Source organism: Mobula birostris, chromosome 10 (genome assembly GCF_030028105.1).
Source record: "Mobula birostris isolate sMobBir1 chromosome 10, sMobBir1.hap1, whole genome shotgun sequence".
Taxonomy (NCBI): Eukaryota; Metazoa; Chordata; class Chondrichthyes; order Myliobatiformes; family Myliobatidae; genus Mobula; species Mobula birostris.
This window is the reverse complement of record NC_092379.1, coordinates 22,598,080-22,664,788: the sequence shown is the minus strand read 5'-3', so window position 1 is coordinate 22,664,788 and position 66,709 is coordinate 22,598,080. Positions and strand designations below refer to the sequence as shown.

The 66,709-nt window shown below is 45.6% G+C and overlaps 2 gene segments (V, D, J or C); both read left to right on the top strand.

Annotated features, from left to right (window-relative positions):
• Positions 1-6,306: 6,306 nt before the first annotated feature.
• LOC140203913 (Ig heavy chain C region-like) lies at positions 6,307-20,810 on the top strand. The segment is given in 7 exon segments: positions 6,307-7,042; positions 12,455-12,766; positions 13,648-13,947; positions 17,135-17,437; positions 17,526-17,843; positions 19,190-19,510; positions 20,110-20,810. Coding segments are annotated over 6 exon segments (1,746 nt in total).
• A 3,477-nt stretch (positions 20,811-24,287) lies between these two features.
• Positions 24,288-54,606, top strand: LOC140204460 (immunoglobulin heavy constant gamma 4-like). The segment is given in 4 exon segments: positions 24,288-25,464; positions 25,548-25,871; positions 27,834-27,976; positions 54,022-54,606. Coding segments are annotated over 4 exon segments (744 nt in total).
• Positions 54,607-66,709: the final 12,103 nt, after the last annotated feature.

The following is a 66,709-nucleotide window of genomic DNA, read 5'->3' as shown; positions in this document are numbered from 1 at the left end:
AAATAACCTAATCACCAGTGACCGGTATAGGTTTTGCTGGGACCTCTTGGTTCTTCATTGATCAACCTTTTTGTCTTATCTGTTGCTGTCAATGCCTCTGGCAACACATTCCAGATACCAACCACAATTTTGCCTCATAAATCTCATTTATTCTTCTCCCCTCTCACCTGAAACCTGTGCCCTCTGGCATTTGACGTTTCTACTCTAGAAAAAGGTCTGTGACTATCTCTGCTTCTGATAAATTTACATAATTCTGTCAGTCCATCCCACAGACTCCAATGCTCCAGCAAAAACAGACCAAGTTTATGCAACCTCTCCTTACAGCTAATATGCTCCAATCCGAACAACACTCGACTGAATCCACCCTTCACCCTCTCCAAAGCATCCACATCATTCCTGTAATGCAATGACTAGAACTTTACCTGATCCAAATATGAAATACAAACTCAACATAAGCTGGACAATTTTGGAAGGGATCACATATGATCTGAGAATTCAGCAGAGGCTTTCCCCGTGAATGCTGTCAAAAGCCTTTTCAAAGTCCATGAAACTTATGTACAGTTGTCTCTGCCACTCTGTGCACTGCTCCATGATGTTACACAGCATGAAGATCTGGTTGACTGAGCCTCTATTCCTCCTGAAGCCAACCTGCTCTTTCTTCAAGCACACATCTACAGCATCTGTAATCCATTGGACAATGATTTTGGTGAGACAAAATTGTGATGCTACACCAGTTGTTGCAATCACTTAGTGCTCCTTTCTTGGGGATCCTAACTCCCTTTGTCCAGTCTCTGGGCACTTGTCCCCATTCCCAGATTATAATGAACAGTGACTGCAGGATGACTGCTGCAACTTTTGGTTCAGCTTTGAACAGTTCAGCTTTCAAATTCTCATGTTCTGGAGCTTTGTTGTTTCTTAATGATTTAATCACAGTAACAATCTCTTCTTTCCTGGGTGGATCTGCATCGATGTCAAGGATCTCTGTGTCTACTCAGTAAATCTCTGAAATACCCTGTCCATCGTGCTTCGTGCTCTTGTCAAAAGCAGACCGTTCTTACCTCTCATGGGGCTACTGGATCTGGCTTGGAACTTCCCACATACCAGTTTTGAAATCTTGTATATATTTTGCTGATCACCTCGACAGGTTGCTGCTGTGGCCACCAAGCAAGGTCTTCCATGTAGACTCTCTTATCCATTCTTAGAAGCTCTTCACTTTCTTGCTAGCTTCAGTGAATGCCAATTGAAGTTTCACCTTAATTCGTGTTGACTTTGCATTGAACACATTCTCTCTAACTTTCCATCTTCGTTCTAAGGCTATCCATGTTTCCTGCTGTATCCATTCTCTGTTTTTCTTTCCAGTTCTGTAATGTAGACAAGCCTCACTGATCTCGTTGAACACTGACACAGTCTGTTTCCACATTGTGCTGATTTTGTCCACTGTCACATCTTCACCAAGACCTGAAATTTGTTCTTAAATTGATGGTAACAGCAGATCACACTGATATCGCTGAGTTTCTCAACATCAAAACATCTTTGTACATGAGCTCTGGTCCCAGTGCTTCTCAGCTTGAGTTTTATCACTGCTACACCAAGGTGGTGATTACTTCCTGTATCTGCTTCTCTCTTCACCCTTACATCCTGCAAGGATTGTCTCCATGTACCATTGATCATCAAGCAATCAATCTGGATCTTGTCACATCCATTGGGTGAGCACCATGTCAGTTTGTGGAGTTCATGGTGTGGAAAGAGGGTCCCTCCTGTGACCAGATTGTTGATGGCACAGAATTCCACCAGTCTTTCACCATTGTTATTGATTGTTCTGCATCCTTATGTATCCATGACCCTCGTGAAGTGTGAGTTGTATTTTCCACTTTGCCATTTAGATCTCCCATGATGATGATTATGTCATGGCGTGGTGTTAACTCTACCCCTGCTGTTTGTAGAAGATGTCCTTTTCTTCAATGTCACCATTGTTATTTGGAGCATAGCACTGGATCACAGTCATGTTCACTTGCTTCACTCTCAGCCTGACTCTCACCAGCCGACTGTTGGTTGGTTTTCACTCCAGCGGGCACTTCTCAATGCCGTCCTTCAAAATGACAGCGACACCATCATGACGCTGACCATCCTCCCTTCCTGAATATAAAACTGTTTCACCAGTTGCTGCCTTTCATCTGCCAGACCCTGCCCATCTGCTTTCACTGATGCCAGTGTATGTTAGCTGTAATGACACATTACTGTGGTTATTTGTGTAAGCTTGCCAGTGTTGTACATGGCTTGTACATTCCAAAAAAAACTTGGTCTTGCCAAGGTTCATCACTCCCTTCACCATGCCATTAGCTTCCTCTCAGTTTTAACCACTGTCAGCCATGCAAGTCCCGGGTGGTGATTAGGAAACACCATCACACTCAGATGTAGAAGGATTCTTCATTGCTGTTTCAGTAACTGTGAAGAGAGTCCTTGACGAGGATGGTTTGGACCCAAATGCTGGACTATCCGAAGCAAAGATCAAGACATGGAATCAAACTGGATCAAGAACTGAGCACAAAACAAATGCTAGACGATATTACAAGTAGGGTTTACCATTGAGCACTGAACATCAGTTCAGATGTTCTTTAAATACTCAATTCTTGGTGCCCAAAACATGATTGCCAATTAGCACGATCACCATGAACTTTAAATGGGCTGCAACCAGCTATCCGTACTCTAGAGAGTTAGAGTGGCTAAATCCTTGAAGCTGGCATGCTTGGGAGCGTCTCAAAACAATAACAATTTTTCTTTTTGATGAATCAGGTTCATTAACCCTGACCTGAAACTCCGAACCTGGAGGAACACTTGACCACTCTTAGTCTGGCCTCTAACCTTTGACCTGTTTAGCATGGATGAACATACCTAGACCTAAAGCACAAGACCCTGACTCAAGCCAACATAGATCTCTGCATCAGTGAGGCACTCAAGCATCCAAACCCTACAGCAAGGTTGTGGTCATCTTGAAGGGGAAAAAAATCACCATATTGGTTAGTGCCATGGTGGGGTTGTTGCATCAGGTGGACATAAAAGGTTTGGAAAGTTCTCTACTATCTGTCCCAACATTGATCCCTCAACCAGCATCACCGAATGTCTGATCTCCACACCTCATTGCTGTTTCAGAGAGGTTGTTCTGTGTCATTTGGTTTCCACCTTCTCTCCATGACAACAGAGACTCCACTTCAAAAGGTACTTCATTGTCTGCAGAAACTGCTCCGGTTTACCATGGAGTCATGAAAGCTGCTGAGTGATGACAAATCACCTCGAGAGGGAGGAGCTTTGGTTTGATTAGTAATCCAGTCAATGTGGTTTATACTTTACTGAGGATGCAAGATTTGGGATACACAGTACTCCCGTCACCAGGGTGGGAAAACAGAATTACCCACCTTGCTGATCTGCACCTTGGATACCCTCCCCCCGTCAGCTTTCTTTCGATATGGACCGTTCAGCCACACTTGCCTGCCAACCTACTGGGGAGCATCCTGTTACGAGCAACAACAACTTCTCCTGTTGTGTGGCTTCAGCTCCCGAGTTCCCTCTGTGACGAGAGTACACATAGATTAAGATGTTAACTATCCTGTGCTGGCACCAGTGGGATCAGCAGTTGGTCTGCCACCTGTCTTCAGGAGAAAGAGAGATAAGGAAAACAATGGAGCAGCTTTTGGAGATGTTAATGAAGGAAGGGAAGGAGAGCTGTCAAGATCGGCTCCCCTTTGAACCCTGAACTGTTTGAAGTGATGGACAGGCGATACCCCAGCAGGGGGATAAAAAGGGACAGGTTGGCTAAGGCAAGACACACACGACACCACGAGACCCTGGAAGCGGTGCGCCTCCCACAAGTCGGTGGGAGTTTTGGAGGGCTGGTCGCGGGACCAAGCCATAGACACACAGGGTGGAAGGGTACGATCGGCGGGAACCTGGTGTGTGTCCGCCCTTGCCTGGGTGCCAGGTTCACTGCAGAGAAACGATCGTATCTGGAAACGGAGGGGTCACAGTCGGTGACCTCAGAAGACATCACAAAGGGCTCACCCGGAAGCTGACTGCGAAGAATATCGAAGGTCTGTGTGGAAACCGTTTGAATATTCATTCGTTTTTGCTCTCTCTCTCCTTCTCCCCACTGTCCATTGCCACGGCAGTGATTACTGTGAACTGAGCTGAACTCAATTGAACTGAACTTTGCATCACTTTGAAACTGGTCAGTTACCTGCTAGACGACAATAGAGCTTGATTGATCCTGTTATCCTAATTCTGTGTACATGTGTTTATCATTGCTGAACTGTTGCATTTATTATCCTTTTGATTAGAGTACTGTGTTGCTTGTTTCTTTAATAAAACTTTCTTAGTTCTAGTAATCCAGACTCCAACTGAGTGATCCATTTCTGCTGGTTTGGCAACCCAGTTACGGGGTACGTAACACCTCATCAAACATCCTGTTCTTCTCACCGGCTGAAACAGGTTGAAGAGATTTGGTGGGGGAGAACTGCTGAGGAGTTGGCAGTGAAATTCATGGTACCAGGTCCCTGAAAAAGAAAATGTCTTATAAGTGTCAATTCCACCCACTTCTACGAGGAATCTCTGTTTAACATTGATTCTCGTGGTGTGGGTGCAGTCAGAAGATTGTGTAGTAACTCTTTTTGTTGCTTCATACATTTTCCTGCAAAGACAATCTCAGTCTGTGTCTCTAAGGAGAATATCTGTCCACTGACTGGTGTCTCTCAGTCCCTGTCCACTGACCAGTGTTTCTCAGTCCCTGTCTCTGGGGGGTGGGGGTGGGATATTTGTCCACTGACTGGTGTCTCCCAGTCCCTGTCTCTCGGGGGATATCTGTCCACTGACTGGTGTTTCTCAGTCCCTGTCTCTCAGAGGGATATCTGTCCACTGACTGGTGTCTCTCATTCTCTCTCGCTGGGATTCTGTGTGTCTCAGTTTACACAAACTGTTCATCGCTGAAATTGTTGAATCGAGCAGAGTGTGACAGATCTTTAATCCGGATCTGGTCACTGCCGCTGACCTGCCGCCTGCTGCAGAGACAAACATCTTTTGGGGAATTGAAATCGCTGCTGTGGGTGGGGACAGGAAGCTGCGCCTCTGGTTTCAGTGTGTGAGAGCCTGTTCAAACCGCGGCTCCCTCTCTCACTCACAGCCCACGTCCCTATTTAAACAGCGCTCACTGCGGCTCCGGACAAAGCCGGCCTGAGCTGCTGCCGCCGATCTCAAAAGTGTGCAAGTCTGGCTCAATGCTCAGGGCGATGGGGGTCGTTCCTTATCTCTGTCTCCTCCTATCTTGTCTGGCAGGTGGGTGTCCCGCGGCTTGTCGCCCTCCCGGGGCCGGCTGTTTCTCGGAGGCTTTGTGAACCTCTGTCCGCGGAACATTTTGTTAATTTCTGCTCTTTTTTTATTGACAGGCGTGCGGTCCGCCGTCGTGCTGACACAGCCCGAGTCAGCGGTGGTAAAGCCCGGGCAGTCCCACAGACTGACCTGTGCGGTCAGTGGGTTCAATGTCAACAGCTACTGGATGAGCTGGGTGAAACAGGTCCCCGGGAAAGGGCTGGAGTGGCTGGTAACGTACTATGATGAAAGTAACACCAAGTACTACGCGCCTGGAGTCCAAAGCCGGTTCACCGCTTCAAAGGGCAGCAGCAACTTTTATCTGCAAATGAAGAACCTGAGACTGGACGACACGGCCACCTATTACTGTGCGAGAGTCACAGTGAGAGAGACTGGGACTGGACCGGGACAAAAACCCAGCGAGAGCGCCCGCCCTTCGGGCGCTGAGGGAAAAGACTGCACTGATCGCCACAGCTGTATCCCGGTCGTTCTGGGCCACATCCGCTCGTCCACTCAACGGAAGGCAGGTTGTCAGCGGGGATTCCCGAGAAGAGATGCTGGACGGATGGACCGAGGGGCTCAACGGATCACTTCAGAGTGGAGCTCGGAGCCAAGCGCCGTGAATGGGAATGGGGTCACCGATCGATCTGGTCAGGTGTCGGTCCTTCGTCTACAAGTGACAGTAAATGGTCGGGCTCTGAGGAACATTAATGATCAGAGACACTTTGGTGTCCAGTGCGGTTTGACTGAGGAGTGACTGTGCTGGGAGACTGTGAGAGGGGAGGAGGTTATCGTACGGCGGTGTATCACTGTGACTATACAGGGTGGCACAGCGTGAGAGATGGCGGCTCCCTCCATACACAAACCTACCGCAACAAAACTCTTTAAATCGGGCTCTTCGGGCGCTTCCACCGGCCTTTACCAAGGGATCGGTGGATATAAATCAGACCCCGAGTGGATAATCTGGGAGTGGGTACAAGTTCCACTGGAGATGTGTCCGGAAGGGAACGGGACCACCGAGGAGGATCTGTCAGTGGAAGCCCAGTGAAAGGTCCCGGTGGGTTATATCATCTCCACTTCAGCACTGGGATGGCCGAGATTGAGACCCGCTGTGTGGGACACCCGGACACACAGGGAGGGTTTAATAAATCCGCTGGCCGGCTCTGGGATCCACTGGATTTCGGGCTGGGTGTGATGAAGACGGTTTGTGACCTGCGGTGAAGCACAGTGATATGGAGCACGGTGACGGGGAGCTGAACAGAAACTGGTCCCGACAAAGGAGCGTCTGCAGCGCAGTCTGTCTCCACGGATTCCGCATTGCTGCTTCCCAGAGTCAAATCCCTGAAGCCTCACTCGGACTACTGGGCGCAAATGTCCATTTCTGGACAAATAAAGCCAAAAAGGATTCAACTCTGATTCTGGGAGATGGCGGGAGCCGGTGTCCACAGACAGGAAAACTGTGAAAATGCCTCTTTTATTCACACGCCAGAAAGAGACAAGGACGGTGTTTGGGATGGAAATCCAGGAAGCGGCTACTCCCGGTCCGGACAGGGATCATGTTGACATTTTGCTGAGATTATTGGATGTGACGGGCAAGTGAAGTTACTGCACTGGGTGAATGGGGAGACGGAGCACCGTGACTATCTTGACTACTGGGGCGGAGGAACCTCGCTGACAGTGACTTCAGGTAAGACCAACCTCTCAATTGTATTTTCACGGACAAGTATTTTATTTATTTACGGTTTTGGCGAATTCAGTGATTCACCTGAAATCAGTGAGATATTTAGAGCAAGTACATGAATCTCCCCGAACCGGCGGGTTTCTCTAGAGCCCAGTAACAGTACAAGGGTACATACCCCACCCACCAGTGAACTGTGCACAAACCGGGAACAGGCTCAGGGGAACGGGGTCGGATCTTGTCACCAGACTGTGCCTTGACACCGGCCGATTGTGCTGAGTGAGCTCAGTGTTCGGTTCAAGTCTGGCTTCTGATCCTCAGCACCGACTGAAGCCACGTTCAGGGGCTGAGCGTTTCAGTGCAGTTGAACTTGTTCCCTGTCAGTGACAATAATGGATCTGTTCAGTGTCAAGTTATTGGGATCGGGTTTTACTGTCGGCTGCTTTCATGTTGAACGTACTGGGATTAAGACATAATCTGAGAGAACGGTGTACACATGTATGATCTGGTTGATGGCTCAATATCCCCGGGGTACAGGTGGGTTTCAGTCCCATCATGTAATGTCCGGAGTGAGGTCCTTCCCGGGATACAGTAAAAGTATCGGCAATATCCCAGGATTAATTGATGGGATTAAGGTTTTAGTTTTATTCCTTGATGGGTGAGGAGGTGGAGTGCGGTGGGAAGAATTTTGGAGTTGGGAAGGCAGTGGGGAAGTGGTGCAGGAAAGGTAAGGCAGGGAATTGAAATCACAATTCCTTCACACATTTCGGGCAGCCTTGCATTGGTGGGTGGGGGAGTGGGGAGTGGTGCAGGTGGGGTGGGGAGGGAAGCGTTCAAGTCAATAATGTGTAATAGGGGAGCATTTAAGGGAAGGTTTGTTAATGAACGTTTGTGATCTGGAACACACTGCCTGAATGATGGTGGTGGCCAATAGTGAGTGTAGAGAGGGAACAGGAAGAGATCCGCATTTTGTCGGGATACAGGGAAGAGCAGAGAGACCAATGGGTTTATTGGGTTTGCTCAGCTAAAGGGAAGTTCAGACACTATCGGATGAATGACCTCACTCTCTGCTCTGTCATTCAATGGAATCAGTATTTATCTTGTAAATCTGGGAAATTCTTCCTCAAAGGGATTCCAACAAGCACCCCAGAGTACACAGAGCATGAGTTAAATGCAGATTACAGCTCCCATGTCCTGTCCTGGCAGCCTCAGATTAGATACAAAGATCCTTCTGCACTGTCCCATCCCTCCCAGGGCAGGGGCAGCAGAGGTTAGACACAGAGTGAACCTTCCCCCAACCTGTCCCATCACACACTCACGGGACACGAGTTGAACTTTACTGTTCAAATGAACTGCTTATTCTCAGTTCACAGACAGAGCAACTGCTCTAATTTCTTGCTCTCCTCCATCCCCCGACTGGGTTTGTTTAACAAGTGCTTTCCTACATTAACCAGTGTTGCTGGTGATTCAGTAAAAGTGGTTGTGAGATAAAGTGCTGACATTTACAGAGCACCTTTCATGGTGTCCCCGAGCTCTTCACAGGCAATGAAGTAGTTTCAAAGTACAGCCCTGTTGTAGAGTCGGGAATGTGGAGCCACTCTGCACACAGCAGAATCCACAAACTGCAAGGTGAGAACGATCAGACAGTCTGTTCTGGTGATGTTATTGAAGGAGAAATATTGTCCAGGACACCGTGGACACAGTGATCCAATGGACAGGCACAAGGTTGGATTTGGAGTGATGGGAAACTGGGCAGTACATCAAAGCAGATTCAGCCAGATCCAGTTCCCCTCTTCACCCCAGCACCCTGTGACCCACCCAGATCCAGTTCCCCTCTTCACCCCAGCACCCTGTGACCCACCCAGATCCAGTTCCCCTCTTCACCCCAGCACCCTGTGACCTACCCAGATCCAGTTCCCCTCTTCACCCCAGCACCCTGTGACCCACCCAGATCCAGTACCCCTCTTCACCCCAGCACCCTGCTGTCAGTTTGATGGGAGTTTCTATAAAGACCCAGAGGAACACTGATCCAGACAAAACTGTATTTACCACCTGCTGGTCCCGGGATGTAAAAGATCCTCAGCTGCAAATCTCACCGACTGACATTATTGTGCCTCCTGCACTGCCGACACTGAGCAGCTCAGGGAACATCTGTGGGGTGAGAAACAGAGTTAATGTTTCACATCAGTGACCTTTCACCAGACTCCGTCAGTCTGATTTCTGGCAACTATGCTGTTTCCAGTGTTATTTTACTGAATTTAATTTGATGAAAACAAGCGTTTTTCATTGACTTCTGTAACCCCAGAACATCCCAGAGCCTTTCTGATCCCAGCAAGTACTTCTGCAGTGTCTCACTTCATATGGGGGGCTGAACATCCAACTTGTCTGCATCTTGTTCCCACAAACTGAACTACAACTTGACAATCTAGTCTGGGTGATGTTGGAAGGGAATGGTCACTTTTAGCCTACAATTCCTAAAGCTCCCCACCACTGGGAACTCCTCCATCTGAATCCTGATTGTGCAGGAGATGAATAGACAGACACTATTTGGTTATAGGTCGTCCAAATGGTCCCAGGTCCTTGGTGCAGCAATTCCGTTGTTTTCAGGGGTTGACGTCAATAAAGAGCAGTGAGGGTCCTCAGACCTCAGCTGACCAGCCCGTCCCTGAGCTGCTGTGTACCTGGGAGGCTGAGGATAGTGTGGGTGAAATGGTGCTGGCTGTGGCTGGCAATTCCAAAGGGAAACTCCAGTGTTCAGCCACATATACTGGAGTCAGTCTCACAGTTCCACAGACCACTGTACCCCAGGATTTACTGAGTGACAGATGCCTCCAGAGCTGTTACCACACTCCACCACATGGCACCGGGTCCTGCTGGAATTCCCAGGGTAACACTGGGAAATCCACCTCCACACTCCCCTCACAGGCCGGACCTGAGAAAGGATCACATTTCCTATTCATCTAACTGGGGATTCTGAGCCTTGGAAAGGGATTTAGTCAGGAATCATTTCTGGCTGATTATTATATTTTAATGCATTTCAGATTTATTATCTTGAGCAAAATATGCTAAGTTGATTGTTGCCTCAGGAGTTTACATCAATTTAATGTTTCCCAGACATTTCAAACCTGTTAAATTACATGACAGCATTCACACAAGACCATCCCCTCCCCACAATTACCAAGCATAGGAACATAGAAAACCTACAGCACAATACGAACCCTTCGGCCCACAATGCTGTACCGAACATGTACTTACTTTAGAAATTACCTACGGTTAGCCATAGCCCTCTATTTTTCTGAGCTCCATGTATCTATCCAGGAGTCTCTTAAAAGACCCTATTGTATCCGCCTCCACCACCATCGCCGGCAGCCCATTCCATGCAATCACCACTCTCTGCATAAAAATTACCCCTGGCATCTCCTCTGTACCTACTTCCAGGCACCAAGTGTCAGGGTGTTCTGGACCCAGAGTTCCAGCAGGGAGCTGCTTGAGGCTACTTAATGCTGAGGCACCTATACTCCTCACTGCAAGCCTCCAGCATCCAGAACCCCAGCGAGGTCCCACCTTTCCCTGTGTGGCAGTGAGGGGAGAGTCCCAGCAGGTTAGAACCAGCACCATTCAGCCCGGTCTGTGTGGACATGGTCCAGTTGGCACCGTGCCCTGTGCTTTCTCTCCTGTGACACTTCACCCACAGCACAGGTCAGCTTGTCCCGCTGTTTCACAGAAGTTGTGTACCCGATGGGGAGTCTGACATCAGCATTTCACTGGTTGTTTCAGGCTCAGTCTGAAAGGAATGAGAAAGGGACCATTTCTCTGCTCTGCCTGTCCTGTCAACCTGAATCACCTGTGTTTGCTCAGGAAGACAAATGTTCTGACTTCACAGTCCCCAGTGTCACCTGGAAATGGTTCGAAACAATGCAGCTGTCATTACTGACCAGTTACATTATATCGATTCCTATTTACTTGTTATATTTATTGATTTATATTTATTCTCTTTGAAACCCAGATTTCAATACTTTATGCCCTTCGTCCCAGAGTGATGACTGTGAAGTGAATATTTCATTATTTTGCTTCTGATTGAAATTGTGACCTTCCCACCACTCCACTTCCACTACAAATGTTGAGTTTGCTGCCCTTCTGATAGCAGAATCGATCTGAAGCCTGTGTGTTTCTGTCGACCATCTTACTGTTGGACAGCAAAGCCCTCATCTACTGCAATTCACACTGTCTGACACATACTCTCCCACTAGTCTCCTACTCCCAGAGTTCCTTCATGTTCTGCTGTGTCCATACAGTCTTTTTGGGTGATTTTAACCTCATCCACCAGCAACAATCTGTCACTGACAGAGTCAATCATGAGGTGAATGATGTCATGTCGGTGGGTCAGAACAAACCCCATCCACAACACCACATTCTGACAACTAGTGAAACCACATCTCCTCAATGTATCCACCTGTCAAAGTGTCAATTGGTCAATTAATTAATTGATCTTGACACTTTTACCTACCTTGGTAAGTCAACACGTCTCCTTTTCCAGTAAAATGAATTGAGAACCAGTGCTTTCAAGTGTATTTTGCACTTTAAGTGTTTGGGAATTGCCACAACCTGCATTTCCTCACTGGACTCTCTGGGCTGGTTTTTCACTGAGAATATCACCTACATCTAATGACATTTTGAGATTTCTCCATCTGCCCAGGAATCTCATCGTCACTGTCGGTTGTGTTGGCTGACACCTCCACAGAGTCTGGGCAAATGTATTTCCACAGTTCCTCTGTCCTTTCTGATGCACGTTACCATTCCCTCCCGGTTAGCCAGTAGTTTCCACAGACTCAGTGGGGTTGGAATTCTTGCTCAGTCACACACATACTGTGAGGCAGTATCAGCTGCATCATGTCGTCTGTTGAGTTGAATTTCAGAAGCAGAGTCCATTTCCCAACCTCCACTATATTGCACACATGGTGCTGGAGACTCGGTACCACAATATCCACACCGATCACTCCTCTCATCAACAGCAACACTGAACACATCAGAATTATTCCAATAACTTACTTCTAAATCTTACTTTTTTTGTAAACTTTGTTGATCAAGTGCTAACAGACTGCTCAGAATCAGGGATTGTATTTGGAGGAGAGACAGATTGTCACTTTGGTATTTTGACTGAAATCCGACCAATCGGACATTGGGTCACTGCCTCAGTCCTGCACTGAAGTGTTGGCCTGGATTGTGAATCCAAGTTGCCACTGTGGGATTGATCCACACCCTCCTACCTCAGCGACACAGACTCACAGCTGAGTGTTAAAGTGATAAGCTTTGTTTAATGGGGTGAATAATTTTGAGAATTACTGTTTTATATACCGTTTCCTTTCTCTGCTGATAGTGCATATATTTAGAGAACCATCTGTGAATTTCTTTCTATTTCAGAGGTCAAGTCCGCACCATCAGTCTACATCACTTCTTCCTGCAACACAGAATCTGACCAAGGCATCAGGCTCCTCTGTCTGGTCAAGGACTATCAGCCTGAGAGCATCAGTCAGACATGGTCCACTAACAGTGGGGACATCACCACTGGAATCAAGAAATACCCGGCGGTGTTGGGGCAAAATTCAAAGTACACGATGAGCAGCTTGCTCGAAGTCTCTGCGGCAGACAGGAAGAATAAAATCTACTCCTGCAAGGCAGGGTACAAGCCAAACGAGATTGTGACAGTGGGGTGGCCGAAACATCAACCTCAACGTTAGTATCAGAAATAATTTATATTGAAAGCTGCACTGATGTCAGAGCATAAATCTGGAGTCAGAAGCTTTGTCAGATAATGCAGGAGCATAGTAACTAACTCCTTTATTCTACTCTTACAATGACAGTGAGAAAATGTATGAAAGTCAATATCGGCAGTGAAACTCAATATCAGGATCTGCCTCCATTGTATCCACTCCATTGCCTAATTTCAGGAGCCTCTCCACCAACCCCTTCCACTAAACCCTCCCTACAGATCAGCTCCTGTACACATACAGAGACAGCTGGCCCATCATGCCCCTGCACACAGAACAACAATTTAAACTTTATCCCACTCCTCCTGCACTTTCCCCCTCCACCCTGCAGCTGCCCCTCTTCTGGTAAAAGCGATCCCTTGTGAATGTGATGGAGGAATCCACTCCACTTCGCTTCTTTAACCATCTTCTCACAGATCTGAACAAGCCTTTACAGTTACAATAAAACAATTTCCTCCTGTCCATCTGTTCTTCTTTCCCATTTAATCTAAAATTGTGTTTCCCAAACTTGCCAGTGGAAACAGTCCCACACCATGTACTCCTGCTCACAGGAGCTGGTATCAGTCATTCTCCAGTAAACAATTAGATCATGGCAGGTCTGCACCTCAGCCCCATGACCCACCTCTCTGCATTATCATAGCACAGTGGGACACACTGCTGGGAGGCCCAAGTTATACACTCAGCCCTCCCACTCACTGATGTGAGCCATCAGATCATCAGATCAGCTGTAAATTAACAACATTCTTGAGAGGGCTGGAATTGGGGAACTTGTCTGGGATGAGGGGGAATGAAGTCCAAAACATGGGCAAAGCAATCATGTACTAACAGATATTAAATGTGTTACAGCTCCGAAGCTCAGCTCCCTTGTTCCATCCCGGGAGGCAATCCACAGTCAAGCAAATGCTGTCCTGGGCTGTGTGATATCTGGATTCTCTCCTGACAATGTTAAAGTATCCTGGAAAAAAGCTGGATCTGCCCAAGAAGGCATCGTTCTCCCTTCCACTCCGAGATCTGGTGGTACATTTGAAACAATCGCTTACCTGACAGTGCCTGTGCAGGAATGGACAAAGGAACAGAAATATACTTGTGAAGTGAATCACGCAGCTTCCGGTTTCAGTGGTCAGGTCAACATGACATATCAAGATGGTGAGTGATGTCTGAAGAAAAATTTATTATCTTACAGTACTAAACTAATTAACTGACACTCCCACAAATTCCTGTCCCTACTGTCAATCTTGTTGAGTGATGTACAGTTCATCTTTGCACTTTGAATCAACTCATATCACCAGCAGCTTTAATCCCATCTACTAGGCAGGAAAGGTGTGAGATTAGGTCACCTGACCATTCCGTCTCAATAATTTTAGTTGTCTATGTTTGTAGTTATAATGAAAGTAATTTAGTGAGCAAAACTCACATCCCATGCTTTACCATCTGGAGAAGATATCCCTGTTCCCTTTTCACTGTCTTCTCAGTGTTAGTTCCTCAAAAAATATCTCTCCAATTTTGTATTTGCTTCAGTCTCCAGAGTCTGTTTCCAATGTTTCCTGAGAGACTCTTCTGTTGATGGTCCACTCACTGAAATGTAGATGCCTGGATTATTTTTGAATTGATGCCCAATCCTCCAGTGAATGTTGTGAACTTGTGTCCTCAGATCCTCGACCAGGTTCAGACAGCACATTCATTTATCATGGCTGACAAAACCTCATCCCGATAGGATGTGATATACAGAGGATAAAGAGTGGGAATATATGTGGATCCCTTTTTTCCAAGCATGGGAAAAGAGGTGAAAATATCTAACACTTAAATCTATGAATCTTCCGTTTCCAGGTGGAAGCTGTTTATCGGAGCCTGTGCCAATGTTCTTTTACCAGAGTAATCTCAATGCAACATTCTCCGATGGTTCTACCCAACAGTATCATTGTTCAGCAGGAAAATGCAGAATAAAGTGATTGGCTGTGTATGCAATTCATTATTGAATTTTATTACAATCCATTTACTGGATTCCAGACCTGCCTCTGGTAACCATTGGGATGGAAGTTTAACAGGAGAGAAGAAAACAAGTGATTCAATCTGACGACCTCTCTAATCACATTTCAATTCAACTTTCTATTATCCTCGTCGCCACCTGTTTCAGTTTGACTTCCCATTCCCACTCTCGCATGTCTGTCCATAGCCTCCTCTACTGACATAGTGAGGCTAAAGTCAGGTTGGAGAAGCAACACCTCATATTCCATCCAGATATCTGCCAACCTGATGGCATGAGTACTTATTTCTTAACTTCCAGTAATCCCCCCACTACTTTTGTTCAATTCCCCATACTAGATACCCTCGCATTCCGTCACTCCTCCTCACCTGCCCATCACTCTTCAGTGTGACTCAGATCCCAATTCCAGTTTCCTTGGCCAGATTCCCTCCTGTCTGACTCCAGTCAGCAAGAACAGGAACCTGTTTTTCACCCAGTGGCTGTGAGGCACGAGGTGATGAAGGTGAACGGGGCTGAATTTCCAAATTGACTCAGTCAAAGGATGGATGACCCTTTGATAATGTTGGGCACAAGACAAATTGGTGAGACAAGACTCAGGGGTCTAACCAGTCTCCTGTCCAATCTGACATGCTTTGTGTGTAAAGTCTGGATAAGACAAATTGCTAAAGTTACATTGATCCACGTGTCGGACACTGAATTCTGTCCAAGAGGGAAACTCAGTGATCGCAAGGAATGTTAGAAAGGAGAATCTTTTGATAGAATTAATCAAGCATTGACAGAATTATATGCTTCTTGTGAAATAACACCAGCATTCAGAAACAAGGGGAGCGATCCTGACTTGGTCAGGTTTTATGAGGGGATCGCATTTCCCAGGGACTGATGAGCATCAAGACCGTGCTGATATGGGACATAACTGAGAAACCTGCAGAAAACATGTTTAGCAACATCACAACTAAACTAAGATTCACAATTCAGTGACCCTTCAGTGTACACTTAGGTTTGCATTTGTGATATTACATGACAACAATGATCATCTAGACTACACCCATGGACTTACTGTTTTAAAAGAAAATTGCTCATAATTTCATTGAAATGGGAAAGGTTAAGAAATCCACATCATACTTTGTCAAATAATCAATCCCAATCAGATTGGAACGGTGTCTGTTCTTTCTTCAGACAAAAACAAAGACACTGACTCACAGTCTCAGTGAAGGTCTCAACCATGACACACACACTAAATGTCAAAGAGCAAAAACACCCCACGTGCCTGAAGGTGACCGAGTGTGTAAATGGTGAACACAAAGTGCAGAGAGCTGCAATGTAAGTGAACTGACGATCGTGCATTGGGAGACGACCCCAACAAGTTCACTTGAGTGCAATCACACAAAACTGACTCTAACCCAGAGGACAGGTGACCCAACACTTGATCAAAGAGCTGTTTTATTCATTTATCATTTCCCATCAATCACTGATCTCTCTGGAACTGAGGGACTTGCTGCCTCATTCCTGATGGTGATTCAGCTCCAGCCGTGTTGCTGCAGGTCTGGAGTCACAAACCGATCAGACCAGATGAGGCTTCTCTCCGGAAGTTACCACAGAGAATAACACTACAAATACCTCTGTAGTCTTCTTTTTATTCCAAAAAGCATTGATGAATTGAATTTAAACTCCCATCCACCAGGTTGGGATTTGAACCCATTTTGCCAGTTCATCAGTCCCTACCTTATGGATACACTCTGACCATGGCTGCTCATTTCAAGAGAGACAGAGACTTCAGTGTTTGTCAGCAAGAATGCTAAAACCACAGGCACCAGCAGAAGTAGTGCAGGTGTATGAGTGAGCAGAGTTGAAACAATACAATGTTGTCTGAAGCTTGTGTGGGTGGTGAAGGTTGCAGAGATGAGGAGAGGCACAGCCACTGTGAGACTGGAATGTCAGGATGTGAAGTTATTAAACTGAGTGAATCCCAGGCTCAGCCCAGATGGAGAAAGGGATTCTCATTGATTCATAGTGCTCATTGTTACTAATGAATGGCACTGAGTCTCCAAGCAAAGAATATACTGAGCTGTGTCTCTGCTGAAAAATGTGTATGCTTCTCTGTCTCACAGTGAACCGATTGGTACAGTTATTAGAAAGGGATTCGAAAGCTCGTTAGCACATCCTTTGTTCTGAATTTCTTTTCTCAATCAAACGTATAGGAATATGAGGCACATGACTCAGCCCTGGGTGTTTCTGTTATTCTGTTTGCATTAAATGCAGCTGTCAAGTACTGAGAATCTGCCTGGACCTAACATAACCAATGGAAATATCTCCAGTAAGATTCTGAGCATTTACATTTCTAATTCACAGAATTGTCTGTCTTTATTCAAAATCCCGACATTGAAGAGATGTGGATCGACAAGTCTGCTACCGTGAAGTGCACAGTTATCTGTACAGATCCTGAAGATATCCACATCTCTTGGCACGTGGGCAGGAAGGAGAAAACTAAAGGAATTCACACCCATCAAGCGGAGAGGGACGGGTCCCGATACAGAGTGCTCAGCGAACTCCAGATCAGTGTGGAGGAGTGGTTCAGTGGGGTGGAGTACGAGTGCTCCGCTCAGGAATCTCCATCATCTTCCCGAGTGTCAGCACGGACCAATAGTACCAAAGGTGGGCAAGAGACCAGCGATTAAATGGCCAGCATTAGTTACCTGAGTCAAAATGTTTGACACTTCCTTTGTTTTCTTTTCTATTCCAGTCGAGATAAGAAGTCCCAAGGTGAGACTGCTGCCTCCACCTCAGGAAGAGACCAAGAATTGGAAAACGGCCACACTGGAGTGTGTGGTCTCTGGATTCTACCCAGATCAAATAAATGTCACCTGGGAGAAAGGCAGCACCGTGATCACCTCCAACACCAGCGCGACACCGACCGCTCTGGAGCAGGGGTGGACTTTCAGTGCCAGACACTTCCTGACCGTGAGTTTACAGGATTGGAAGTCAGATTCAGTCTTCAGCTGTACAGTGATTCATCCCCCCTCTAACAGCAGTATCAAGAAGCAAGTGAAGAACGTCCAAGGTAGGGTCCTGGGACTCATCCCATTATTGAAATTGTTTACATTGTGCTATGAATTCAAGGTAAACACCTAATTATGGGGCAGACCTGGGTTTAGTTATGTGAGTGAACTGATAAAGTTTAAAGGACAAAGTACATTTATTACCAAAGAACGTGCACCATATACAACCTTGAGATTCTCTTCTTCCAGGCAGTCACAAAACAAAGAAACACAATAGAATTCAGAGTCAAACATCCAATGTGTGAAAAAAAAAACAAATTGTGCAAACAATAAAAAAATTCAAACGAACAATCCACAGAAACTGAACCGCAGAGCCCCCTGAAGTAAATCCACAGCCACGTTGCCAGTTCAGCACTGCAACCGGTCCAGGAGACCGATGGCTGCAGGCCACGGCCGTGGAGCCAGGCTCAGTGCTGAGGTGAGTGCCGATGGCTGCAGACCACAGCTGCAGAGTCAGTTCAGTGCTGAGGCGAGTGAAGCCTCATCGAGAAGTGAGCTGAATACCGGTTTGTCCATTGACTCAGCCTCAATGTCTTCATCTTTTTAATCTCTCTTGGCACTTAAATCGGCCAATCAACGGTTTGTTTTCCACTCTCAACCAACATAATCCACACTTTCACCATAGAAATAAGGATATCCCAGAAAATACTTTCATAACCGGAGGAGAATCCAGACCATTTCACTCGACAGACTCTCTGGAACTCGCTGATACTCATCTTCAAAATGCACCCTCCCTCTACCTTTGAACCTAATCCCAGCCTCCGATCAGTGCCTCAGATGTGACTGAATTTCCAGCAGAGCAGCTCTCCCTCTGCTCCTGTGTGGGAATAGTCAGCCTGGACAATGTGTAGAAGCCTCTGGAGGGCGGCCTGAACACACTACATTCTGACAAAGCAGCAGCAAATGTTACTTACACCTGATAGACAAAAAGAGTCCATTTTAATATTTGTGACAAAAACTAAATATTTCTCAGAAATTTTGAAACAAGAAGTGTATTTTCTGGAGGATTTTCACGTGAAACTTTGCTCTGTTTCTTGCTCCACCGACACAGCCTGAAATACTGGGGATTTTCTGTATCTGTTTTAACAAGTGTCTGATAACAGTTTAAGTGACCATGAAACTGGAAAAACAGTCTGAGGGCCAATCTTGTTATTTTGGTTTGCTCAGGGTATTTACCCTGTCTGCTCAAAAGGGGAGATTCCTTTCTTCACCAATGTAGATTGGTCTCATCTCATCTTGATGGGACTGGCAAATCATTGACCAGGAATGAACAGGAAATGTTGGTCTTGTCAGAGACAAACTCATCCATTTGGGAATTTTCAAATAATAATTGTGACGTTTCTCCCAGTTGACTGTCCAGATACCCCCCTCTCAGTAACTTTAAGCAAACCTCCCTTCGAAGAGATTTGGACAAAGAGGACAGCGACCATTCTGTGTGAGGTGGTTCACAGTGATTTACAGGGATTCAGTGTAACCTGGCAAGTGGATGGAAGGAAGAGGGAAGATGGGGTGAGGACTCTGGGTCCAGACAGCAATGGAGGTGAAGACGTGATCACCAGCAAACTGACAGTCCCTGCTGCAGAGTGGAACAGTGGGGCTGAGTACTCATGTGTGATAGAGGACAAGAGTTTGCCAACACCAGTGAAGAAATCCATCAGGAAGGACACAGGTACGTGTGGACAGAATTCAGTGTGAGTCTGATCTTAGAAATTTGACAGATTTATCACCATCCAGCGCTGCTCAACCATTCAATCTGGTCTCAGCTGATCATCCAAATTCAATCCCTGTCCCTGTTTTCTCCAGATATCCTTTGACACATTCACACGAAGTATATTCAACCCATTCTTGAATATATTAGCTGATAATTCTTCAAGTGCTTTCTGTAGGACAGAGTTCCACAGGTTCTCACTCCCTCTCACACGTACACAGCTTAGACTGCCACCCCTGGTCCAGGGGAGATGGAACAAACAGCACAGGATGATGCAAGTCCAGGGGCTGAGTTCCACTTTCTGTTGAGTTGCTGTGTTCAGCGACTCCCACTGATTAAACTGAATAGACTAAACTCGCTGGAAGCTATAAAATGCAGCAAGTCCAAGATTTCCACTCCACAAATCCCAACGATGAGCAGAAAGGGAAAAGCCTTCAGTTTCAGATAAAGTGAAGCCTCTCAGATTTAGAAATTGTTCATGTTGGTGCAAGACCAGAATATGTCGGGTAAATAGGGAATTATTGGAAGATTCATTCTAACTGAGATTCTCTCTGTTCCAGGTGGTGTTGTGACTCGTCCTCATGTCTACCTCCTCCCCCCTTCATCGGATGAGGTAGACACCGATCAGACTGTGACCTTGATGTGTCTGATCACCAAGTTCTCTCCCGCAGAGATCTATGTGGCCTGGATGGCCAATGACACCCTTCTGAAGACAGGGTTTGTGAACCAGCCAGTGACCAAGGAACCCAGAAAAGGCTGGAACACAATGACCAGTCAGCTGAAGGTTTCTCCTGAGGAGTGGAATAGCGGCACCACTTTCTCCTGTGTGGTGGGTCATGAGTCGCTCACAACCAACCTGTTCCGAAGCATCAATAAATCTCACAGCAAACCCACCCTGGTCAATGTCTCACTCGTTCTGACTGATAGTTTTAAATCTTGTGTGTAATACTGTGTGATTCAATCCATGAAACCCTAGTTTTGTTAGTTTTATGATTATTAATTATCATAGAGGATTATTTAGCTGATTAAAACATGATTAAAATCTGGACCTTTTAAAATAATTAAGGATGAAATTAAGATCAAGAACCAAATTAAACTACAAACATGATTCACCACAAATCTCTGAGTTTGTGTGTACATTCTTAGACCTTCTTCTGCCACATTTGAATGGATTTCAACCCTGTGTGAGACTGCACAATGTATTAAATCCTTGTACGTGTCAATGTACCGATCCAAGTTCAATAAATATGACATGAAAATGTCTTAATTGTGATTTTTGGTGATGAGAAAAAAGGAACTTTCAACATGAGGCGTGGCACGTGACACACAGTCAGGGAGAAACAGTAATCTTTGTTTCTCTGGTGTCTGAACCCTTCCTGCATCGGGTCTCCCACTGATCAGCTGTCAACTGATGGTCAGAGAGATTAGAATGTACGGCAATCTGACAGAGATTTGAGAGTTGAAACCAGTGACCAAACGTCATATCGGTGTCAAAGATGTTGGATCACTGTTTGAGGGCTCCTTGTCCCCACTAACATTTCTGCTCCTCATCTGGTGCCTATGTGTCGCGAACTAAATGAAACGTATCATTGTTGGGAACTGTTCTGTTGCAGTGGCGCAGTTAAACATCTGTCTGTCAGGGCAGATGGTTTGCATCTGGACTGAAGGGGGACTAATATCCCAGTGAGAAGGTTTGCTTGTGCTGCATGGTGGGGTGGCGGGGGATGCCGGTTAAACTAGAGTTGCAGGGGATGGGAACCAGAGTGTCAGAACAAATTGTGGAGAGGTTGTGGAGACAGATGTTGTTGAGACATTAGACAACGTCAGGAATCAAGAAGTTGAGCATGGTGTGAGTAATGTTCTGAGCTGCGTATATCTCAAAGCAAGTATTATTGTAGGAAAGGCAGATGAACTCAGGGCAGAGATCAACACATGGAACAATGATATGGTGACCATTAGTGAGACTTGGTTGCAGGAGAGGCAGGACTGGTAGCTCAATATTCTGGGGTTCCATTTTTTAGATGCACAGAGTGGGAGGGATTAAAGTGCAAATGTCACGGCAGTGTTCAGTCAGGAGAGACTGGAGAACTCCTCTTCTGAGACTTTACAGGTGGAAGTGAGGGATAAGAAACGTATGGCCATGTTAATGCGGCTATATTATAGATCGCTCTGCAGGACCCAGAGGCACAAATTGTCGGGACATAACAGACTATTGCAAGAAACACAAGGTTGCAATAGGATGTGATTTCAACTTTCCACAAATTGACTTGGACACCCAGACTACAAAAGGGATGGAGTTTGTCAAATGTATTCAAGAAAGTTTCCTTAATCAGTACAGAGAAATCCCAACAGAGTGTGTGCAATACTTGATATCTTATTCAGGAATGAGACAGGGCAGGTGACAGAAGATTGTGTCGGGAACACTTTGCATCTACTGATCATAATGCCATTAGTTTCAAAATAAATTTGGAAAAAAATAGATCTCGTTCCCAGGTTCAGATTCTAAATTGGAGAAAGGCCAGTTTTGATGGTATCAGAAAGGATCTGGTAATCGTGAATTGGGACAGGCAGTTTTCTGGCAAAGGTGTACTTGGTAAGTGAGAAGCCTTCAAAAGTGAAATATTGAAAGCACATTGCTTGTATGTGCCTGTCAGAAGAAAAGGCAAGGATGACATTTGATAATGAGGCCCTGGTTAAGAAGTACAAGGAAGTGCACAGCACGTATAGGCAGGTAGCGACAAATGAGGTACTTATGGAGTGTAAGAAATACAAGAAAACACCTAAGGAAGAAATAAGAAGGGCTAAAAGAACGGACAAGGTGCCCAAGCAGACAAAGTGAAGGGGAAACCCAAGGGATTCTACAGATATGTTAAGAGCACAATGTTTGCAAGGGACAAAATTGGTTCACTAGAAGATTAGATTGGAAATCTATTTGTGGTGCCAAAAGGGATGGGGAGACTATCAATGGATTTTTTGTATCGGTATTTATTTGGGAGATGGACAGATAGTCTGTAGAAACGAGCCAAAGCAGAAGCGACGACACAGATCCTTTAGAGATTACAGAGGAGCAGGTGTTTACTGTCTTTAAGCAAATTGAAGATTGTGGGTGTGGGGGTTGCTGTCAGAGATATTTAAAACATCCTTAGCACCAGGCGAGATACTGGAGAACAGCAGGATAGCTGACATTCCATAGTTTAAAAAAGGCTGTAAAAATAAACCAGGAAATTATAGGCCAGTGAGCCTGACATCTGTAGTGGGAAGGCTATTGGAAGGTATTCTAAGGGACCGGAGATATGTGTATTTGGACAGACATGGACTGATGAAGGATGGTCAGCATAGCTTTGTGTGTGTAGGGCACGTCTAACCAATCTTATGGAGGTTATTGAGGAAGTTTCCAGGAAAGTTGATGAAGGCAAGGCAGTGGACATTATCTATAGGGACCTTAGCAAGGCACTTGACAAGGTCCCAAATGGGAGGGTGGTCAGGAAGTTTAAGTCGCATGGCATTTAAGATGAGGCAGCAAATTGGATTGGACATTGGCTTTGTGGGAGAAGCCAGAGGGTGGTAGTAGAAGGTTGCCTGTCTGACTCAAGGCCTGTGACGAGTGGAGTTTCGCAGGGATCAGTGCTGGGTCCATTGTTCTATCAATGATCTGGATGATAACATGGTTAACTGGATCAGCAAATTTGCAATTGACACCAAAATTATGGGTGTTGTGGACAGCAAGAAAGACTATCAGAGCTTGTAGTGGGATCTCGACCAGTTGGTAAAATAGTCAGAAAAATGGCTGATGGAATTTAATGCAGACAAGTGCAAGGTGCTGCACTTAGGTAGGACCAGCTAAGGTGGGTCTTACACAGTGAACGATGGGACACTGAGGAGTGCAGTAGAACAAAGAGATGTGGGAACACAGGTTCATAATTAATTGAAAATGGAGGCACAGGTAGATAGGATCATAATGAAATCTTTTGGCACACTGGCCTTCATAAATCAAAGTACTGAGTACAGGAGATGAGGTGTTATGTTAAAGTTGTATAAGACATTCTTGAGGCCTAATTTGAATTGAATTGACTTTATTACCTACATCCTTCATATACATGAGGAGGAAAAATCTTTACCTGTTCAGCTTTGGTCACTTACCTGCAGGAAAGGTGCAAATAAGCTTGAAAGAGTACAGGGAAAGTTTAAAAGGATGCAACCAGGACTGAGAAACTGAGTTATAAGGAAAGATTACATAGGTTAGGACTTTATTCTTTGCAACGTAGAAGACTGAGGGGAGATTTGATGGAGGTATAGAAAATTATCAGGGGTATAGATAGGGTAAATGCAAGCAGGCTTTTTCCACTGAGGTTGGCTGGAACTACAACTAGAGATCATGGGTTAGGGGTGAAAGGTGAAATGTTGAAGGGAAACCTGAGGGGAAACTTCTTCACTCGGAGTTTTGTGAGAGTGTGGAATGAACTGCCAGAGCAAGTGGTGCTTGCAACCTCGATTTCAATGTTTAAGACAAGTTTGGATGGTTACATGGATGGGAGGGGTATGAAGGACAATGGTCTGGGTGCAAGTCAATGGAACTTGGCAGTTTAAATGGCTCAGCACAGACCAGATGGGCCAAAGGGCCTGTTTCCGTGCTGTACTTTTCTGTGACTCTGTGACTGTCAGACAATGACCAAGACCAGACAGTCTGTGTTGCTTGCAGTTGAGAAGAATCCAGATTTCTGGACAAACATATCAGATGTAAAAGGGGCACGAAAGGGTAGATGTTGAGAGAATTTCACCTGTCATAGAGCAACAAACAAGGGGACAGAGTTACAAGGTAAGGAGGAGGACATTTGAAACTGTGGTGCAGGGAAATTTCTTCCCTCAGATGGAATGAATTCCCAGAAATCTCAGCCCAGAAGATGGAATCTGGTGGTCTGCACTTCCTCCTGTTTTCTTCTTGTGAGTTCAGTGGAGACAGAGACAGAGAGGATTAGAAGAAGAGACAAAGGATGAGATCAGAACTATGCAAATAAAGAAATAGGTGTGTTGGACCCAGGATTGATCTTCAAAGATTCTGACACCCAGGAACTTGAAACTGCTCAACCTTTCCACTGATGATCCGTCAATGAAGACTGATGCGCGTTCCCATGACTTCCCCTTCCTGAAGTCTGCAATCAATTGCTTCATCTTACTGACGTTGAAAGTAAGGTTGTTGTTGAAACACCATGAACCCAGCTGATCTATCCTGCTCTTGTATGCCTCCTCATCACCCTGAAACTCAGCCTACAATAGCTCAAGAAGATTGCAGGAAATGCTGTCTTTGATCAGAAACTGCACCTCTCATTGCAATGCATTCTATTGGCATTCCAACAGCTAAATGTCATGTAGCTAGGCAACTGTCCTGCAGTCCCTGCTGTGAGCCAAATGGGTCCTGAGGAAATAAGCTCCTTGATGTTTGATTTTGTTTTCTCAGTCAGAGGTTGTAAGCAGAGATGAGCAACCCACTCTGTAAACAAACCTGATTTCATTCCGATGTACAATTCTGTACAGGATAAGTCTGAGCTGCAGTTGTCAAGCCAGCTGACAGCAGATATTGTCCAGTCTGTAAATTTTCTATTTCTAATCTACAGAGTTGTCTGTCTTTATCCAAATTCCCTCCATTGAAGAGATGTGGATCAACCAGACCGCTACTCTGGTGTGTATGATTGTGGGTGCTGATTTGAGCCAGGTCCAAATCCACTGGAAGGTGAACGAGAGGGAGAAAATCAAAGCAAATGTGACCAAAAAACCGAGAGAGGAAGGAACCCAAGACACAGTGATCAGCCAACTCCAGACCAGTGTGGAGGAGTGGACCAGTGGGGTGGAGTACACTTGCTCTGCCCAACAACCTTCTGCAACCTCACCAGTATCAGCACGGACAAAAAGTACCAAAGGTGGGCAAGAGGTCAGCGATTAAAATGGACAACGTTGGTTACCTCAGTAAAAATGTTTGACATTTCCATTGTTTGCCCATCAGTTCCACTGGAGACAAAAAGTCCCAAAGTCAGACTGCTGCCACCGCCAGAGGGAGAGACCAAGAGTGGGAACACGGTCACCCTCGAGTGTGTTGCCTCTGGATTCTACCCGGAACAAATAACCGTCACCTGGGAGAAAGGAGACTCTCTGATCTCTTCCAACACCAGTGTGAGACCAACTGCTTTGGAACAGGCAGGGACTTTCATTACCAGCTACATCCTGACCGTGAGCACAGAGGAGTGGAAGGAAGGCTCAGTTTTCAGATGCACAGTGTCTCATCCCCCCTCCAACACCAGTGTCAGGCAGGATGTGAAAAACATTCAAGGTATGATTCTGAGATTCACTCCACTGTTGACATCCTCTGCCACAGTCACAACCCAGGGACAAGCAAGGTCAATAGGTAACGGCAAGTCTGGCATTGTTGTAGTTGTGTGAGTGGATTAATAATGCAGAGGCAGAGAGTGGGAAAGAATCAGAGTTCATTCAATGCTTCAAGCTAGTTTTAGATTACTAACTATTTCACTGATGTTCTTTGGTGAAGGACCCTGGCCTTCCTACCCTGTTTACCCGTATCCATCAGTCCCACATCAAACTCTTCACTGCTCTCTGACGGACCTGCTGGAGCAGAGCAAGGAATGCCGGCCTTGTCAGTGAGGGAATGATGAAATAATGACTGCAGGATCAATGTTCTCACACCAGCGTCTCAGAAACATGAAGCAAGTCTATCTGTCAGCAGAACTGGAGGAACTCAGTTCCACTGGAGCAGGCATTGTGGAATGTAACTGGACATCAGACAGCTGTTGAGTTCCAGTAAACCAGAGAGATGCACAGTACTCAGCCAGGCACAGAACTAGTGCTGAAGCAATGGTACAGAGTACACGTGTGATGCTCTCTCAATGTTATCCCTTTCTCTGTTCACAAGTGTTCTCTAACCCACTGAACACTTTCCACAATTTACCTTTCATTTCCAAAAGTAAAAAGCCTTCATATTTTAGATGAGGAGAGGTCACTAGTGGTGTAAACATTGGCCTCGATGGTGTAAGAACAGAATATTCCAGGAAAACATCATGCGAATGAAAAAGTCCATTCCCAATAGGGACCCTCTGAAGTTACCCTTCCCCACCAGATGAGACGGAAAGAAGTTGGGTCACTGGGTTCTCTGCAGCAGAGATTCCCATGGACAGAGTGGCCAACAACTCCAATTGTCAACCTTCAACTGATGGTTGATCCGACAACAGTGTGGTTTACGTCACAGAAACAAGCAAGATTAACTGTAAGTCCTTTCTCATTGGCTCAAAATGGAAATATATATTCCATGACTAAGTACATCAAAATAAATTACCAACATTTCTGAGATCCTGCAGATTTTGTTAAAACTTCCTTGTGTCAGGTCTGATCCTGTTGGAAACTTCTGTGGACTACTTGACAGGTTAAAAGTCAGCCTGTGTTTGTGTAATCAAAGTTCAATAAAGAAGGTATGGAAAGCATTCGGCTGCCAGTGTTCCGTGCCGGTATGTTTTGGGATACAATTGTGTGACTTAAACCTGAGGGGCTGGAAGTGTTGCCTGGTTGGTTCTGTCCTTCATTGTATAGACAGACAGACATTCAAGTAGATTTCAGTAAATGTGTACTATAGTTTCCACTGTGCAAATGATAGAACATTCCAGATTGGTCCACAGTTTCTAAGGTTAATTGACAGGGAAAGGTATTTCATCAACTTTGTGAAGACATTTGGTGAACTCAATCAGGAAGTGGAGAGTTACAGAAAGAAGGGACAACATGTAGACAGTGATGCCCTGTGACCTGCAGCAATGTGTTCAGTGCTGACACTATTCACTAGATTTGTTAATGGATTAGATATGGGCAGAAATACACATAACCAATTTTTGCCACTCACACAAGGCTGGCAGATCTGTCAGCATCTGGAAGGCTTTAACTGCAGAGACAATAATCGATGAAATGAATAGGCAGGAACCAACTCCAGATCTTTGGACAAACTGTCTTGGAGGGACTGCTGAACATACATGCACTCCCCAGAGCAAATTACAAGTTGGGAGGATGTTTAATGAACACTAACTGAAGATCTGGTTAATGGTTTTAGCAGAGCGAACATAGTTGATTCAAAGAAACTAGTTCATTTAGTTCTGTCCAGGGGCTCCCAAGTTACAAATGACATGCTGTGAGGAAACATGACTCAAGTCATCAAATTTACTCAAGTTTATTGCCATGTTGATCTTCAAGAAACATCAACAAGAATCTAACCGTCTCACTTTCTCAATTGTTTCAGAAACCTGCACAGACTTGACAGGAGAGGAGGGGAAGGAAGAACAGGGACACGTGGATGGAGATGACAATGTGCTTACAGTTGCTGCCTTTGCCAGTCTGTTTATCATCAGTTTCCTCTACAGCACCTTCGTCACCGTTGTCAAGGTAACTAATTGACTAACAGAGGCCTCCCATGAAACACAAACTTTCAGCTTCCTTATCTCACATTGCATTCTCTGACACTGCAATCCCAACGACAGCACAATCAACAGACAATGCAGTCTGAGGCCTTCACAACCCCTGGGACTTTACACCTTTCCTCTTTACTCCGAGCCTCTGGGCCTTGATAAGCAGAAGTTATGACCTGTACAAAAGGGACAGGTTACACCTGAATCCACAGGGGACAAATATCCTTGCAGACAGGTTTGCTGGAGCTGTTCAGAAGGGATTAAACAAATCTGGCAGTGATAGGGTTGAGGATTAGATCGTTGGTTTACAAACAGAGGCAGTGTGTAGTGAGACTGCTAGCAAGAAGAAGCTGATGACCAGATAAAATTACAGTTAACAGGATGAGTTGCGATGTAAAATGGGACACAATTTTAAAATGTGATGAATACAGGACTGAAGGTGTTATCACAGGATATGGAATAATCTCGATGAACTTGAAGCACAGCTACACATTGGCATTATGACTTTCTGGGCATCACTGAATCGTGGCTGAAAGAAGATTATAGCTGTGAGCTTAATGTCCAAGGATACACATTGTATTAAAAGGACAGGGAGGTAGGCAGAAGGCGTGGTGTGGCAGTATTGGTAAAAAATTAAATTAAATCATTAGAAAGAGGTGACATGGGATCGGAAGGTGTAGAATCGTTCTGGGTAGAGCTAAGAATCTGGGAGAGTGAAAGACCCTGATGGGAGTTTTATACAGACCTGCAAACAGTATAGCAAAGATGTGGTCTACAAATTACAACCGCGGACAGAAAATACATGTCAAAATTGCAATGTTAAGATTGTCATCGTGAATTTCAATATGCAGGTTGATTGAGACTGATTGCACCTGAACTGGAGGGGAACCAATATCCTGGTTTTGCTGATGCAACTTGGGAGAGTTTAAGCTCGTTTTGCAGGGGCTGAGAACCAGAGCCCAGGTCAGTAGGGGAAGGACCGGACCAGAAGTTAGGTGTCAGGGAAGGTATTGAAAGACAAATTTGAAGTAACAAGTATGATAGATCAGATAGTTTGGAGTGCATATATTTTAATGCAGGGAGTATCATGATAAGACCATAAGACCAGAAGATATAGGAGCAGAAGCAGGCTATTTAGCCCATCAAGTCTGCTCCACCATTCAATCATGGCCAGATGCAATTCTTCCAGTCATCCCCACTCCCCTGCCTTCTCCCCATACCCTTTGATGTCCCAGCTAACCAAGAACCTATCTCTCTCTACCTTAAATGCACCCAATGACTTGGCATCCGCAGACACTCATGGCAACCAATTCCACAGATTTACCACCCTCTGACTAAAGTAATTTCTTCGCATTCCTGTTAAAAATGGATATCCTTCAATCCTGAAGTCCTAGTCCCCCGCTACCATGGGAAATAACTTTGCCATATCTAATCTGTTCAGGCCTTTTAACGTCTGGAATGTTTCTATGAGATCCCCCTCATTCTCCTGAACTCCAGGGAATACAGCCCAAGAGCTGCCAGCCGTTCCTCGTCCGGTAACCCTTTCATTCCTGGAATCATTCTCGTGAATCTTCTCTGAGCCTTCTCCAATGTCGGTTTATCATTTCTAAAATAAGGAGCCCAAAACTGCACGCAATACTCCCAAGTGTGGTTTACGAGTGCCTTTTAGAGCTTCACATTCCTGCTCTTATATTCTATATCTCCAGAAATGAATGCCAACTTTGCATTCGCCTTCTTCACCACAGACTCAACCTGGAGGTTAACCTTTAGGGTATCCCGCACAAGGTCTCTCAAGTCCCTTTGCATCTCTGCATTTTCAATTCTCTCCCTATCTAAATAATAGTTTGCCCGTTTATTTCTACCACCAAAGTGCATGACTATACACTTTCCAACATTATATTTCATTTGCCACTTCTTTGCCCATTCCCCTAAACTATCTCTCTCTGCAGACTCTCTGTTTCCTCAACACTACACGCTCCTCCACCTATCTTTGTATCTTTGGCAAATTTAATCACAAATCCATTAATCCCATCGTCCAAATCACTGGCATACATCGTAAAAAGCAGCCGTCCCAATACCGACCCCTGTGGAACTCCACTGGTAACCGGCAGTCAGCCAGAATAGGATCCCTTTATTACCACTCTCTGTTATCTGCCGATCAGCCAATGCTCCACCCATGCTGGTAACTTCCCTGTAATTCCATGGGCTCTTATCTTGCTAAGCAGCTTCATGTGCGGCACCTTGTCAAAGGCCTTCTGAAAATCCAAGTACACCACATCTACTGCACCTCATTTGTCTACCCTGCTTGTAATTTCCACAAAAAATTGCAGTAAAAATCAGACAGGATTTTCCTTTCAGGAAACCATGTTGGCTTTGGCCTATCTAGACACGTGCCTCTAGGTACTCCGTAATCTCATCCCTAACAATCGATTACAACAACTTCCCAACCACTGATGTCAGGCTAACAGGTCTATAGTTTCCTTTCTGCTGCCTCCCACCCTTCTTAAATAGCGGAGTAACATTTGCAATTTTCCAGTCATCTGATACAATGCCAGAATCTATTGATTCTTGAAAGGTCATTGTTAATGCCTCCGCAGTCTCTCCAGCTACTTCCTTCAGAACCCAAGGGTGCATTCCATCAGGTCCAGGAGATTTAACCACCCTCAGACCATTCAGACATTCCAGAGCACCTTCTCAGTTGTAATTTTTACTGCACCTACTTCACTTCCCTGACACTCCTGAATTTCCAATATACAGGAACTGCAGATGTCCTCCACTGATAACTGATGCAAACTACACATTCAGTTCCTCTGCCATCTCTGCATCTCTCATTACAATATGTCCAGCGTCATTTTCTATTGGACCTATATCTACACTCCACTATCGTATACCACTAATATACTTTAAAAAGCTTTTAGTATCTTGTTTGATAATAGTCGCCAGCTTCCTTTCATAACTCATCTTTTCCTTCCTAATGACCTTCTTAGTTTCCTTCCGCAAGTGTTTAAAAACTTCCCAATCCTCTATCTTCCCGCCGGCTTTGGGATTGAATGACTTCCCTTATGCTGTTACTTTGGCTCTGACTTCACATGTCAGCCGTGACAGTGTCCTTCCATTCAAAATTTTTCTTATTTGGAACATGTCTGTCTTGCTCTTTGCTCATCTCTCACAGAAACTCTGGTCATTGCTGCGCTGTGTCCTTCCTGTTACTGTCCCATTCCAGTCAACTTTGGCCAGTTCCCCTATCATGCCATTGTAATTTCCTTTTTTCCATTGAAGTACCAACTCATTATAATTTAGTTTCTCCTTCTCAAATTTCAAAGTGAACTCGATCATATTGTGATCACTGTTCTCTAAGGGTTCCTTAACCTTCAGCTCTCTAATCACCTCCAGATCATTGCACAACATCCAATCCAGCACAGCCGATCCCCTGGAGGGCTCAACAACAAGCTGTTCTAAAAAGCCATCCATTACACATTCTACAAATTCTCTCATAAAGTCCAGTAATGGCCTGGTTTTCCCAAACCACTTCCATGTTAAAATCCCCAATGATTATCATGACTTTGCCCTTTTAAAATGCCTTTTCTTTCTCTTGCTGTTATTTTTAATCCACATCCTGGCTGCTGCTTGGAGGCCTGTATACAACTTCCACTGGGGTCCTTTTACTCTTGCCATTCCTTAACTCAACCCATAGAGACTCTACACTTTCCGATTCTATGTCACCCCTTTCCAGTGATTTAATATTATTTCTCATAATCAGGACCACACCATCCCCTCTGACAGCCTTCCACACTATCCACAACACCCCCAACCTTGGTGTCATCAGCAAATTTACTAACCCATCCCTCCACTTCCTTATCCAAGTCATTTATGAAAATCACGAAGAGAAGGGGGTCCTAGAACAGATCCCTGAGGTATACCACTGGCCACCAACTTCCATGCAGAATATGACCTGTCTAAACAACTCTTCGCCTTCTGTGGGCAAGCCAGTTCTGGATCCACAAAGCAAGGTCCCTTTGGATCCCTTACTTTCTCAATAACCCTTGCATGGGGCACCTTATCAAATGCCTTGCTGAAATCCATTTAGACTAATGTTGGACCTCTATTTAAGAAGGGAACAAGGGAAAATTCTGCAAACTATAGACTGGTGAGTCTTACATCAGTTGAAGGGAAATTGCAGAAGAAAAGTCTTGGTGATAGATTACCTGAGCATTTGGAAACCCATGACCTAAGTAGAGAGAGCTCGCAGGGCATTCTGTAGGGCAAGTCGTGCCTTACCAACTTGGATTTTTTGACAAGGTGACAAGACAGATTGATGAGGGCAGGGCAGTGGATGCTGTTTACATGGACTTTAATAAGGCATTTGACAAAGTCCCCAATGGGAGGCTAATCCAAAAGATTAAGATGCATGGGATATGTGGCAAATTATCTGGCTTACACATAAAAGAGAGTGGGTAGTGGTAGAAGGGACATGTTCAACCTGGAAGTCAGTGATTAGTAGAGTTCCACAGGTGTCTGTACTGGGACGTACATTGTTTGTAATGTATACAAATGTTCTGGATGAAAATGAAGATGGGTTGGTTAGTAAATTTGTGCATGATTCTAAGACTGGTGGAGATTCCAGGGATAGTGCAGAAGACATTGAGAGGAGAAGGCCAAAATTGATTGGAAGGGGACACTAGCAGGGATGATGGCAAAGCAGCAATGGCAGGTGATTCTGAGAGCAAATTGGAAGGCGCAAGATAGGTGCATCAAAGAAGAAATATTCTTAAGGTGGGATGACGCCAGGCAGCATCTATGGAAGAGGGTAAACAAACAATGTTTTGGGCCAAGAGCCTTCATCAGTCTGAAACATTGACTGCTGACTCTTTTTCACAGATGCTGCCAGGCCTGCTGAGCTCCTTCAGCATTTTGTGTGTGTTGCTTTAGAACCCATGGTATTCCAGGAAAGATACTGGCATGGATGGAACACTGGCTGATTGGCAGGAGGCAAAGAGTAGGCAAACAAAAGAGGGCCTTTTCTGGTTGGCTGCCAGTGAATAGTGGTGCTCCACAAGGGTCTGTGTTGCAACTGCTTCTTTTCATGTCAATTGTCAATAATTTGGATAATGGAATTGATGGCTTTTAGGTCCAAGTTTGCAGATGATATAAAGAGATGGGGAGGGGAAGGCAAAGTTGAGGAAGCAGAGAGGCTACAAAAATACTTAGAAAGATCAGGAGAATGGTCAAAGAAGTGGCAGATATGAGGAGGTGATAGACAGGAGCTACAGGGAGGAGATTACCACAAGGCTGCAGGAGACAGGTGTCTGGGTGACTGTCAGGAGACGGAGGGCAAATGTACAAGAAGTGCAGAGAACACCTGTGGCTGTTCCCCTCAATAATAAATCTATAATTTTAGATACTATTGAAGGGGAGCCAGAGTGACTGGGTCTCTGGCACTGAGTCTGGTGACGTGGCTCAGAAGAGGAGAGAGGCGAAGAGGAATGCAGTGATGATAGGAGATTCCTTAGACAGAGGAACAGAACGAGGTTCTATGGGCGCGATAGAGACACACAGATGGTATGCTGCATCCCTGATGTCAGGATCATGATGTCACAGATTGTGTCCACGGTATTCTCAATGGTGAGCATGAACAGCCAGAAGTCTTTGTTACCAGACACTCCCAACTGCACCAGCTTCCAGGAGTACGGATAGCTGGCACGGCCCCTTTAAGGGATCATGATGGTCCTGCTAATTGATAATCATTTTTGGGTGCCAAGAACTGAGTATTTAAGGAACAGCTGAACAGAGGTTCGGTGTTCAATGATAAGCTGACTTGTGCTATCATCCAACATTTGTTTTGTGCTCAGCTCTAATTTAATACCGTGACTAGAACCTTGCTTCATTTACCTCGGTTCCTTTCAGAGTGAGAAAAAGTGGCCTTCATTATCTCTCCTGGACTGGAAAAGTCCTGGCCTCGGCCACTGTGCACTGGGAACATCGGTCTGAGATCTGCTCGGATTCAGAGGAATTCATGGCTGCCATGAGGAAGGTGTTTAATCACCTCACGGGAGCCAGCTGAGACTCAGACCGGCTGATGAAGATTCAACAGGGGGGCTGGTCCACGGCCGACAACGCAATCGAATTTTGGACCTTGGCCCAGAAGAGTGGTTGGAATGGGGAGGCCGTGGTCATGTTCTAATACCACGGATGAACTGAAGGACGCCTTGCCTTGGGAGAGCCAACTGAGATCTGAGAGGTTTTGAGTGACCAGTCCATCCATCTCGATAATTGTCCAGCAGAGCAAGAGTGAGACCACTTCAAGAAATCGAAGTGAGCCAGTCTGAGCCCAGTTCCTATGCATCACAGTTCCACCCCACAACCTCGGACCATAACCAGCCTTTTGCCTGCTCAAGATCCAGTCGAACGCCTGCAGGTCAGTTGTGCTGGACTCTCTGCCAATGAAAGGTCCCGGCGTCAGAGTCATTGTCATGGTTTTACTGCGGGGAAGTATGTCAATGATGGGCCGAAAGTCCCAGGCTGCAACCGTCGATATTGCTAAGACCGTCTAAATTCAGGAGGACTGTGATGGTGGCAGTCACTACTCCCAATACAACTGACTCTGGGTGAACTGAAGGCAGAGTTCACCCGGGGTAAAAACTTAAAGCAGGTGAGAGCTGCCTGGACTCTGGGGCAGAGGGTTATTTTCTGGATTTAAGAACCACCCATCGGTTTGACATACCACTGTGAGAGTTGAGCCAACCCATGCCTGCAACTGTGTTGGACGGTCACCCACTAGGTTCTGCGAAGATCCAGCAACAGACTGTGGATTTGCAGGTGAGGATAGGGGATCATGCAGACATTAGTTTCTACATTATTGACTCTCCCCTCATACCGCTGATCCTCCGGTACCCTGGGCTGTCCCAGTGTAACCCATCCATGGACTGGAGGAAGGGCAGAATCATTGCTTGGTCCAGTCCTGATAAGAGGGTTTGTTTGCACCATAGTGTTCCAAGACCCAGACTCTCCTGTGACCAAGAACTAATAAGAGGGCAGCCTTCAGTGTGAGGTAACCTGAGAGTCTCGAGAGACCAAGTCCTGCCCTTAAGGACAAAAAAGCCATTTCCAGTCAATAGGACTCTGCGAGTCCAAACACTTATCGAGTCGTGTCCTCTAGTTCAGGAGAGGACCAAGCAAATACCTGAACAGTCTGGGGAACTCACAGCCAAGCTTATGGAATCCAGCTGCTAGGTCAAAAGGGATAAGAATCCTTTATGCTGAACCTCGAAGTCTATTTTCAAGAGGGAAATAACTGGGGGTTTGAAGAGGAAGAAGTGTTCAAAAGGCAAGATGACACAACCATGGAGAACAAGGGAAGTCAAAGGCAACATAACAGCCAAAGAGAGGGCATATCATTGAGCTGGCATTTGTGGGAGGTTAGAGGATTGGGAAGCATTTAAAACCAACAGAAGGCAGCTACAAAAGTCAGTAAGAAGAATAAGATGGAATGGTAAAGTAAGCTACTCAATAATATTAAAGAGAACACCAAAAGTTGCTTCAGATACATAAAGTGTAAAAGAGAGGCGAGAGTGGGTATCGGACCACTGGAAAACAATGCTGGAAAGGTAGTAATGAGGGACAAGGAAATGGTGGATGAACAAAATAAATATTGTATTAGCTCACATAAAATATCTGGTCTTTCTGCTGAATGTAAATATTTTAGACTCCTGATTCCTGTGCTTGAATCAGACAATATTACAACTCTCATCGGTCTCACTACCAATCCTATCCCTCATCTACTATTGCCATTTTGAAGCATGTGTGGACATTTGTAAATATCCATAATAATTATTATTTACATAAGATTCCACTGCACCATTTAAGATCACTTCTCTATTTTTCTATCTCTTTTTGAATAATTCAGGATCCACTTCTGGTGCTTCACACAGTCATGGAGACAGCCCAGGAAAAGGGACTGTATCACTCACTGCCTTTTTACTAACTCCTATTCTTTCTGCTTTTCCCTCAATACTCCATGCAAAACTTCTGATTTCCTTCTTTCCTTTTCCCAGCACGGATCTGGAAGCTGTTTACTTCGATGATTTTCTCCAGGCCCTTGTAGGTTCACCCAATATGTTACCACAAGCTGAGTTCTTCTCAGTTCCAGAGGTGTCTCTCCCAACTCCACCTGCATTGCCACCACTGCTGTTGTCCTTTTGCCCCACTGATTAACCTTAATGCTTGACTGTGAATTATATCCAGTTTATTGACCACACAGTGTGATGCTGATCCATATACCATACTTCCATAGTCCAGTATTGATCTTATTAATCCTATATATATTGCTTTCAAGGATTTCCTATCAGCTTCCCTTTCCTTTCCTGTTAAACACCTCATAACATTTAGCACTTTCTTACTTTTAATAGGTGTTGACCATGTGAGGCTTCCCACACGTTCTAATTCTATACCAAAGTTTTAGTTTCAAGTGTTGTTCTGTCCTCCACCTTGTGAAAAGTATTGTGTTGGATTCCTCTGCTGAAAATCTGAATTCCCATTTTCATGCCCAATCTTCCACCTTAACGGCTCAGGCGGAAACGGGTGAGGCGAAGAGGATTTGGCATTCATTTTTTGTTGTTATTTGAGGAGAGGGGCAGTATGAGTGTGAGGGCAGCTTGTTGTTCTCGGTGCCGGATGTGGGAGGCCCTGGAATCTCCAAGCCTCCCGGACGTCCACATCTGCGCCAGGTGCGCCGAGATGCAGCTTCTAAGGGACCGCGTTAGGGAACTGGAGCTGCAGCTCGATGACCTTCATCTGGTCAGGGAGAGTGAGGAGGTGATAGAGAGGAGTTACAGACAGGTGGTCACACCGGGGCCACGGGAGGCAGACAAGTGGGTCACGGTTAGGAGGGGGAAGGGGAAGAGTCAGGTAATAGAGAGTACCCCGGTGGCTGTGCCCCTTGACAATAGGCACTCCAGTTTGAGTACTGTTGTGGGGGACAGCTTACCCGGGGGAAGCAACAGTGGCCGTGCCTCTGGCACAGAGTCCGGCCCTGTAGCTCAGAAGGGTAGGGAAAGGAAGAGGAGGGCAGTTGTAATAGGGGACTTGATAGTAAGGGGGTCAGATTGGCGATCCTGTGGACGCAGTCCAGAGACCTGGATGGTGGTTTACCTCCCTGGTGCCAGGGTCCGGGATATTTCTGATCGCGTCCAAGATATCCTGAAGTGGGAGGGTGAGGAGCCAGAGGTCATGGTACATATAGGTACCAATGACATAGGTAGGAAAAGGGAAGAGGTCCTGAAAGGAGAATAGGGAGTTAGGAAGGGAGTTGAGAAAAAGGACCGCAAAGGTAGTAATCTCGCGATTACTGCCTGTGCCACGCGACAGTGAGAGTAGGAATGCAATGAGGTGGAGGATAAATGAGTGGCTGAGGGACTGGACCAGGGGGCAGGGATTCAAGTTTTTGGATCATTGGGACCTCCTTTGGCGCAGGTGTGACCTGTACAAAAAGGACGGGTTACACTTGAATCCAAGGGGGACCAATATCCTGGCGGGGAGATTTGCGAGGGCTGCTGAGGTGACTTTAAACTAGAATGGTTGGGGGGTGGGAATCAAATTAAAGAAACTAGGAGAGAGGAGGTTAATTCACAACAGGGGGATGAGAACAAGTGCAGAGAGTCAGAGGGGTGTAAAATGAGGGTAGAAGCAAAAAGTAGTAAGGAGAAAAGTAAAAGTGGCAGGCCGGCAAATCCAGGGCAAAAATCAAAAAGGGCCACTTTTCATCATAATTGTATAAGGGCTAAGAGTGTTGTAAAAGCGAGCCTGAAGGCTTTGTGTGTCAATGCAAGGCGCATTCGTAACAAGGTGGATGAATTAAAAGTGCAGATTGTTATTAATGAATATGATATAGTTGGGATCACAGAGACATGGCTCCAGGGTGACCAAGGATGGGAGCTCAACATTCAAAGATATTCAATATTCAGGAGGGATAGACATGAAAGAAAAGGAGGTGGGGTAGCATTGCTGGTTAGAGAGGAGATTAACGCAATAGAAAGGAAGAAAGTTAACTAGGAGGATGTGGAATCGATATGGGTAGAGCTGCATAACACTAAGGGGCAGAAAACGCTGGTGGGAGTTGTGTACAGGCCACCTAACAGTCGTAGTGAGGTTGGGGATGGCATTAAACAGGAAATTAGAAATGCGTGCAATAAAGGAACAACAGTTATAATGGGTGACTTCAATCTACATGTAGATTGGGTGAACCAAATTGGTAAGGGTGCTGAGGAAGAGAGTTTCTTGGAATGTATGCGGGATGGTTTTTTGGACCAACATGTCGAGGAACCAACTAGAGAGCAGGCTATTCTGGACTGGGTATTGAGCAATGAGGAAGGGTTAATTAGCAATCTTGTCGTGAGAGGCCCCTTGGGCAAGAGTGACCATAATATGGTGGAATTCTTCATTAAGATCGAGAGTGACATAGTTAATTCAGAAACAAAGGTTCAGAACTTAAAGAAGGGTAACTTTGAAGGTATGAGACGTGATTTAGCTAAGATAGACGGGCAAATGACACTTATAGGGTTGACGGTGGATATGCAATGGCAAGCATTTAAAGATCGCATGGATGAACTACAACAAGTGTTCATCCCAGTTTGGCAAAAGAATAAATCAGGGAAAGCAGTGCACCCATGGCTGACAAGGGAAATTAGGGATAGTATCAATTCCAAAGAAAAAGCATACAAATTAGCCAGAAAAAGTGGCTCACCTGAGGACTGGGAGAAATTCAGAGTCCAGCAGAGGTGGACAAAGGGCTTAGTTAGGAAAAGGAAAAAAGATTATGAGAGAAAACTGGAAGGGAACACAAGAACTGACTGTAAAAGCTATTACAGATATGTGAAAGGAAAAAGATTGGTTAAGACAAATGTAGGTCCCCTACAGACAGAAACAGGTGAATTGATTATGGGGAGCAAGGACATGGGAGACCAACTGAATAACTACTTTGGTTCTGTCTTCACCAAGGAGTACATAAATAATCTTCCGGAAATAGTAGGGGACAGAGGGTCCAGTGAGATGGAGGAACTGAGGGAAATACATGTTAGTAGGGAAGTGGTGTTAGGTAAATTGAAGGGATTAAAGGCAGATAAACCCCCAGGGCCAGATGGTCTGCATCCCAGTGTGCTTAAGGAAGTAGCCCAAGAAATAGTGGATGCATTACTGATAATTTTTCAAAACTCTTTAGATTCTGGACTAGTTCCTGAGGATTGGAGGGTGGCTAATGTAACCCCACTTTTTGAAAAAGGAGGGAGAGAGAAACCAGGGAATTATAGACCGGTTAGCTCAACATCAGTGGTGGGGAAAATGCTGGAGTCAGTTATCAAAGATGTGATAACAGCACTTTTGGAAAGCGGTGAAATCATCGGACAAAGTCAGAATGGATTAGTGAAAGGAAAATCATGTCTGAAGAATCACAGAATTTTTTGAGGATGTAACTAGTAGAGTGGATAGGGGAGAACCAGTGGATGTGGTATATTTGGATTTTCAAAAGGCGTTTGACAAGGTCCCACACAGGAGATTAGTGTGCAAACTTAAAGCACACGGTATTGGGGGTATGGTATTGATGTGGATAGAGAATTGGTTGGCAAACAGGAAGCAAAGAGTGGGAATAAACGGGACCTTTTCAGAATGGCAGGCAGTGACTAGTGGGGTACCGCAATGCTCAGTGCTGGGACCCCAGTTGTTTACAATATATATTAATGACTTAGATGAGGGAATTAAATGCAGCATCTCCAAGTGTGCGGATGACACGAAGATGGGCAGCAGTGTTAGCTGTGAGGAGGATGCTAAGAGGATGCAGGGTGACTTGGATAGGTTAGGTGAGTGGGCAAATTCATGGCAGATGCAATTTAATGTGGATAAATGTGAGGTTATCTACTTTGGTGGCAAAAACAGGAAAACAGATTATTATTTGAATGGTGGCGGATTAGGAAAAGGGGAGGTGCAACGAGACCTGGGTGACATTATACACCAGTCACTGAAAGTGGGCATGCAGGTACAGCAGGTGATGGAAAAGGCGAATGGTATGCTGGCATTCATAGCAAGAGGATTCAAGTACAGGAGCAGGGAGGTACTACTGCAGTTGTACAAGGCCTTGGTGAGACCACACCTGGAGTATTGTGTGAAGTTTTGGTCCCTTAATCTGAGGAAAGACATCCTTGCCATAGGGGGAGTACAAAGAAGGTTCACCAGATTGATTCCTGGGATGGCAGGACTTTCATATGATGAAAGACTGGATCGACTAGGCTTATATTTGTTGGAATTTAGAAGATTGAGGGGGGATCTTATTGAAACGTCTAAAATCCAAAAGGGATAGGACAGGCTAGATGCAGGAAGATTGTTCTCGATGTTGGGAAAGTCCAGAATGAGGGGCCACAGTTTGAGGATAAAGGGGAAGCCTTTTAGGACCAAGATGAGGAAAAACCTCTTCACACAGAGAGTGGTGAATCTGTGGAATTCTCTGCCACAGGAAACAGTTGAGGCCAGTTGATTGGCTATGTTTAAGAGGGAGTTAGATATGGCCCTTGTGGCTATAGGGATCTGGGGGTATCGAGGGAAGGCTGGCACAGGGTTCTGAGTTGGATGATCAGCCGTGATCATACTGAATGGCAGTGTAGGTTTGAAGGGCCGAATGGCCTACTCCTGCACCTATTTTCTATGTTTCTATGCTAACCGTTGTCTCTTAAAGTTTCCGTGTTATAAATTTCACATTCCCACCCCTTTTCCACATAGCTCCATCGTCCACACAATGAAATTCCAATACGACTACTTATATTAGAAAATATACCATTTATTATGATAGTAATAGTAATGGACCAACAACACTTCTCTGAGGGGTTCTCTTTTCCATAATTGGCTCACTTGACTGATTTCTCTGGTCGCACCATGATAGGTCTACCAATTAAAAAATCCTTTATCCCATTTTGCATTCAACCTCAAATTCCCAATTCACATAACTTAAAATCAAACCTTCCCCATAGATAATTCTGGGTATCCAATGTCCCTGGTGACACCATTCATTCTTTTTATCATCTTCCAATCACTGTCAATGGGTGTTTGTATTCCTCCGGAGTCACAAATCATACTCCAATATTCCTTTTTCACCTTTCTAATTGTTTTTCTTACTATTGCTTGCATATGTTTATTCTCAATTATTTTTGGAAAATTGTGTGTCCTCTTTTCCATTCTAAAGGCTCTATTACGATGCCTAATTGTTTCCCCACAATCTTTTCTCCACCATGGCACCATTTTCTTTTCAGCTCTATTCCATTTCCTTGGGATACTTATTGTTGTCGCTGTCATTAACCCTTCTACAATCTTGCCACATAAAAGATCCACATCCTGATTGATTTCAATATTTGTTATTCCTGATCACTCATTTCTTCAGACATTCCGCAATCAGCCTTTTCAAACAGCCGGCATTCCAGTATATTTTCAGATATATCAGAATCAGGTTTAATATCACCGACATATGCCATGAAATTTGTTGTCTTTGTGGCTACAGTACAATGCAATGCATAATAACAGAGTAAAAACCTGTGAATTATTGTGCGTGTGTGTATATATATATATATATAAGTATGTAATTAAATGAGCAGTGCAAAAGTAGAAATAAAACAGTAGTGAGGTAGTGATCACGGGTTCAATTTCCAATCAGAAATCAGATGGCAGAGAGAAAGAAGTCCCTGAATCGTTGAGTGTGAACTTTCTGGCTGCTGAATCTCCTTCCTGATGGTGGCAATGAGAACAAGGCATAACCTGAGTGATGGGGTCCCGAATGATGGACGCTGCCTTTTTGAGGCATCACTCCTTGAAGATGTCCTGGGTACTATGGAGGCCAGTGCCCATGATGGAGCTGACTGAGTTTACAACTCTCTGCAGTTTGTTTCTATCCCATGCAGTAGCCCCTCCCTCCTGCACCCCCATACCAGACCATGATGCAGCCAGTTAGAATGCTCTCCATGGTACATCTATCGAAATTTGTGATTGTTTCAGGTGACATACCAAATCTCCTCAAGCTCCTAATGGAATATAGCAGCTGTTGTGCCTTCTTTGAAGTTGCATCGATATGTTAGATCTTCTGGCTCTTCATAAGCAAAAGGTGGAAGAATGTGAATGTGAATTTGGGGCAATAATTGTGAACTTAAACAAGGAAATCAAGCAAGAGTTGTATTGAGAGAACAACAGGTTATTGGAAAAATAGGATGATTTGGCAGATGAATGCATAGCTGAGGAACTGATGCAGGGGCAGGGGTTTAGATTTCTGCATCACTGGGATCCCTTCTGGGGAAGTTACAACTGATACAAAAGGGATGGGTTGCGTGTGAATCCAAGGGGGATAAACATTTTTGTGAGCAGGTTTGCTTGTGCTGTTCAGAAAGATTTGAACCAATTTGACAGGAGATGAGAAATTGAGTGATAGGGCTGAGGATCTAGTTGTTGGTTTACAAACAGAGGCAGTGTGTAGTGAGACTGCTCGCAAGCAGAGGCTGGTGGTAGGCCAAAATTGCAGTCAATGGGATGAGTTGAAATTTAAAAGGAGGACAAAATCAAAAAAGGGTGATGAACACAGGACTGAAGGTGTTATAATTGAATGCACACAGTATACAGAATAAGCTAGATGAACTTGAAACACAACAACAGATTGACACGTATGACATTGTGGGCATCAGTGGATCATGGCTGAAAGAAGATTATAGAGGTGAGCTTAATGTCCAAGGATGCACATTGTATTGAAAGGACAGGCAGGTAGGCAGTGAGCATGGTGTGGCTCTCAGAAAGTGTCAAATCATTCTGGGTAGAGCTAACAATCTGCAAGGATGAAAGACCCTGCTGGGAGTTATATACAGACCTGTGAACAGAATAGCAAAGATGTGGTCTACAAATTACAATGGGAGATAGAAAATGCATGTCAAAGGTGCAATGTTAAAACTGTCTTCAGGAATTTCAATATGCAGGAAGATTGGGATGGGTTGCACCTGAACTGGCGGGGGGGCAATATCCTGGCTTCAGGGTTTGTTGATGCTACTTGGGAGAGTTTAAAGTGGTTTTTCAGGGGGCTGAGAACCAGAGCCCCAGGTCAGTAGGGGATGGATCTGACCAGAAGTTAGATGTCAGGGATAGTATTGAAAGGCAAAATTTAAATAACAGGTAGAATGGGTCAGATAGCTTGAAGTGTATATATTTGAATACTGGGATTATTATGGATAAGGATGATGAAATTACAGCATGGATCAGTACATGGAACTACGATGTTGTAGACATCACTGAAACTTGGTTGAGAGAGCAGAAGGAATGAGTGATTAATGTGCCAGGTTTTTGGAGTTTTAGAAAAGATAGAGGAGTAGGTAAGGGGGTGGGCAGTTGCAGTCCTGATCAGGGACAATATCACAGCTGCATTCAGAGGAGACATAATGGAGGGGTCAGAAACTGAGTCGATGTGGGTGAAACTCAGGGTTAGACAGGGTGCAATCACACTGATGGGATTGTACTATGGACCCCCTAATAACCACTGGGACATTGAGGAACAGATGTGCAATCAGATTAAAGAAAAGTGTAAAAATAATAGGGTTGGTGTCATGGGGGATTTCAACTTTCCGAATATAAACTGGGAAGGCTTCTTAATGTAAGGGGCTCAGATGGGTTTGAATTTGTTAAGTAGGTTTCTTAAATCAATATGTGCACGGTCCAATGAAAGGAGGGGCCATACTGCACCTGGTTTTGGGGAAGGAGCCTGGCCAGGTGACTGACCTTTCAGTGGGTGAACAGTTCGGGAATCGTGACCACAACTCGTTAACTTTCAGGATAGCTATCAACAAGGATAGGTGTGGTCCTTGTGGAAGAGATTTAAATTGACATAGGGAAATTTACAAGGGCATTAGGCAGGAACTAAGAAGCGTTAATTGTGAACAAACATCAAAGTTGCTGGTGAACGCAGCAGGCCAGACAGCATCTCTAGGAAGAGGTACAGTCGACGTTTCAGGCCAAGACCCTTCGTCAGGACTAACTGACAGAAGAGCTAATTGGCATTAATTGGGAACACCTTTTCTCTGGCAAGTCCACATTAGACAAAAGGCAGTGAGACAGGAGCAGTATTAGGCCATTCAGCCCATCAAGGCTACCCTGCCATTCCATCATGGCTCATCCTGGATTCCACTCAACCCCATACAGCTGCCTTCTCACCATATCCTCAGATGCCCTGACTGATCAGGAAAATATCACCTTCTGCTTTAAAAATACCTACAGAATTGGCCTCCACTGCAGTCTGTGGCAGAGCATTCCACAGATTCACTATTCTCAGGCTAAAAAAAATCCTCCTTACCTCTGTTCTAAAAGATCACCCATCAATTTTGAAACTGTGCCCTCTTGTTCTGCTTACTCCCTCCATAGGAAACATCCTCTCCACATCCACCCTATCTCCTCCCATCAACATTCGGTAGTTTTCAATGGGATCTGTCCGCATTCTTCTAAGTTCCAGCGAGTACAGGCCCAAAGCTGCCAAACGCTCCTCATATGTTAACCCCTTCATTTCTAGAATCATCCTTGTGACTCTCTCCAATGAAGACACACCCTTTCTAAGAAAAGGGGCCCAGGACTGTTGACAATACTCCAAGTGTGGCCAGATTAGTGCCTTATAAAGCCTCAGCATTATCTCCTTGCTTTTATATTCTATTCCCCTTGAAATAAATGCTAATATTGTATTTGCCTTCTCTACCACAGACTCAACCCGTGAATTAACCTTCTGGGAGCCTTACACGAGGACTCCTAAGTCCCTTTGCACCTCTGTTGTTTGAACCTTTTCCCCATTTAGATAATAGTTCGCACTATTGTTCCATTGTTCCACATCCGTTAAAAATGCCGCCTGTAACCGGCGACTTTGCGTGAGCTCTCCCCGGAGCAAACTGCCCTCCCCACTGTCCTGTAACCGAGAAACCCTTCTAAAACTCCAATTCAGCAAGATCAAGATCAACAACACTCTGGCGAAGCTACTGACCCAGATGGAGACCACCGCGCCAGAACTGCTTCTTAAACTCCGGACCGCACCTGGACCCGACCACGTTCCCGGAGACCCGCGGCCTACCACCGTGCAGGAGCGCTTGGAGACACGGCCCATTCCGACCAGCACCTCTCCGGAGCAGATGACCACACAGAAGTGACGGCGGAGACCTCAAGGTGCCGCAGACGCTTCCCCGGAGCGACCACCGTAAAGCCCCGTTGGTGGCCATCCACAGCTACCGGAAGTGAGGCCTCCACCGCCAACCTCGGAAATCGAGCCCGAGGCTCGCCTGGAATGAAGGCTCCGCAACCGTGGCTCAGTTTACGGACTTGCTTCAGCCAGGAGCCCAGCCCTCTGGGATTAAGAGTCGGTTTCGGGGCCTGATCCAATCGACAGCCCGGGCCCCCGGCAGCTGGAAGTGGCAGCGGAGCCTCCCCCCGTTACTCGGCCCGACCCGGAGCACACAACGACGTGGCCTGCTGATTCCCGCGGGACGCGTCCACCTATCTCAAAGAGCTGAGAACAACACACTGATATCGACGGAAACCTGGAAAGATGCACTATTTACCGAGGAAGTGTGGGAAAGGAGCTGGGCTGCTGGTCAGATTGAAGCTGAGGGGCTTCACGGTCCCTATGCCCACAATCCTGCTAGCTAATGTGCAAGCCAGAGACAACAAGGTGGATGATCTTAAAGGGAGACTCACCTACTGCAGGGAGATGAGGAACTGCTGTGTATTCTGTTTCACCGAGACCTGCCTCTCCCCCGCCACCCCTGACTGTGCCATCTGACCCGAGGGGTTTTCGATCTATCGGATGGACCGCACGACGTCTTCGGGCAAGACGAGGGGAAGTGGTGTCTGCCTACTGATCAACACTGGGTGGTGATCGGACACAGTGGCACTGACAAGCTCCTGAAGCCCAGACCTGGAACACTTGTCGGTGAAGTGTCGTCGCTACTATCTGCTACAGGAATTCATCTCGGTCATACTGACAGTGGTCTACATTCCCCCCCAGGCGGACGTGGAGTGTGCTCTGAACATACTGTATGCCAACATCAGTGTACTTGAGACCAGGTATCCGGAGGCTTTACGATTACGGCTGGGGACTTTAACCAGGCCAACCTCAGAAATGCGATGCCAAAGTTATACCAACATGTCTCCTGACCCACTGGAGGCCCGAATATACTTGACCACTGCTACACAGTGAATTCCCATGGCAGATAGTAGGGACGACACTTCACTGACAGGTGTTCCAGGTCCGGGCTGCAAGAGCTTGTCAGTGACACAGTGTCCGAGCACCACGACCTCACTTCGGAAAATCGGACCATCAGACCGTACTCCTCCTCCCAGCTTACAAACAGAAACTGAAGTGGGAGTTCACGCTGTCAAAAGTAGTGTCGCGTTGGAAGGAGGAAACAGGTGAGGTCCTCCGTGACTGCTTTGAATCGGTGGACTGATTAGTATTCATGGACTCGGCAGCTAACCTCGATGAGTATGCCTCAGCTGTCACGGACTTTATATGGAAATGCACGGAGGACTGTGTGTCTCACAAGACGATCCGGGTATTCCCTAACCGGAAACCTTGGATGAATTATGAGGTGAAGTCCCTTTTAAAGGCTAGAGCTGCAGCTCTTAGGTCTGGAGATACCAGTCGCTACACGGAGTCCAGGCGTGAACACCGGAAAGCCATTAAGGGCGCCAAGAGGCAATATCGAGCCCAAGCTAACCAAAGGGATGCCAGTAGACTATGGCAGGGTCTAAATGAGATCACTAGGCGCAAAGAAAAGGCTGGGAATATCAATGACTGTGGCACTTCTCTTCCTGATGAACTCAACGTATTCTACGCAAGATTCGAACAGAAGAGGAGCATCCCCCTCCCTCCGGATGAACCGGACCTGGTGGCATCGAGATTCGTCATCACCGAGGAGGACATTAGAAGGGCCTTCCTGAAGATAAATCCAAGGAAGGCGACGGGCCCAGATGGCGTCCCAGGACAGGTTCTCCGGGCCTGTGCAAGTGAGCTAGCTGGAATGTTTGCTGACATCTTCAACTGCTCCTTGCTTCAGTCTAAGATTCCTTCGTGTTTTAAGAAGACAACGATAATCCCAGTGCCGAAGAAGAGCAAGGTGGCATGCCTGAATGACTATCGACCGGTGGCTCTGACATCAATTGCTATGGAGTGCTTCGAGGGATTGGTTATGGCACACATCAACCACAGCCTACCGGTCAACCTCGACGCTTTGCAATTCACGTACCGGAGCAACAGGTCAACGGCAGATGCCATCTCTCTGGCCCTACATTCCTCCTTAGATGACCTGGAGAATAAAGATGCATACGTAAGGCTCCTTTTCATTGACTACAGCTCTGCCTTTATACCGTCGTTCCAAATAAACTGATTCCTAAACTCCGGAACCTGGGCCTTAGCATTCCGATCTGCAGCTGGATCTTCAACTTCCTCACAGACAGGACCCAGGCTGTAAAAATACGGGACAAGCTCTCCTCTACAATCACTCTGAGCAACGGTGCCCAACAAGACTGTGTACTCACTGCACACCCATGATTGTGTAGCCAAGTTTCCATCAAGCTCAATATAAAAGTTTGCTGATGACACAACAATCGTAGGCCGTATCTCAGGTAATGATGAGTTTGAGCACAGACAGGAAATTAAGAACCTGGTGGCATGGTGCGAAGACAATAACTTATCCCACAGCGTCAGCAAGACGAAGGAATTGGTTGTTGACTTCAGAAGGAGTAGCAGACCGCACGACCCAATTTACGTCGGTGGTGCACAAGTGGAACAGGTCAAAAGCTTTAAATTCCTCGAGGTCAATATCACAAATGACCTCACTTGGTCCAGCCAAGCAGAGTTCACTGCCAAGAAGGCCCAACAGCACCTTTACTTCCTGAGAAAACAAAAGAAATTTGGCCTGTCCTCTAAAACCCTCACTAATTTTTATGGATGCACCCTAGAAAGCATTCTTCTAGGGTGCATCACAACCTGGTACGGAAGTTGTCCTGTTCAAGACCGGAAGAAGCTGCAGAAGATCGTGAACATGGCGCAGCACATCACAGAAACCAATCTTCCGTCCGTGGACTCACCTTACACCGCACGTTGTCGGAGCAGTGCTGCCAGGATAATCAAGGACACGACCCACCCAGCCAACATACTTTTCGTCCCTCTTCCCTCCGGGAGAAGGCTCAAGAGCTTGAAGACTCCTATGGCCAGATTTGGGAACAGCTTCTTTCCAACTGTGAAAAGACTGCTGAACGGATCCTGACCCGGATCTGGGCCGTACCTTCCAAATATCCGGACCTGCCTCTCAGTTTTTTTGCACTACCTTACTTTCCAATTTTCTAATTTCTATTTATGATTTATAATTAAATTTTTAATATTTATTAATTTTTACTATTTGTAATATTTAATATTTGTAATCCAGGGAGTGGGAAGCGCAGAATCAAATATCGCTGTGATGATTGTACGTTCTAGTACTAACTGTTTGGTGACAATAAAGTGTCAAGTACCATAAAGTATAAAGAATAAAGTATTTACCTAAATGCATTATCATGTTTTTCCCAAGATTGTAATCCATCTGCCACTTTTTGCCCATTCTTCCAATTTATCTAAGTCATACTGCAATTGCACTGCTTCCTCAGCACCACCTACCCCTCCACCTATCTTTGTATCATCCACAAACTTTGCCACAAAGCCATTAATTCCATTATCTGAATCATAACCAAACAATGTGAAAAGTAGCGCTCAATCCTGACCCCTGAGGAACACCACCAGTCAATGACAACCAACCAGAGAAGGCCCTTTTTATTTCCACTTTCTGCCTCCTGTCAGCTATTCTTCTCTCCACGCCAATATCTCTGCTGTAATGCTATTCAATTTTATCTTGTAAAGCAGCCTCATGTGTTGCTCCTTATCAAATAACTTTTCAAAATCCAAGTAAATAACATTCACTGCCTCTCCTTTGTCCATCCTGCTTGTTATTTCCTCAAAGAACTCTAACAGATTTGTCAGGCAAGATTTCCCATTGCAGAAACGACGCTGACTTTGACATATGTTATCATTTGTCTCCAAATACACCAAAACCTCATCCTAAAGAAAGAGACTTCAACACTTCCCAACCACTGAGTTTTGGATAACTCGCCTATAATTTCCTTTATTTTGCCTTCCTCCCTTCTTAAAGAATGGAGGGTGTTTAAAGAGCAATTGCACACAGTACAGGAAAGGTATGTTCCTGTTCGAAGGCAGGATGGGGATGGAAGTATAAGAGAACATTGGATATCCAGAGAGGTGATGAATTTAGTCAAGAAGGAAAAGAAGAAGTGTGTAAAGTTTCAGATGTTCGGATCAAAGGAAGCACATGAGGAGTGTAAAGAAACGAGAACGAACTACTGGGAATGAGGAAAGCCAGGAAGGGCCATGAAAAGTCCTTGGCAAGTGGGATTAAGGTGAATCTCAGGGCATTTTATACAGACACCAAGAGTAAGACAATAACTCAGGAGAGGGTGGGACCACTCAAGGATAAGTGGGGGGGGGGAGCAGTTGCTTGAATGCAGAGAATGTGAATGAGGTGCCAAGTGAGTACTTTGGTTCAGTATTTACCAAGGAAAAGGATATGGAGGACCAAGAGATCAATGCTGAGTATATAATTACAATAGGGTATTTAGAGGTCAAGGAGAAGGAAGTGTTGGGCCTCCTAATCATGACTAAGATGGATAAATCCTCAGGGCCAGATGGGATTTACTCCAGGTTTTTGAAGGATGCAAAAGGTGAGCTTGCTGGGCCCTTGACCAGAATCTTTGTGTCCTCTCTCATTAATTTAAGAAGGGAACATGGGAAAATTCTGGGAACTATGGATCAGTAAATCTCACTTCAATTGAAGGGAAATTGTCCAATAAAAATCACAAGGATAGGATATCTGAGCATTTGGAAAGCCATGACCTAATTTAGGGAGAGACAGCATGGCTTTATGCATGGCAGGTCAGCACTTACAACTTGACAGAGTTTTTTGACAAGGTGACAAGACAGATTGATGAGGGTAAGGCAGTAGTTGTTGTCTACGTGGATTTTAGGATGACATTTGACAAAGTCCCCCATGGGAGGCTAATCCAGAAGATTAAGATGCATGGGGTCCGTGGCAAACTAGCTGTTTGGATTCAAAATGGTCGCGCATAGAAGACAGATGGTAATGGTTCAGGGGACTTGTTCAAGCTGGAGGTCTGTAATTAGTGGATTTCTGTAGGTATCCGTGCTGGGACTTCTGCTGTCTGTAATGTATATAAATGATCTGGATGAAAATGCGGACGGGTGGGTTTGTAAATTTGTGAATGGTACCAAGAATGGTGGAGTTGTTGACAGTGTAGAAGACTGGCAAAGAATACAGCACAACATTGATCAGCTGCAGATGTGGACTGAGAAATGGCAGATGGAGTTTAATCCAGATAAATGCGAGGTGTCACACCCCGGGAGGGCAAATGAAAAGAGACAGTACATTTTTAAGAGTAAGGTCTTTTACAGTGTTGTTGAGCAGAGAAATCTTGGGGTCCAAGTTCATACTCCTTGAAAGTGGCTACACGGGTCAATAAGATGGTTAACAAGGTTTAAAGAATGCTTTTTTTTAATATTCGAGGCACTGTCAGGTTATGTTGCAGCTTTTATAAAACTCAGGTTAGATCAGACTGAAGTTCTGGTTGCCCCACTATTGGAAGGATGTTGAGGCTTTGGAGAGGGTGTAGAAGAGGTTTGCCAGGATGCTGCCTGGTTTCAAGGGAACATGCAATCAGGAGGGTCTACATAAACTTGGGTTGTTTTCTCTGGAGCGTTGGAGGCTTAGGTGGGGGGGGGGCGTTCTGATAGAGGTTTGCAAGATTATGAGAGACAAAGATATGCTGGACAGAGAATATCTCTGTCCCAGGGTTGAAATATGTATTACCAGAGGGAATGAATTTTAGGTGAAGCGGGTAGGTTCAAGGGGATATGAGGGGTGAGTTTTATAATCAGAGAGTGGAGGATGGCTGGAATGTGTTGCCTGCTGTGGTGGTGGAGGCAAATACATGAGAGATGTTTGGATAGGCAAGTGGATGTAGGGAAGAACAGGGGATATTGACATGGAGTAGGTGGGAGGGATTGATTTTGGGTGTTTTTGATTTCCTTTATCGCTGTTTTGGCACAACAGTGTGGGCCAAATGGCCCGTGCTGTAGTAAATTATTTTGGTGCCGCATCCCAAAGGAAAGAATTTGTAGAATGCCAACGAGATTTTTTAAAGAGTAGGTGGTGAATGAGCCCACTGGGCAATTAGATATTCAGAATTGGGTGTGGTGCAATGAACCAGAATAGAGTGGAGAGTTTAAGGTAAGGGAATGCTTGGGAGCCAATGATTATAACATGATGTAATTCACACTACTATTAATTTGAAAAGGAGAATCTAAAGTCAGTATTAAAGTGGAGTAAAGGGAATGACGGAGGCATGAGAGAGGAGCTAGCCGAAATTGATTGGAAAGGGACACGAGCAGGGATGATGGCAGAGCAGAAATGGCTGGAGATCCTGGGAGCAATTTGAAAGACACAATGTAGATGCATTCCAAAGAAGAAATATTCGAAAGGCAGGATAACACCAGGCAGCATCTATGGAAAAGAGTAAACAAACGATGATTCAGGCCAAGACCTTACATCTCGGCTCTTCTGGTCCGTGCCGAACTCTTAATCTCACTTAGTCCCTCCGACCTGCACTCAGCCCATAACCCTCCATTCCTTTCCTGTCCATATAGCTATCCAATTTAACTTTAAATGACAACACCAAACCTGCCTCAACCACTTGTGTTGGAAGCTCGTTCTACACAGCTACAACACTCAGAGTAAAGAAGTTCCCCCTCATGTTACCCCAAAACTTTTGCCCTTTAACTCTCAACTCATGTCCTCTTGTTTGAATCTCCCCAACTCTCAATGGAAAAAGCCTATCCACGTCAACTCTATCTATCCCCCTCATAATTTTAAATACCTCTATCAAGTCCCCCCTCAATCTTCTATGCTTCAAAGAATAAAGACCCAACTTGTTCAACCTTTCTCTGTAACTTAGGAGAAGAAACCCAGGTAACATTCTACTAGATCTTCTCTGTACTCTCTCAATTTTGTTGACATCTTTCCTATAATTCGGTGACCAGAACTGTACACAATACTCCACAATTAGCCTTACCAATGCCTTGTACAATTTCAACATTACATCCCAACTCCTATACCCAGTGCTCTGATTTATAAAGGCCAGCATACCAAAAGCTTTCTTCACCACCTTATCCACATGAGATTTCACCTTCAGGGAACTATGCACCATTATTCCCAGATCGCTCTGTTCTACTGCTTTCTTCAATGCCCTACCATTTACCATGTATGCCCTATTTTGATTAGTCCTTCCAAAATGCAGCACCTCACATTTATCAGCATTAAACTTCATCTGCCGCCTTTCAGCCCACTCTTAAGTGGTCTAAATCTCTCTGCAAGCTTTGAAAACCTACTTTGTTATCCAGAACTCCACCGATCTGAGTATCATCTGCATACTTACCGATCCAATTTACCACCCCATCATCCAGATCATTAATATCTATGAGAAACAACACTGGACCCAGTACAGATCCCTGAGGCACACCACCAGTCACCAGCCTCCAATCTGACAAACAGTTATCCACCAGTACTCTCTGGCGTCACCCATCCAAATCCATTTTACCACTTCAATACTAATACCGAACAATTGAACCTTCCTAACTAACTTTTCATGTGGAACCTTGTCAAAGGCCTTAGTGAAGTCCATATAGACAACATTCACCGCCTGACCCTCGTCAACTTTGATTTGGATTACAAAATTGATGGCTTTTAGGGCCAAGTTTGTGGATGATACTGAGAGAGGTGGAAGGGCAGATAGAGTTCAGAAAGCAGAGTGGCTACAGAAATACTTAGACAGATTTGGAGAATAGGCAATAGAGTAGCAGATATGATAAAGTGTTGGGAAGTGAATGATCATACACCTTGGGAGAAGAAATAAAAGCATAGACTATTTTCTAAATGGGGATAAAATTCAGAAATCTGAGGTCCAAAGGGCCTTGTGCAGGATTCCATTCAGGTTAATTTGCAAGTTGAGTCTGTGGAATTCATTTCTAAAGGACTGAAATATGAAAGCAAGGATGTAATGTTCAGTTTTTAGAAGGCACTGGTGAGGTCTCAATTGTAGTACGGTGAACAGTTCTGGGCACCTTATCTAAGAAAGGATATGTTGACATTGATGAGGGTTCAAAGGAGTTTAACGAAATGGTTCTGGGATTGAAAGGCTTATCATATGAGATATGTTTGATGGCTCAGGTCTGTATTCACTGGAATTCACAAGAATGAGGGGGGTATTTCATTGAAATCCATCGAATGTTGAAATTCCTCGACAGAGTGGATGTGAAGAGAATGTTTCCTCAGGTGGGGGAGTCTAGGACCAGAGGACACAGCCTCAGACTAGAGGGTCGTCCATTTAGAACAGAGATGAGGAGGAAATTCTTTTGCCAGAGAGGGGTGAATCTGTGTAATTTGTTGCCACAGGCAACTGTGGTGCCCAAGTCACTGGGTATATTTAAGGAACAGGATGGTAGATTCTTGATTAGTCAGGACATGAAGGGATACTGGGAAAAGGCAGGTGACTGGGGCTGAGAGGGAAATTGGATCAGTCATGATAAAATACTGGAGCTGACTCGAAGGTACAAATGGCCGAATTCTGCTCCAGTCTCTTATGGTTTTACTCAGGAACTAAAACATTCACCCAACTGTGGATCATTCTAAAGTTCCCAACTGGTATTCAGATTTTTTGTTTCCGGTTGATTTTGGAGAATACTGACAGACACCTCTTCATGGGGTTTCATCTCCTGGAATGAGATGTTATTTAGTTCACCTGTCCTCACAGGTTAATGTCTGTGCTGCACCTTGTCACACACAATATCATACTCTCCTGTCTATATTTCAGGTTCAGCAGTGACCAGCAGACACACGCCCCACATTCAGTCAAGAGATCCCCGTGTGGCTGCGATGTTTGGAAATGGAGTCTCCATCTCACTCACTCGGCAATCCGAGGCTACTGCACTGCAACTGCTCATTTCAGAAAATAAACCTCTAAATGTACCGGGGATGCCAGATGGGAAATGGGGGCACAGAGCCGGTTCGGTGGGCGGAGGGACAGCGGTGGATGATACATTGGGAAAATGGCAGGATATGTGACACTGGAGGGGGTTTACAGGAGGGGAGAGGAAGGCAGGGTTAAGGCTTGGGAATGGGGAGCAGGGGAAGGTGGGTGTGTTTAGTGATGGAGAAGAGGGAGTTGAGGAAGTGGTTATTATTGTTATGGAGCAAGAAGTTCACATGGGGAGGGGTAGTGTGGTGGAGGATGTTCTGTCAAATTTTGTAAATCAGATGTTGTACAAATCATTGCCTATAGCTTTTCTTCCAGTTTTCCACTGGAGTTTATGTCATGTCATGATTTGAAATTTTATTCATTAAAAACAAAGAAAAGGAGAACATGAAGTGACTGGAGTTGATAAAACTGAGGGAAGCCATTCAGCCCATCTTAGTTCCCTCATCACTGCAGAGATTCCATCTGCCTCCACGTACGAGTGGGTAATGCATCCCGGGACAAATAGCGGAGAGATTCCCAGCCGGTAATATATGAGTGTAGCCCCACACGTACTGCTCATGTTCATAAGGGATTTCTCACAGTGGGAACACTGGGGTGCTGCACCCCGAGAAAGATATTCAGGAAAGCACAGAGGCTCATTGGAAGAGTTTATCAGAACCCCATTACACATCCCAGAGCCAGATATTGATGGAGTGTTTCATAATGAGTGTCTCAATCCATACTTCAACACATTATCCTAATCTCCACACTCCATGTCCTATAAAACCGTAGGTACAGCAGCTTCTCCATTGCACACACAATCTCCCTCCCTTCGGTGTCTCAGCTGAAAGGCAGCACCTCTGTCCCTCTGTACTACAGTGAACAGCCAAGTCAGCCTGAATTTCTGTTCTCACATCACTGAAACATGAATTAACAGCATCAGTGCCCTGAAACAGAACTCACTGTGGGGACCAAAGCCTTTGGCCTGCTCGGTGTTTAGCTGAAGGAAACTTTGTGCATCCTGCAGCATCCCCCATCAGAGAGTGTGGAGCTGTTGGTACAAGTACAGGTGACACAGAACTGGAGATCGACCATGTTCATGTTTTAATGTGATGTCAGCAGGAGAGAGCATTCTGAAAAAATATGTCAATGCAGGAAAATACAACAGATACTGGGGTAAGCACATTCGGAGTAGAAAACATTAAACAGTTACTAATCAATGCAAACCAAGAATAGAACAGAACAGCTATTTAGATGATGGGCACCAGCACCTGATTTGAGCAGAGTAAGTCCAAGAAACAGACATTGCAGGAAGGCACACAGGACCAGATATTGAAGGAATATACTCCAGGAATAGACATTGGGGAAAACTATGAAGGACCAGCCAACGGGAAAAATACCCCTCCACAGAACCAGAAATTGTGGTTAATTCTCAACTTTGTTCATGAGGGCATACGACAGAGATTGGGAATACACGATTGATCTTCAGGAAGGTTGTGATTCCCGTGTATAAGAAACAATTTTAAAATCAGTTATTTGGAAGAATCTGGGAATCAGATTCCAAACCCCACATCTCAGGGATGCACCATGTCAGTCATATGGGAAAATATATGCCGAGCAGATTTTAGAAACTGCACCCAAGATCACAGGTTGTAGGAGTTTCCCTGTGCCCATAACCTGGAGTGCAGAGCAGGTCATGAGGGTGCATGGCACTGAATCAGATACTGGGGACGTTATTGCAGGAAAAGGAGATGACTTGGGACCAGCTCCAAATTTAATTAAGAATTAAGTCACAGTTACATGTTTAATCAACTGACTTTAAACATCCCCGCAGCCATGATGTGATCTGAACTCAGCTATCTACGTCACAAACGCAGCTTCTTGATTCCATTTGTTTTGCTCAGCAACCAGTCTCCCTCCCAGTCTCACGCTCCAGCCAACTAGAAAGCCAGGATGTGCAACAACTGAGGACCTTACCTTGTCACTGGCCTCTGCTCCCCTCTGGGAATGTCGGCTCCCGACACTGATCTGCCCACTCCTTCTTTCCCTCCCTGATTTCGTGCTGCCAGTCCTCCAGCATATCTTACACCCTTCACTGCTCACAGTAACAGCATTGCCTTCTGCTTCCTGTTTGTGTCTCTGCCTCTCTCTCTCTCAGCTAATGGCTCTGACAGTCTGTTTGTACAAAGTGCAGGCAGCTTGTCAGAGCCAGCATCTGACCCTGTGCTCTGTGGAGTGGGAGGGAGAAATGAGGCAGCAGATTGGAGGTTTGAAAAGTTTGAAATGAGCTGAGGGAAGGTGGAAGGAGAGAGAGAGAAGCAGGAAGGGCAAGGAGAGAGAGATCACAGGGTAAGAGGGAGAGACTCTCCAAGGTCAGGATACCAGACTAATATCCAAATCTGTGCCATGTTCCTCACTTCCTGCTCTGCACCCTGTGTTCCAGACACTGGGAATCTCCCCGACTTTGTGAATGTGTGGCTCTCCAAAATCTGATCCAAGTATATTTTTGTACAATACTGCATTTGGGGGCATTCCCACAGAGACGGACTGAGAATTATTCCTTTCAATCTCATCCAAATGACTGCTCTTACCTGGATGAAGGAAGCCTCTCATTGATGGGAATCGATCCCATATTCCTGAGTATTAGATGACAGCTGACACTAAAACAGATGGTATTGTGGGGAGAGAAGAAGGTTAGCAACAATTACAGTGGGATCTTGATCAGCTGGGTAGGTGAGATGAGGAATTACAAATAGAGTAGAATTCAGATGAGGATGTCTCAGAGCGATTGCAGAACATTCTCAGTGAGGAGGGTGAGCAAACACAAGTGGTTGCACACATTGGCTCAAATGAGAATAGGAGGAAAAAATGGATGTACTGCTGTGCAGTGAATGTAGGGAGAAAGAAAAGATGTTTAAATGTAAGACCGCAACAGTGGTAATCTCTGGATTATTCCCAGTACCATGTGCAGGTGAAGTTGAAAATTGAACATATCATAGATTAGTACATTGCTGAAACCTTGCACAGGGAGCAGGAATTCAGTTCATTTCAGCAATTCAAAGGTTACAATTAAAAATAAAATGTTGGGAACTATAGATGAGTAAATCCAGTATCTATGGTAGGAAGCTAATATAACAGAGCAAAAACTGGTGAGAAATTAGAATGGGAAGATTTTAGAAACATCAGAAGGCAATTTACAAAAACAAAGAGGCAAAACATTGAATACAAAAGTAAGTTAGCCAATAATATTGAAGAGGTTACCAAAAGATTCTGCAGATACATAAAGTGTAAAAGAGAGGTGAGAATGGATATTAGACCACTGGAAAACAATGCTGGAGACGTAGTAATCAGGGACAAAGAAATGATGGACAAACTGAACAAGTATTTTCCATCAGTCTTCACTGTGGAAGGCACGAGCAGTATGGTGGAACTTCGAGAGTGTTGGGGGCAGGAGTGGGTGATGCTCCTGCTACTTGGCTGAAGAGACTGTGGAGGCATTAGTAACGATCTATCACGAATCAATAGATTCTGGAATAATTCTGGAAGACTGGAAATTTCCAAATGTCACTCCACTTTTCAAGAAGGAAAGAGGCAGAAGAAAGGAAATTGTAGGCCAGTTATTCTGACCTCAGAGGTCAGGAAGAAGTTGGAGTCGATTGCTAAGGTTGTGGTTTCCAGATACTTGGAGGCACTTGATAAAATAGGCTGTAGTCAGCATGGTTTTCTCAAGGAACACCTTGCCTTAGAAATTTGTTGGAATTCTTTGAAGAAATATCAAGTAGAATACACAAAGAAGAATTGGTGGATATTGTGTACTTGGATTTTCAGAAGGCCTTTGACAAGTTGCTGCACATGAGGCTGCTTAACAAGTTAAGCGATCAAGATATTACAGCAAAGACACTGGCATGGATAAAGTGGCTGATTGACATGAGGTAAAGAATGGGAATAAAGGGAGCCTTTTCTGTTTGGCTGCCAATGACTAGTGGTGGGACTGCTCCCTTTAACATGAAATGTCAGAGTCTTGGATGACAGGATTGATGGCTTTGTTGCAATGTTTGCACATGATACAGGATGGGTGGAGGGGCAGGTAGTTTTGATGAAGTACAGAGGCTACAGAAGGTCAAAGCCAGATTGGTAGAATGGGCAATGAACTGGCAGATGGAATACAACGTTCAGAATTGTATGCTCATGCACTTTGGTAGAAGAAATAAAAGGACAGACAATTTTCTAAATGGACAGAAAATTCAAAAATCTGAGGTGCAAATGAACTTGGGAGTCATTGTGTGGGCTTCCCTAAAGGTTAATTTGCAGGTTGAGTGGGTGGTGAGGAAGGCAAAAGTGATGTCAGCATTCATTTGAAGAGGACTACAAGATAAAAGCAAGGATGTAATGTTGAGGCTTTACAAAGCACTGGTGAGGCCTAACGGAGTACTGTGAGCAATTTTGGGCCCCTTATCTGAGAAAGAATGTGCTGACTTAGTGGAGAGTTCAAAGGAGATTCTCAAAAATGATTCTGGGATTGAAAGGCTCGTCACATGATGGGCATTTCACGTGCTCACTGGAATTCAGAAGAATGAAGGGTGACCTTATTGAAACCGATCAAATGTTGAATAGCCATGTTAAGAGTGGATGTGGAGAGGATGTTTCCCATGACTGGAGAGTCTAAGACCAGATGGCAGAGCCTCGGAATAGAGGGGTTTATTTTAGAAGATGAATTCACTGCCACAGGCGGCTGTGGAGGCCAAGTCTCAGCATATTCAAGGTAGAGGTTGATAGATTCTTGATTAATCAGGGTATGAAGAGATATGGGTAGTAGATAGACAATTGGGGCTGAGAGGGAAAATGGATCAGCCATGATAATAAAGGCGAAACAAACTCAATGGGCCAAATGGCCTTGGGGTAGATTAGGATTAGTGAGCAAGGCTCTGTGTGTGAGAGATTATGTCTCATGGATTTCCTCTGTTTAGTCCTGCTCCACCTTCCATAAGACCGAAAGGTTTCTCTCTTTCTGTGCCCATTAGTTCATTCCTCATCTATTTGGGCATAGTAGTTTAGTAGGAATGGCTCCAGGGGCACTCTGTGTGGGATGTGGGAAGTCTAGGAGACTCCAGTCTCCCAGGTGAACACATCTGCTCCAGGTGCACCGAGTTGCAGCAACTGAGAGAATGTATTGAGGAATTAGAGCTGCAGCTCGATGACCTTCAACTCATACGGGAGAATGAGGAGGTGATTGACAGGAGGTACAAGGAGGTAGTTACCCTTAGGTTGGGGAAGACAAATAACTGGGTGAATGGCAGGCAAAGAAAGGGAAACGGACAGCTTCTGCAGAGAACACCTGTGGCTGTTCCCCTCAATAATAAGTATTTAACTTCAGATAATATTGGGGGGCTGACCTGCCAGTGGGGAACCAGAGGGACCGGGTCTCTGGCACTGATCTGGTGATGAGGCGCAGAAAAGCAGAGAGGTGAAGAGGAATGCAGTGATGATAGGAGATTCCTCAGACAGCGGGACAGAGACAAGGTTCTGTGGGCATGATTGAACGCCCCAGGCTGCAACTATCAGGACTGCTATCATCCAGTACCATCCAGTATCGGGAGGACTGTGATGGTATCAGTCACTACTTCCGATCCCACTGATTCATCGGTCAGTTCAACATCCAGAATCAGAATTAGACTCAGGTTTATTATCACCGGCATGTGTCGTGAAATTTGTTGACTTAGCAGCAGCAGCAGTTCAATGCAATACATAATATAAAAGAAAAAAATAAATACTTTATACTTTATTGTCACCAAACAATTGATACTAGAACACACAATCATCACAGCGATATTTGATTCCGCATTTTCCACTCCCTGGAGTACAAATTGATAGTAAATATTAAAAGTTTAAATTATAAATCATAAATAGAAAATAGAAAATGGAAAGTAAGGTAGTGCAAAAAATCCGAGAGGCAGGACCGGATATTTGGAGGGTACGGCCCAGATCCGGGTCATAATAAATAAATAAATTTCAGGGTATGTATATTGAATAGATTAAAAATCATGCAAAAACAGAAATCATATATATTAAACAAGTGAGGGAGTGTTCGAGGGTTCAATGTCCATTTAGGAATCGGATGGTAGAGGAGAAGAAGCTGTTCCTGAATCGCTGAGTGTGAGCCTTCAGGCTTCTGTACCTCCCACTGATGGTAAAAGTGAGAAAAGGGAATGCCCTGGGTGCTGGGTGTCCTTAACAATGGACGCTGTCTTTCTGAGACACCACACCTTGAAGATGTCCTGGGTACCTTGTAGGCTCATACCCAAGTTGGATCCAACTAAATTGACGACCCTTCTTTCAGTCCAGTGCAGTTTGTCGAAGATGGCGCCGGTAACTGGCGACTTTGCGTCAGCTGTCCCGAGCAAACTGCCCTCTCCACTGTCCTGTAACCGAGAAACTAAAACTCCAATTTAGAAAGATAAAGCTCAACAGCACCCTGGCGAAGCTACTGACCCAGCTTGAGACCACCGCGCCAGAACTGCTTCTTAAACTCTGGACTGCACCTGGACCCGACCAATGTTCCCGGAGACCCACAGTCTGCTACCGTGCCGGAGCGCTTGGAGACATGGCCCATTCCGACCAGCACCTCTCCGGCGCAGACGACCACACAGAAGTGATGGCGGAGACCTCAAGGCGCCCCAGACGCTTCCCCGGAGCGACCACCGTAAAGCTCCATTGGTGGTCACCCACAGCTGCTGGAAGATGAGACCTCCACTGCCAACTTCAGAAGTTGAGCTCGAGGCTCGGCTGGAGTGGAGGCCTCCGCAACCGTGACTCAGTTTACAGACTTGTTTGAGCCAGGAGCCCAGCCATCCGGGATTAAGTGTCGGCTTCGGGGTCCGACCCAATCAACAGCCCTGGCCCCCGGCAGCTGGAAGTGGCAGCGAAGCCTCCCCAACTCGGCTCGACCCAGACTGTCCAACGACGCGACCAGCCGATCGATCCCCGCAGGATGCCTCCACCTATCTCAAACAGCTGACAACAACACACTGCATCGATGGAAACCTGGAAAGATGCACTATTTACCGAGGAAGCGTGGGAAAAGAGCTGGGCTGCTGGTCAGACTGAAGCTGAGGGGCTTCAGGGTCCCTATGCCCACCATCCTGCTAGCTAATGTGCAAGCCATAGAGAACAAGATGGATGATCTTAAAGGGAGATTCACCTACTGTAGGGAGATGAGGAACTGCTGTGTATTCTGTTTCACTGAGACCTGCCTCTCCCCTGCCACCCCCGACTGTGCCATCTGACTGGAGGGATTTTCGGTCCATCGGATGGACCGCACGGCGTCTTCGGGCAAGACGAGGGGAGGTGGTGTCTGCCTACTGATCAACACTGGGTGGTGCTCGGACACAGTGGCACTGACAAGCTCCTGCAGCCCAGACCTGGAACACCTGTCGGTGAACTGTCGTCCCTACTATCTGCCACGGGAATTCACCTCGGTCATACTGACAGCAGTCTACATTCCCCCCCAGGCGGACGTGGAGTGTGCTCTGAACATACTGTATGCCAACATCAGTGAACTTGAGACCAGGTATCCGGAGGCTTTGCTCATTACAGCCGGGAACTTTAACCAGGCCAACCTCAGAAAGGCGCTGCCAAAGTTATCCCAGCATGTCTCCTGCCCCACTAGAGGCCCGAATATACTTGACCACTGCTACACAGCAGTGAAGGATGCCTACCGCTCCGTCCCAGGACCTCACTTCAGAAAATCGGACCATCAGGCCGTACTCCTCCCGGCTTACAAACAGAAACTGAAGCGGGAGGTCACGGTGTCAAAAGTAGTGTCGCGTTGGACGGAGGAAACGGATGAGGTCCTCTGTGACTGCTTTGAATCGGTGGACTCGTTAGTATTCAAGGACTCGGCAGCTAACCTCGATGAGTATGCCTCAGCTGTCACGGACTTTATTTGGAAATGCACGGAGGACTGTGTGTCTCGCAAGACGATCCAGGTATTCCTTAACCGGAAACCTTGGATGAATGAGGAGGGCAAGTCCCTTTTAAAGGCTAGAGCTGCGGCTTTTAGGTCCGGGGATACCAGTCACTACACGGAATCCAGGCGTGAACTCCGGAAGGCCATTAAGGGTGCCAAGAGGCAATATCGAGCCAAGATGGAAGCCCAGGCTAACCAAAGGGATGCCAGTAGACTATGGCAGGGTCTAAATGAGATCACTGGGCGCAAAGAAAAGGCTGGTAATATTAATAACTGTGGCGCTTCTCTTCCTGACGAACTTAATGTATTCTATGCAAGATTCGAACAGAAGAGGAGCATCCCGCTCCCTCCGGATGAACCAGACCTGGTGGCATCGAGATTCATCGTCACCGAGGACGACGTTAGAAGGGCCTTCCTGAAGATAAATCCAAGGAAGGCGACGGGCCCAGATGGCGTCCCAGGACGGGTTCTCCGGGCCTGAGCAAGCGACCTAGCTGGAGTGTTTGCTGACATCTTCAACTGCTCCTTGCTTCAGTCAAACATCCCCTCGTGTTTTAAGAAGGCAACGATAATCCCAGTGCCGAAGAAGAGCAAGGTGGCATGCCTGAATGACTATCGACCTGTGGCTCTGACATCAATTGCTATGAAGTGCTTCGACAGATTGATTATGGCACACATCAACCACAGCCTACCAGTCAACCTCAACGCTTTGCAATTCGCCTACCGGAGCAACAGGTCAATGGCAGATGCCATCTTTCTGGCCCTACGTTCCTCCTTTGAACACCTGGAGAATAAAGATGCATACGTAAGGCTCCTTTTCATTGACTACAGCTCTGCTTTTAATACCATCATTCCAAATAAACTGATTCCTAAGCTCCGGAACCTGGGCCTTAGCACTCAGATCTGCAGGTAGATCTTCAACTTCTTCACAGACAGGACCCAGGATATAAAAATAGAGAACAAGCTCTCCTCTACAATCACTCTGAGCACCGGTGCCCCACAAGACTGTGTACTCAGCCCCCTGCTATACTCACTGTACACACATGATTGTATAGCCAAGTTTCCATCGAACTCAATATATAAGTTTGCTGATGACACAACAATTGTAGGCCGTATCTCGGGTAACGATGAGTTTGAGTACAGAGGGGAAATTAAGAACCTGGTGGCATGGTGCGAAGACAATAACTTATCCCTCAATGTTAGCAAGACGAAGGAATTGGTTGTTGACTCCAGAAGGAGTAGCAGACCACACGACCCAATTTACATCGGTGGTGCGCAAGTGGAACAGGTCAAAAGCATTAAGTTCCTCGGGGTCAATATCACAAATGACCTGACTTGGTCCAACCAAGCAGAGTTCACTGCTAAGAAGGCCCACCAGTGCCTTTACTTCCTGAGAAAACTAAAGAAATTTGGCCTGTCCCCTAAAACCCTCACTAATTTTTATAGATACACCGTAGAAAGCATTCTTCTAGGGTGCATCACAACCTGGTATGGAAGTTGTCCTGTCCAAGACCGGATGAAGCTGCAGAAGATCGTGAACACGGCGCAGCACATCACACAAACCAATCTTCTGTCCGTGGACTCACTTTACACCGCACGTTGTTGGAGCAGTGCTCCCAGGAGAATCAAGGAAACGACCCACCCACCCAACATACTTTTCATCCCTCTTCTCTCTGGGAGAAGGCTCAGGAGCTTGAAGACCCGTACGGCCAGATTTGGGAACAGCTTCTTTCCAACTGTGATAAGACTGCTGAACGGATCCGGACCTGGATCTGGGCCGTACCCTCCAAATAGCCGGACCTGCCACTCGGTTTTCTTGCACTACCTTACTTCCCATTTTTTTATTTTCTATTTATGATTTATAATTTAAATTTTTAATATTTACTAATTTTAACTATTTTTAATATTTATATATTTAATATTTGTAATCCAGGGAATGTGAGGTGCAGAATCAAATATCACTGAGATGATTGTACGTTCTAGTACCAATTGTTTGGCGACAATGAAGTATAAAGTACTCCCCCAAATACCAGACAGTGATCAGTCTGTCAGACTGCTCTCCACAGTACAGCAATAGAAGTCTCTGAGCATTTTTCTTGACAGACCAAATCTCTTCAAACTCTTCAGCTAAATCTCTTCAAGTATATTCACTATCTTGCCTTCATTGTAACTGAATTGATATGTTGGGACCAGGTTAGATCCTCAGAGATCTTGACAGTCAGGAACTTGAAACCGCTCAGTCTCTCCACTTCTGCTCCCTCTATGCGGATTGGTATGTGTTCCTACGTCTTACTCTTCCTGAAGTCCACAATCAGCTTTTTCATCTTACTGATGTTGAGTGCAAGGTTGTTGCTGTGACACCACTCCCCTGGTTGGTGTATCTCGCTCCTGTACGCCCCCTCACCTCCATCTGAGATTCTACCAACAATACAATGGTTGTATCATCAGCAAATTTATGGATGGTATTTGAGCAATGCTGAGCCACAGTCATGGGTATAGAGAGGGTAGAGCAGTGAGCTAAGCACACACCCCTGAGGTGCCCCAGTGTTGATCATCAGCGAGGAGGAGACATTATTGCCAATCCACACAGATTGGTTTTCCAGTTAAGAAGTTGAGCATCTAATTGCAGAGGGAGGTACAGAGGCCCAGGTTCTGTAACTTATCTCCCACTGCGAAATTTGAGCCAACCCATGCCTGCAACTGTCTTGGACGGTTGCCCACTCTGTTCCGGGTGGAGCCAGCAACAGACTGTGGATTTGCAGATGAGGATATGGGATTATGTGGAAGAGAGGACCAAAGAGATTCCCGAACATTCTGGGGAACTTGCAGCCAAGCTTAAGAACACAGCCACCAGGTCTCAAGTAATGGAACAGACTCCATTATGCCGAGCTTTGAAGCCTATTTGCTGGAGGGAATGTACCCTCAGTAAAGTCTTGCTGCCGTCGCCTGAGGATTCCGATTGGGATTTGGACTCTGATTTGGCCTGTTTCCACAAATGAGCTTCGTGAGCCCAGGGAGCAGACTCTGAGGTTGGTTGAATCACCCTGCCACCTGAAAAACCAAAGGGGTCATCCTCAAAAGAAGATCCTGAGGGGTTAGCACACCCAAACCCGTTGAAAGTGCTTCCATCTACAAGGACATGGAGGAGGTCTTCAGCAAGGGAAAGGCATCAACTCTTCCAGCACACCAACCCCACAACTGTGCGATAGACCTGCTGCCCGGTACCTGTCCCCCAAGGGGTTGATTGTATGTGCTCTTGGGCCCAGAGAGAAGTGTAATGGAAGAGTATATCAAGGGGGCTCTTGCCACAGGCTTCATTCAGCCCTCCACCACACCTGCTGGCACAGGCTTCTTCCTTACACAAAAGAACGATGGGAGCCTGCAACGATGCATTAATTATGGGGAATTCAACTGCAAGATGGCCAAAAATCACTATCCCCTACCACTCATGAAAATAGACTTCGAGATGCTCCAAGGAGCAAGAGTATTCAGAAATCTGGAATGGCAATCGGGTCCATATAAGGGAAGGTGATGAGTGGAAGACTGCATTCAATACAACGATGGGACACGACGAGTACCTGAGCAACCTACCCCAATTTTGCCACATAATCAGGGTGCTCGTGGCAATTTGTTGGGGAATCGACACTCTTGTTCACAAGGCCCAAGTGCAAGGGGGGATTTCTAAGAACTACACTCCGGGTCAGCTCTTTGTCCCAAGTTCAATCTGGTCATAGGTCCTCCAATGGGGTCATTCGTCAAGAATGACCATACTGCCAGGGATTGCCTCAAGTTTATCAAGAGGAGATACTGGTGGCCCGGAATGATGAAAGAGGTTCGGCACTACATGCAGGCATGTGAGGAGTGCGACCAGAACAAGGAGCCTGGTACCCAACCTCAAGGGCTTCTCCACTCCAACCTGTTCCGGAAAGATGTTGGACACAGACCTCCATGGAGTTTATCACGGGTAATTGACGAATGGTTTTCGAAAGTCTGTAAGATCATTGCCTTGGAGAGGTAACTATCTGCAGTTGAGACGGCCGAGATTGTCCTGGTCCTGGTCTTCAGGATCCACAGATTCCCGGTGGACGTTGTCTCACATTGTGGTCCACAATAAATATCACATTTTTGGAGAGCGTTCTGTAAACTGACAGGGGCAACAGTAAACGATTCCTCTGGGTTTCACCCGCAATCCAAAGTTCAGACGGAGTGAACCAAACAAGATTTAGATGCCTGGCCTCGAAAAGACCTGATAAGTGGTGTGACCATTTGATGTGGGTCACCCACAACACCATACAGCATTCAGCGCATGGGTTGTCACCGTTCAAGTGACAGTTTGGTTATCCTCTGCCTCTCTTTCCATACAAGGAGGCAGAGGTTGGGGTCCCTGAGGCCAAAGGTTTCATCCAACGCTGCAAGCAGAAATGGATTAGGACAAGAGAAACTTTGCAGCTCCCCAAAACTCCAAAGATCAATCCCACCTTCCAAATCTCTAAATTAAAACTTGTCTGCATCAGCCCCTTAGCCCCACCACCATCAGCCCCACTGCCCCGGTGAGAAGACGTTTGTACTTGCGTACTG